Here is a 72089-nt window from a genome sequence, read left to right on the forward strand (position 1 = left end):
AGTATACAATAGTTGGGTCTTCTCAGAGAGGGTTTACAACCCTTGTTGTGGACAAGGGTTTGCGGTCTTTGTGATGTCCGGCCCATCTCTTCTCCCCATTCTATACTCTCCTGTCCCCTTTGCTTTTTTAGTTGGGCGTCAAAACCCACCTGGTCCTCACTAGCCATACACGAAATATGACAATTAATAAATTGAGGACTGGTAAAATAGAAAAAAAAGTCTCTTGCAGGTCAAAGATCCTGGTGTCCTGTACGTAGGCAATAGCCTTATAATCTACAAAAAGGTGTATTCCAACCGATATATAATACACATTTACCTGTTGCGTATAATGTTATGTTACAATATCTTGTAGAGTGCAACTGTTGCTCAGATCTGGTTCTAGATACCTTCTGATAATTGTCGACTCTCACCCCCAGCAGAGGGCTAAAATAAGGCTGTTTTTAGGGCTATCCTGAAGGCAAAATATGACCTAATCTCTCATCATATGAGGCAGGGCAATCCAGGCTTTTCCAGCTAAAGCCCCTTCCTCTGTATCGAGCCAAACCTAATTGAGGAATTCTCAAATGAGACCGGAGGAAAAGAGTTGGACGATATTCCCAGCGGCGGCTCCTCTGCTATGGCAGAGGAGCGTCACCCCCAAAAACAGCAGGAAATAAAAATAAAACAACACTCGTTTTATTACTCCTTTCCTGCCGAGTCTTGTGGACTGGGACTGGAGGTGACAGCACTGAGGGTAGTGATAGTGCACCCCCTTCACTGCGCAATGGCGATTTGGCTGGCCGTCTCAGGCCGGCCAAGCCGTCATGGGCAGTGAAGCTCTGTTCCACCCCAGCTGCATTGCTGGGGTTGGAGAGAACAGGCACAGACCTGGAGCGCTAATCGAGGGAGCTAAGGCCAATCCATGAGAGCAGCTTCAGGTTTGCCTGCAGGGCATTCTGGGAGCCTGTGCCAAAGAAGAGGAGCAGAGGAGTGCGATTCAGCCAGCTGAAGGTAAGTTTTTAAAAATGTTTATTTTTTATTTTGCCCCTCCCTTCGCAACCCCTATGCCCTCTCTCACCCCAACCCCGCCCACCCAACTGGCTGCCCCGCCACTCGTCACAAACACCGGACGCTACTGGATATTCCTGCACTCGCTTCTGGAGATAGAGCGGCTAGGCATCTGTGTTGCTTGGTGTACAAAGCATAAAACTTTTAATTGTATTCTTTTTTCTATTGGATGCCAAAGTAGCACCCTCCCTTGGGAGGAAACATGGCCTGCTTTATGTAGCAAACACATCAAGATGATTTACAAAGTGCTGAAACTTTTCAACCACTCACCCCCAGTCACAGATCTGGGTTTAATTCATCATTGTTTTGCTCATTATACCACCCCAGCTTGGACCCAACCATTAACAAATCAGTCTTGACCCTGCTCCTCATGGAAACGGTTCAGCCCGAACTGCCAGGCCAGATCCTCCTTGGACCGTAAACTAGCATTCTGGGACCGGTTTCAGGGTTTCGCCCCTCATCTACCAGGCTAGCTTGAATCCAGTGGCACAGCGAGCATGGGACCCACACGGACATAACCATGGCCACTTAGGGCGAGCATAGCAAACATAATATGATAGACGGAATGCTGAAACTTTTCAAACACTCAACCCCAGTCACAGATCTGGGTTTAATCCATCCTTCTTTTGCTCACTATGCCGCCCCAGTGTGGACCCAGCCATATGCAAATTAGTCTTGACCCTGCTCCTCATGGGAACAGTCCAGCCCGAACTGCAAGGCCAGGTCCTCCCTGGACCGGAAACAAGCATCCTGGGACTGGTTTCAGGCTATCAGCCCTCATCAACCAGGCTAGCTTGAATTCAGTGGCACAGCGAGCAAGGGACCCACACCTGGGCATACCCTTGGCCACTTAGGGCGAACATAGCAAACACCACAAGATGATGGACGGAGTGCTGAACTTTTCAACCACTCACCCCCAGTCACAGATCTGGGTTTAATCCACCCTTTTTTTGCTCACTATGCTACCCCAGTTTTGACACAGCCATATGCAAGTCAGTCTTGACCCTGCTCCTCAAGGGAAAAGTCCAGCCTGAATGCCAGGCAAGGTCCTCCCTGGACCAGAAACAAGCACCCTGGTTGGTAGTTTGGGCTGGACTGTTCCCATGGGGAGCAGGGTCAAAACTGAGGTGCATATGGCTGGGTCTAAACTGGAATGGTGTGGTTTGCAAAAAAACAATGGATTTAGTCCCAGATCCCTGTACTGGGGGTAAATGTTTGACATTGTTCAGTATTCTGTCCATCATTTGTTCTTTCTGCTTTATGTAGCCTGAAAATCATTGGCATAGCCCGGTTCTGGATGAGTTGTAGCTTCTTAACGTCAGACTCATTTATACCTATGTAGAGGGAATTAAAATAGTCCAGCCTCAGTAAAATCAGGACCGTAGTTTATTTGTTTATGAAAGGAAATGCTATCATCCAGGTGAACCATCTGATCCATGACCACTGTTTAAGGGGTCAGGGTAGTGCCAAGACCTAAGGGGCACCACGTCTGACCTAAGATCATTCTCTCTCACCTAGTTGGCTGTCTCCAGCATACGTGTTTTAAATGTTGGTGTGGTTAATTCTGATATTAGTCACTATGCACTCGAATAATCCAAGTGGGGTTCTTCTGCATAAGTCATTAAATGGGACCTGTAAGATCATATGAATTTAGCCAGAGTCTGGGGCTCATACACAAACCCTGTGGTACCCCAGATCTCACAGGAAATTCTTCAGACAGTGAAGAGACCCTTTTTAGGTCTCGCCTTGGCAGTGCATGCGCTGCGTGCCCTGTCTCAGCGAGACATAAAGTAATTTGTATGTTGGGTTAAATTTAATGTAATCTGTCTTTCCGTTTCCTATTGGCTTACTTGTGGTAGTGTTGTTGTAATCTCCCTTTTTGTTGGCTGTTGGTGATTTGCTAACTTCCGTGTAGTCCCGATACAGCGGCGCCTAACTACAGAGTTAGTTCGCTCTGCTTGCACTTCTTTTAATTGAAGTGCAGTGTGCCATCTGTTTTTTACGCTGTAGCCTGCCTTTCTAATTGGAGACTTTTGAGCATACTGTCTAGTTAGTTTCGCTTCAGTAACGAGCTAGGCAGTATTGTATTATAGAGTTTTGATTTTGTGCGTGTTCTTTTTGTTCACACCAGCCTTCTTTAGCTTTATTTTAGTAATGAGTGAGGCAGTATTGTATTTCAGAAGTTTTTCTATTTTATTGCTCCATGTCTCCCATCTGGACTGGTACAGATACGATAATAGTCCGCAGGAAATAACATCTTGTCAGATGCCCTCGGACGAAAAGAAGAACAACAGAAATCAATAGCAGGTCTTTGTGGCTGGGTCTGAAACTTAAAGATCTGGCACAGCAAACACCACTGATCACCGCTGCCAAGGTGTGAGCTGGAGGGGTTGTTGCTGCCTCTGAGGGCACAGCATGGACATGGCAATCCGAGCTGCCAGCTGCAGCCCGCCCTGGAATGTTTACGAGCACAACAAAGGCCCCTGGGTCCCACTGCCACCCCTCAGAGAGATAACCACTTTATTTATGGCTTCATGTAAGTTTGCTTCCTGCTTCTTCCCAGGCAGCCTGCATGCACAGGGTTTTACATCAGCTGGGCCCCCACGGAAGCAGGTAATCCGAGCTGTGCCTAAAACAAAGGAGAGAAATATGTTAGCTTGTAGGCACCGAATTCCTGCTGCTGATAAAAAAACCACCCGCGATTGACGGCAGAGCAAACAAACCTTTGCAGGGCTGGCTCACATGTTTAAAAACTAACAGAAGCGTGCATTTTTAATCTAGGTTTATTTATTTCTTTATTTTTGGCAACTTTATACAGCGCGGAAATGGCCCAAATGTATCAAATTGCTTTACAACATATGATGGGACAACATTTTTGCAAAACCAGGAGACCTATAATTTTGTAGCAAAATACTTAAGAGACTTCTCGTAAAATAGCAAGAGTTCATGAGTGTGTTATTGTAAGACTCTTTACGTTTTTCACAACCCCAGTTAGGTATCCATGGCGCTACATGTTTTTCTCTACCCAAGAAGTCCCTGTTAAGTGCTCCTGTGTGTTTATCCAGCTTGTACACATCTGGATTACTTCTTCAAAGATGCACAGCAGACACAGGGATAACGAACATGGCACTACCTAACTTTTGAACAGATAATTTCACACAACATGATGTAACATGACTTTTGACTTCCAAGATATAACAGGAAGTGACATCGCTCAACCTTTGACCCCTGGTGTCCATTTTTGATAACTACTTTTCGTAAATAGTTTTCAGGTTAGGCATCATGTGCTTCTCTCATAGCTTCTTAGCATGTAAATAATATTTATCAGGTAAGGAATCGTGTGCCTCTCACAGCTTCGTAGCACCTTTTGCTGTAGTAGTAGTCGTGTTCTGCTCTCTTTTTTAGGTCTGGCTAGAGACAGCCTTAGCTCTCTTGCCAGTCTAATTTTTCCAAAAATGTTAAACAAAAATACAAACATTTTACATAAAAGGACTTTGTCAGGCCTCATTATCGATGGATCTGTTGAAGTGTTGTTCCCAATTTACTTCCGTCCCCCTTGGACTACAGCAAGGTGTGCGGAGTTCCCCCAGTTAAGCCACTAGTTTTCTAGACTGTGAGTATTGGCATGTTAGTCCTCGTCAAATAAAGTCGTCCACTTCAATGCCAGGATTGGTGGGCCGATTTTAGCATTCGTTTCATGTTGTCGTAATTTATTTTTGCTACAGTTTTTTTTCTCAAGCATATGCATGCCACCTTTAGATGGCGATATTTTTTTTCTTTTTATTAGTTTTATTAGTTTTACACTTGTTTCGAAACAAGACCCAGCCAGATTGGCTTTGTTAGTGCTTGTTTCATTAACGTGTTTATTCTTTGAAAAAAACTAGGCTTAACTAGACATGATCAAGTAATATTGCTAACAGTCGTATTAATAAATTTAAAAACAAATGCATGGTGTAAATCTGAAGAATTAGGATTTAGTTAAACCCATCGAGACAATGCATGTGTGACTATAAGATCAAACAATGATTGCCTCTGAGAAATTAATTTAGCACAACTAAACAATACTTGTGCCAAAACTTAATTCACTTTTTTTTTATGACACAGCCTACTCTTCCTTTGCTTGCTTTCCCTGGATGTTGCTCGGTGTGTCACTGATTTTATTCTAAAATTCTAGAATGAATATTGAAAATAAAAGATCAGCATCCACTTATGCCAATGTGTAGCTCAAAATTCCCCATGGGACTGTTCACTTTGCAAGGTGCTCCTATAGGCCAGAATTCTTCATGGATACGCAGGGTTACAGTAATACAACAATGGTGCTGCTTAATGTTAAAGAACACTGCTCGAACATTCTTTGGTGCTGCATAATGCGTCGGGATACACACGAACAACCGATGGCTGGTATGAGTGACATGGCTTCTCAGGGTGCCGCAGGTGTTGCTCAAATATGCCACAGTACCTAAATGCACAAGGCTGCAGTTCAGTATTGCAGTGGCACTTACTAAAGTACAAATGTGATGCTAAAGGACCCGGAGTGATGTTAAAGATGCCTACTCCGAGTACTGAGTACAAATGTGATGCTAAAGTGCCCCAAGTGATTTTAAACATGCCTACTCTGCGTACTGAGTCTGCAGTGCTCCCCAGTGCGCCAGTGGCACTGCTCAGTTTTGTCACTGGTGCTACTTATTACTTTAGAGATGCTCTGGGAACCTTTGATAAGGATGCAAAATGCTATGCGTACTAAGAATGCAAGTGGTGCTGTTTGTATCTCATTTTGACAGTGGTTCCTGTTTAATGTACTAGTAGCACTGCTCATTGTGCCATAATATTCCTTAAACAGGTCAATTGTAAATTACAATGCCTTTTATTTATTTGTTTTAATAACAACACATAAATAAAAGGCATTGTCATTTACAATGCCAATAGCTCAAGCTCTCATAAATGCGAGACCTATTGCATTGCAAATGCTTGTTACTTTCTGTAGGCCCCTGCTAAGAAAAGAGGCTATCAATTGAAGAGACAAGCTCCTGGCAAAAATCTCCCTCATTCTGGTTAGGAGAATATCATGGGAGATTGTGTTGAAGGTGGCTTATAGATCTAAGATGATAAGAGCAGCGCATCTCCCCACATGTAAAGTCCACCTTAATTTATCCATTACCTTAAGCAAAACTGACTCTGTTCTGAGTCTTGCGCTGAACCCTGATTGTGTCTGGCCCAGTTCTCGCTTGAGAAGCTAGAAATTCCATAAGACTGCCAATGCCAAAATTCTCCAGCATTTTTACTGATGCCAGTAACACTGAAACAGGGTGAAAAGTAGCTAAAATTGTAGATCTGCTGCAGCATTCTTCAAAATAGGAGGAAAAAAGTTGCCAGCAGGGATGCCTTGCACAGTCTCACCAAGGCTGGTCATAATTTATCAGGAGCCCAATGTAAAAACGTGGCAGCACAGAGCTCTAAAGGGAAACCTGGCAGAAGCTCCCTTGCTTTCTCTATCAGTAGCTGTCCAAAATCAGAGAAGAGTATTGATTTTGGTGTTCTGCCAAAAACCCTTTGACTAAACTCGGTAGTAGTTAAGTCTGTCAGTACATCACCAAATTCTCCACTGATCCTACTGGTTTTACCATATAAAAAGGGCTGCACGTGTATAGGTTATTTCACGGTGGTCAATAATATCCAAATATATAAAGAACTAGGATTATCAAACGAAGGTAGTATTCCGAATATGCATTTAGGCTGGTGATCTGCATATAACATTTGATGGGAGAGAAATGCTTTCTTAGCTGATCCAATCTGTTTGTTATATTCTTTAATGGTCATTGCATGCCTCTTCGTCATGATTTGGATTGCCTTATATTATATCTAGGGATGATCTGACCCAAGATCCTCGGTGTTAATACCTTGATATGGAAAAGCGCATTCCGTCTCATCTGAGGCCTTAATAAAGGCTCCTTACAAAGCTTTATGCCAGGCCTGAGAATCGGTTCAACTCTGATGGGGACCAACTTAAATCAGGGTAGAAAAACCCATGTAAAATTCACGAAAAGATCTTCCGCCATGTAACAGGTAATACACCGACAGACTGAATCTTCTTAGGCACAGGAAATGTCCATTCCAGGGTGTGTTTCTTCTCATAGTGGCAGGTTGCACGAGCTCTCAATGAATCAATCATATATTTCACGTTTAAATCCAATCTTTAATCCAATTTTTAATCCAAATTCTTTGTTCATATTTTTCACATTTCATCCATTAGTTTCCATTTACTTTGAAGACAGCGTAATCCACATTTTTTCAAATGCCGTCTTTATGCCTATCCGGGCCTTGTCAGCAACATGTGCGGACTGAGCAATTCATGTCGAGTAGCCTCGTGTTATTTAACCCGGAAGGGAAACAGGCACAGGCCCCCTCCTCTCTCCCCTCCCCTGCTGCCTCCTCCTCTCCTCATCCGCGCGCGCTTGTTTTAAACTTTATCGAAGTGCTCTTGGGCTTTGAAGAGAGACATGCAAAGCAAGAGAAGTCGCCAATTTCCCTGTGTTAGACCTGGCACCTTGGTGTGAGTTTCCCTTCCACTTTTTGCTGATGTGCCTCATGTGTTTTGTTGGTGTTAGCTGCTCAGGGCACTGTGACACTGCTGATCAGTGCCACAGTGCAAGTGCTCCCCATGAAAAGTGTATACATTGATTGGTGTCCTTGTTTGGCTTATTTGGTTTACTATCAGCCCCTAGTAAAGTGCACCAGGACTGCCAGGGCTTGTAAATACAAATGCTGCTGGTGGGCTTGCAGCACTGGTTGTTCCACCCACAGAAGCGGCCTAGTAAAATGTGTCTAAGGTCTGCCATTGCAGAACCTGCGTGCAGTCTGGTACTGTCATGCTGATTGCGCAAGTGCACCTACTTGCCAGTCCTTAAACCTTCCCTTAACTACATATTAGTCACCCCTATGGTAGGCCCAAGGGCAGGGTGCATTGTAGGCATAAGGTAGGACATGCCCTGATGTGTGTGGCATGTCCTAATAGTGAATTATAGCCATTTTCGTTTTTCACTATTGACAGGCTACCTGCTCTCCATAGGCCAGAATGGGCTGCTGGAATTATTACACTCTATAATCCCAGCGGACTCAGAGAGCATGGTAGAAAGTCAAGTTTAGTATGCCTGAACTCAGAATAATAAAATACTTCTTTTAGTAAAGTTTATTTTAATATATTGTGTTTGTAAATACTACTTTTAGAAAGTTAGTATTTACTTGCCTAGCCATTTCAGTCCACCTCTGCTGTGTGTGTGTGTGCTGCCTAGTTTCAGTGAGGGGCAGGGCTGGGGAATTCCAGGAGACAGGCTGGCTGCCAGGTGGTGGGTAGAGAGATTACACCAGGATGGGTGGGAGGAGTACACCTTGACTCTGAATAGACCTGTGCTCTGCCACCACAATGCTGGCTCCGCCCCCTGTGGAGCGGCTGATGTCTCTGCCCTGTGCACTGAAAGGAAAGAGCAGAGTCACCACAACAAAGTGCTCCAAAACCGGACTGAGCCAGGTACAGGCCCCCTGGCCACAAAGAACAAAAGAAACTGTGTATAAAAGAAGGAGCCCTGCTCCTAAGAAATCAGATCCTGTTTACGCCAAGAAGAAACTCTGCCTGAAGAGGAGGACCTGGGAAAGCTACATGGAGGACTACTGTCTCTAAGCCTGAGAGACTGGCCTGTGGTGGGTGCCTTGCTGCAAGAAGGAGAGGAAAAGACTGAGAAGAGACTTTAAATCAACTTGTGCTTTGTGAACTATCTCCAAGGGCTTGCTTGTGAACTTGCCCCCTGAACTGCGCCCCAGGAACAGTGGGCGCTACCCCTCCCTGGACGAAAGGAAGCTGCTGCTGGTGAATTGCCCTTCTGACTCCAGAGAACCTGTGTGCCCCCATCCTGCCGAGCAACGCGACCCCTGCACGACTGTGCTGCTGTGAGCACCGTGACGGCCTGCCCCGACTGGCCTGAACAAAGTAAGCTGCTGCCCCCTCGAGCCGGAGCTCGCATCGTGAGAAAGGACTGTCTACCTCTGAGCACCGAGCCTCTGTGGCCCCCGAGCCGTAGAGACCACCGCAAGGACTGATGACACCCAGGTTCGCCGCTCTGAACGACGTCGCAGCGCCTCGCGCTGAATTCACCCCTGAGCCGCCCCTCCTTCCTCCCACCTCGAGGCGAGCCGTGAAGTCCCGAGGCGCCCCACCAAGCACCGTTGTCCTCTGCCAAGCGGGACTGCAACGCGCCGTGGGACGCCCCTCCTGTGACTGCCGAGGCCGACCCGAACTCCTCATCAAGATCCAAGGTACTGTTCGCTCCGAACACCCCGGTACGACGCGTACCAGCCACGGTACGGTCCGTACTGACCCGTACGCCATCGTCCCCGTATGCTGACACACGCGGGAAGCGTGAGTCTTCGAAGGGAGCGTCCTGAATAGCGTGCACCCCGGTACGATGCGTACCTTCACCCGTACGGACCGTACTGTCTTACACGCCGTCGTTCCCGTACGCCTGCTCACGCGGGAAGCGTGAGACGTAGGGGGGAAGCGTCCCGAGGAGCGTACCAACACCCGTACGACCCGTACGGACGGCGCTTCGACGCGCAAGGGCCCTCAGAAGGTCTATATTGCACCCAAATTGTGCATTGGAAAGAACTGTGGCACCCCAAGACCTAATTTGAACACTATAACAAGTAACTGGAACTCTATTGAAAAGTGAAGACTGTATTTAAAGCCTGCTTGAGAAGTCTATATAAAGAAGCTCTATTTTTATAAATACAGTCTGGTGTCTCTGTGTGGTGGGTTGGTGATTGTTGTGGGACATCCTTGAATGCTTAACCTAATGTACTCTAGAGTTTAGCCTGACTGCTCGCGCCACACTACCTAGAGGGTGAGCAGGGGTTATTGTCTGAGAGTAATCCTTTGCCCTGACTTAGAGGAAAGGGTCCCTGCTTGTCCCAAGTGCATACCTGCGCCAACCAGGGACCCCGGATTCTAACACCCATGCACTGCGATGTTCTTTGCTGGAGATGCAGCGTTAAGCTCTGCTTGTCTTGCTCCCTGGTTTCATGCATGAGATAGCTGGATTAGTCACCTGGTAAAGGTCTTAAGTGGTGCCTGTAAAAAAAAAATTGATATGCGCCGGCCAAGGGTCCCCGTTTGCTGTCCAATGTTAAAAATCGTTCAACATTGGTAACTTACACACTTGTAATTTGGTGTGTTGATTTTTGTTTTGTCTTGAACAAATTAGGTTATGAACTGTGCAGTGTGTAGTCATAAGTGACCATTGTCGAAAGAAATCTAGGCAAGAAGATGATGTTCATTGAAGCCGATCGAAAAAGAGTTACCCAAAAACCGGCTGTAGCTTAACTAATAGTGGGACACTTCAAGGCAGCGCATTTCCAAGGGGAGCAATAGAGACAATAAATGCATGGTGTGTGCATGGTAGGTGATGTTAGAGTGTCGGAGGTGCTCGGTTAAATGCCTGGAAGCTGGGCCACTCAGGCGGAATACTTTGAGTGGGAAGCTCGTGAGTTGAACAGGATCCTTGCTGTAACTGGGAGCAGTGACAACTGTTTATCACCATGCAGATGAATTTATGTACCCACCAGCGATAACCAAATAGTATTTGGCAATTTTCTAAAGGGACGATTGTAGGAGAGTAGGATCTGCACTTATGTTGCCCCCACTTTTTTTCTGATGTATACACTGGTTTCTGACTATAGTCTGGCTGGGTCCCTGCTAATCAGGGCCCCAGTCTCACTGATCTCTCTCAAACAACTTGGTGTGCATATTAGATGCACTAGTGATTGGATTCTGTGGTACCTTATGAGCCCCTAGTATATGGTACCTTAGGTACCTAGGGCATTGGTACTTCACAGGCCTACCAGGGGCTGCAGCATGTATTATGCCACCCCTGGGAAGCATTCACAATCTGACACCACAGGCCTGCTACTGCAGCCTGTGTGAGGTAGTGTTAGCACTCCTCACTGAGGTATAGGTTCCTATATCTCACCATACACACACATATAAACCTATCAGTCACCCCTCTTGCAGGCCCTAACAATCCTGAGGGCAGGGTGCTTGGTTTACTATGTGAGGGGGTGCTTCTGCATGAGCAGGACCCCTCTGCAGCTGGCAGAGTCTATTCTCTGCTGCTGTTTGTGGATGCGGTTAAACCATATACTCTTAAGTGCATTATAACCTCGCGGTAAATGCTAACTTTGGAATGACTGCATCAAAACATGTCGTGTTTGGTGTCAAACAACTTGGAATCATACCCCCACACCAGTAACTGGTGTGGGAGTATGATCCCACCCTTCTAGAGGGGACGACATATACCCACTGTACTAAACGGTAGAAATCTTCTAGAGCCCTGGCATCACAAAATGGATGCCACCAGCACAGACACTGGGCTGCCCTCCTGCTGCTGACCGAAACTCGCGGTGGAGGAAGCCCAACAGACAGACAGGATTTAGTGTATTGGAGCTGGGTGGGTGCACTCTTGGAGTGCTTTGAAGTCCTGCACTGGGGGAGCAGTAGGCTTCTCTGTGCATATGCCAGCTCAAACCGGTTCAGGGGCTACCTGCCCCTACTCTGGTGCGAAACTGGACAAAGGGAAGTGGGGGTAACCACCCACTACCCTGACCCTCCTAGAGGAGTGGTCATAGAGCTAGTCCCTCCCCTATCTTCACTATAAGATACCAAGCATTGCCAATGCAATTCAGATTAACCCTGGATGACGCTCTACAAAGAAGAATCCTGGCCCTTCGACGTTCCACTATCTCTGGAATACTGAAGAATCTCCCTTGGAGTCAAGGAGTGACTCCCCTGCGTGGCTGGCACCAGTAACTTTGATCAACGGTTGCAAGCTTCACTGCTCCCGCCGGAGTCCGAAGTCCCTGCATCCCCTGAAGTTGATTTCCTGACCTCTCGACAGCCATTTTGAGTCCCCAGCGAAGCTGTGGCATCTGGACCCCACGAGTGACGAGGAACAGCAATACCAGGGAACCGTGCACTGATTTCGAGTGCAAACCCTAAACAACGTTCTACGTACTTGTGCTTTGGACCATCTGTAGTCCAAGTCCCTAGCAGGTCTGGTACCGAAAATCAGTGGCCTACCCCGTCCCGAGTGACCGTGGGCTCCTGTGGAACTTTTCCTGCGAAGGCGTCTTTGCAGTTGCTTGCCCGTTGGCTAGTAACTCACCCGAAGACTTTCTCATCGACTTCAAGGGCTCTCCGAGTTGCACCTGGCCTGCCCTCACTTACCCTTGCTGGGTAAGTCCATCAGACCTTGCTGGTCTGCATCATCGTCAATCTTCATTCCACACGAGACTTGCAGTTGCCAAGGCTTGTTCGCTCCAATCCGGTTGCTGACACCGTCGTCAGCTGCAGACGTCGTGGGACCCTCCGAATCCAGCTGCTGGTCATCGTCGATCTCTCCTGGACCTCGTGAGCGAAGAGACAAATCACCATCGACGACCTGAAACGACGCAACATCAGTGGTCATCCCTCCTGCTGGCCACCGGTCACTGGCAAGTGACTTTGAACACTGTCCCCTCAATTTTCAGGTCCTCTTCAACTCCAATCCATCTTCGGATTCCAGCGGAACCTCTCCAGTCGTCACAAGCAGCAAGTCTTCAGTGATCTCCATTGAAAACAGCACCGCCACCCGACACCAAAAGACACCAATGCACCCGGCTTCCGTGGGTGCGGTAACTCGTGCACTCCAGTGCCCAAGTGTGTGTTGGCCCTCGAAATACTTACCCTGTAAGTGGCTCGCTTGTTGACTTCTTCGAAGTGCCCTAAAACTTTAAATCACAAACCGCGACTTGTGCCATTGAAACCAATAGGAAACCCGCGGCTGTGTTTAGACACTGCACGCGTCTCCCGTGGGCTGATTACTTACCTGCTAACACTGCAGAAGTGAAGCCCCAGTGATTCCCAAGGCCCTAGGCCTTTTCATTTTGCAAGTCGAGTTTGTTAAACCATTTTCTTAGTATATGGTCTGGTACGCTCCGAGGGCCCCAGCCATATTTGTGCTTAATTTATTGAGAAGTGTTGACATTTGAATGTGTATCTGGGTTCTAATCTCATAAAGAGATTAGTAGAGTGTATCTAAGAATAAATACATATATATTTGATATATATACCTGTGTGGTGTCCTTTTCATTTGGTAATTCAAGAGATTATAAGGTAAAACAAGCTGCTTTACATTCCTCAGAGACTTAGCCTGAAGGCTGCTCTCCACAGCTACCACTAGGATAGCTTTCTTTAAAAGGTTGTCTTAAACCTATCTACCATAAGAGTCGAATTGGACTGGTGCAAGGTGGCCACTATAACTAGTGACCAGCATATGACAGGCCAACTTCTCACAACGATACTCTTAACAATCTCAGTGGTACACCTTTGTTTTTGAGCTTGGAAGCCTGAATCCGCCCGTGATTTGAATGTGCGCACATTTTACTTATCTTTGAAAAGGACTGGGCGACCAGACTGGAGTACCAGCTTCGCCTCAAGATGCCATGACTCTGGGCAAATTATTTGATTTCATCGTGCCCAAAAACGTGTACGGAATCTGGTTCTAGTGTAGAGCGCACTAAAGCCATTGAGAAAAGTTTGAGCTATATAAAACTGGAAAAAAAAAACCATAATAATAATAAAAAGCAAATAAGGAAAGGCTGGGCCAATTTAGGGTGCTAATGGGAAGTACCACCCTCCTCAGTGGCACTCATTTCATCAACCGTAAATAAAGAAAGGCAGAGTTCAGTTCACGCTGCTGGATGACATTACCACCCAGCTCTGTGCTATAATTTGGAGGGAGGTTAGCCTGTAACATCCGGGTCGTCCGTAGCTCTCTTTAGTGGGAGCTCAGCACACTGAGCTTCTTACTGGCACAACTACAGCTGTTCATGAACACCCAGGCGCGGTGCGTCCATTGGGGCGTTGCTCCCCCCGCCCACAGCTCCCTCTGCGTCTCTGAACTTAGTTTACTTAAGTTCAGAGACGCCGAGGAAGAACTGACAATGCATGTCAGTCAGCATGACGTCGGACCGTGGGCGGTCCGGTGTGATGTTGACTGACATGCATTGTCAGACCAGGCAGGGACAGGCAGCACTGCAGCACAAGTGCGCATGAGTGGGGATGGTGCGCGAATTTTTCACCCGTGCCCAGTCATGCGCACTTGTGTTTTCACTGACTTGAGCATGCCCATTAGGAGCCCCTTGGTCTCCTAATGGGCAGGCGGCGGGCGAAGAGTAAGTTGTGCCCTCAGCCAATCCTGGTGCTGCAGCAGCGCCATGATTGGCTGAGGGGTTGCCACTCCAGTGCTGTTGAACTCAAGTGGCGCCATTGTCAACGCGGAGCAGAGGCGATAGGGTAAGTTTTTGTCTTAATTTTATGCTCCCTCGGCACCCCACCCCCGCGCAACCCCTCCCCCCGCGAGCCCCCCTCGCGAGATGTGCTCTGTGGTAAGTCACTGCTTGAGTCCGTTCCCCTACTTTCTTAAACATGCCTCCCCCACGGCGGAATTTGCCAAGGGGCAAGGCCGATGGTTAAGTCTCGGCGTTTGGGGACTGGCGAAACGGGCAGAGAAGGAAAAGAACTCTGTCTTTTCCTTCGTTCCCAAAGAAGACAAGGACAGTGTCCAGTTCTCCCACTGCTGGCAGCAGGCCCCCCCTCCTTTGTTCCCCCTCTTCCCTCTCTGTCTCGCTCCTCCTCATTTAGTTAAAAACTGGTCCGAGACTTCAAGAAACAGGTATTACCTTCTCTTTCCTCCTTTCGTTTATTTGCTTCGTTGTGAAATGGATCCAAAAAAGAAAAACACTTGCTGGAAACGTAGTCTTTTGCTGACATTTTTCAATTTCTAAGTGCAGCCTCTGGGTAGAGAGAAATAAAACATTCAAAATATGAAAAATAACTAACTAACTAAAGCAAGGTGGCCATATTGATTTATTCACACCTAAACACATTAGCGCCACATTAGTGTTTGTCAGTGAAGCCCTACTTTTGTTGCCTCCTCGCTCTTTGAACAACCATGTTTTCCCTGGGAGGGAAAGCACACTATTCAAGGAGGTACTGAAATATCTGCTTGTTGGGTTCGTGCATTGGAAAACAAAATGCATACTGCGGCTCTGTATTCACAAACGTGGTCTTTTGAAACCATTCTGCTTTCGTTTTGGAATGATATAAGCAATGGGCATTAGGTCAGCTCCGTTACTCTCACACGTTCCTTTCCGCACCCACGTTCCCTTATGTCACTGTTTCCTTCTTTTTCTATTCCCCGTTTAACTCACTTTTCTCTCTTGCTCTGGGGGTGAAGGCCGATGATGAGAAATATGCCCCGGACCGGACGCCGGACCTTAAAAGAGTGGCAGCGCTAAGCGCCCACCACCTGCAATCACCGGTACATATTAGGCGCTATAGTAGAGTCTAGAGATAGTTCATCCGATTCTTGTGTGAGATGTGCTCTGTCGTAACTACTTGTCATTTGCTATGACGAGGGACTGGAGGTGCGGAGACAGAGAAAGAGACGAGGGAGGAAGGGATACTGAGATGTAGGGAGGGATAGCAAGCAAGATGGATGTGACAGCAATAAGATAGGACGAGATAGCAAGATAGGGAGAGGAGAGCATGGGGGGTTGCGAGACAATGGAAGGGGCAGCAAGAGACAGTCACCGGGCAGTGTCAGCATCACCCAGCCAGTGACAGAGGAGGGGAGATGCTGAGATAGCGAAAGAGATAAGGTAGGAAGGGATACTTAGATGATGGGAAAGTGAGAGTGTCACTGGAAGAGAGTGACGCCGATAGAGCAGATCGCAGCTACTTACAGGTGAAGGTGGTGAATTCTGGGCGAGAGATAGGTAAAGAGAAAAGTGACAGTTCACAGAGGCACTTTCACAATTGCTTTATTAACCTTCCTGCTTTCTCAAATTTGCTTGAAAATGCACCATTTTTCTTCTCTTTTTTCAAAATTTTCACGGGAAGAGAATCGCAACGAGCCCCCCTTATGGTGGTTCGGGCTCGCTCTCTACGCTCGCTCGCAACGGTGCAGTATGCCAATCATTTTACGCCCCACCAGTTTCAAATGTCACCAGCCGCCCCTGTGAACACCAAAACACTGGGGGGGCACATTTACAATCCTTTGCGCTGCCGGTACCTCACCTTTTTTCCATATTAACAGTGATGCACCGGCGGCGCAATGGGCTTGTAAATAAGTCCCAGGGTCTTCAAAATTGACAAATGCCATTTTCCAAACTATCGATAAACATGCTGATGCAAACAGAGATGCATCACTTCCCTCCACTGCTTTACATTCCATACCTCAACAGAACATAAACACTAGTTTACAAGCAGCACAGGCCTCCTCCCAAATAAGCCCTGGAGGTGCGGGGCTGTGCCAACAATAACACTCGGACACTTAGAGAACCTGTGGTAAAAGAACCCAGCTCAGAGGTGCCCCGGGTCTGTGTGCGCGTCTTACACAGGTTCGATTTACAGCCAAAACAGCCTGGATTTAGGTGTGCAGTGCAGAGTCACAAACTAAAAGTGAGAACTTTGCACTTTCCAACCGCAAATTCCACTTCCAACCTTGGAAAACCAGTCAGGGGGGTGGGGGTGTGGTGGGAGGGATCATTTTTGGCTGCGGTAAGGCCAGGGGGAGCAGGGGTTCTCTCAAGGGAGGGGCTGTGGCTGGCCACAGCTCCGTGGGTGTTCCCACACGTTTGCAATGAGTTCACATGCCTCCATTGACAGTCTATGAATTTCAGGAAACATCTAGAAACGCATGTTTCGCTTCCATAGGATAACCCACCGACTTATTTCTCCTCAGTACATACTGTATGTATCCTAATGAACATCTCCAAGAAGCTTCTACCTGTTTAATGCTACAATCCAGTCCTTGTCAGTTTTGTTTATATTTGGTTGCGACTTGTAGCTTACTATTCTCTTTAAAGTAACCGCAATGCCTCACATCAAACTCTTGTCAGTGCAGATAATCTGTGTGAAATAATAAGTGAAAGGAAGTCACAATGAGACGGGAAATGAAGTGGTTCATTTAGAAAGTTTGCTTTTAAGCTTCTGAAGCTCTATCCAAACATGCAGGAAGTATTGGTAAATCTGTGACGCAAAGATTTCATCTTTTTTTTCTGAAACAGACCGTGGATACATTTTAAATAATTTTACAGCAGTCAGAGATGCCTGCATCCAAAGCATATCAAATACCCAGAAGACAAATAAAAACACAAGGGAACATAGTTGCAAGTATATCATTAAAGTGCCTGGTAGCACTTCTTCCAGATGCACTTTCATGCACGGAGCAGCAGATTAATTACCCAGTACTGCATTCTTTGACTTCAGAAACAAGCATTGGCATAGCCAATAGGTCTCGCTTTTGGGACCTTATAAGTATTTAGTTATGCAGCACAATATCCTTGGTGCAACATCATCAACCGTTGCATGGCTAAACACTTATAAGGTCCCAAAGGCGAGCCCTATTGGCTATGCCAATGCTTGTTTACTTGTTGCTATAGGAATCCTAATGTTATGCCGCATAGTTTACCACACTGATATTATTTCTTTTTGTTGTCTCTGCGCTTAATGCTCTCAGCCCCAGTCTTTTGCTCTGTCCTTCGTGACTATGACAAGGGGCCTAAAATGCTTTTTAATGCTTTTCTTTTCTTTTGTAGGTTTGGCCTTATTGCTGCAGGCACAGCTAGGTAAGAAGAACGCCTATCCCTTTAAATGAAGTTTGGGCAATCACTGGGATTTTGTCAGTGTGAGAGGTGCATGTCTGTCAGCAGCAGTGCCCTGATGCATGTCCTGAAAGGGGCTGTATCAGTACACTAATGGTCCTCTGACTTGTGTGACGTGTCATTTGTACTGCCCATGCTCAGGGATATATTGCTCTTTAGCTAGGTTTGAGCTTTACAAATACCCATATATGGATACATATTTATTTTAATCATAGATGAGTGATTTATATAGTGTGACTAGGAGATTTTCATTCTGGGTACCAGAGAACACATACCTTTGGAATTCTGGACTGGAACTTCCAAATTGTGCTGCTAATAATGTGCTGCAAAGAACAACAACAAGCATTGGCATAGCCAATAGGTCTCGCTTTTGGGACCTTATAAGTATTTAGTTATGCAGCACAATATACTTGGTGCAACAACATCAACTGTTGCATGGCTAAACACTTATAAGGTCCCAAAGGTGAGACCTATTGGCTATGTCAATGCTTGTTGTATTACATTCTCTTCCTTGTGTGCTGCTTCACACCCAAAATACCTCTCCCTCATTCCTTGAAGTTAGTATGTAAAAGCATAGAAAGTTTGATATTTTAGCTTTGGTATGGTGGAAGACCAGGCTGTTTTTTTTTTTAATTGTATCTCCTGCATACCACATACCACATATTGCATCAAAGCACAAGCTTGGGCACACAAGGCTTTTTTTGGCAATCTGCTGTGTTGATTCAGCTGGCATCTAAGGCAGAAGGCATACTTAGCATGACACTTCTGCTGAAGGTCCATACATCTCCTCCCTAAGTTACTATAGAAGAACAAATGGTTGAATCCCATGGAAAGTAAATTGGGTCTTGTGAAGCGTTTCCCTTTATGGTCTGATACTTTCTAATTATTTTTAAAGTCTGGTGAGTTCCCATAGTGAAAAGTGCTTGAATAAAAAACCCTGACATTTATAAAGATTGAAAACATTTAATTCACAGTTTTGATGTACCGTAAGAAATGTGTTCAGGACCAGCTCTAGTGCGGTGCGACCGCTGACTTCGGGTGGGGGCGTCATACTTGCAAGTATATTATGGTTTTAAAAGCACTTTCTGCCCTGTTCCTGGCCTCCAGTAATTTTGAGGCAACAATAAAAATGTTGATTACTCCAGTGATTAAGTTTTGACTCATGGTGAGGTAGCGCAGACGGTTAATGTGCCTTCTGGACAGAATATGTAACATGCAGATCACAAAGTGCATAATTTGAAAATAGGTCAGTGGGTTACTGCTTTTGTCAGAGAGACCCTTTTGTTACTTGCAGTTTCTAAGTTAAAAATCCTAACATAGAACAGTGAGCTATTAACTGAAATCAAAGAGCTGCGTGCAAACTGCAAAGTATAAATTATAGTGTTAGGATTTTCCCCCAGTCTTTGATTATTAATGTTGCAAAAAGGGTTCATTTAGAGAGAAATCAATCCTGATTATTAAAGAGAACCCCCAACCATGGTGTTACCTTTTACATTCTGAGGGGCATATTATCAACACGTAGCGATAATTATCGCTAAACGCGCTTGGCGCGTTTTTTGCTCTCGCCGGCTATCGCTGGATTGTATTGCCATGATAGGGCTGTATTAACAACGCTTTGCGCATTGGCGATTTCAAATCCATCGATAGCGGCAAATTGCTTGAATATCGCTGGAAATCCAGCAATATAAACTCCCAATGGCGAAATCCTTGTTGATACGCCCTGGTGGACTCAGCCTGACAATCCACCTTCCATTGGAAGGATGGCTAAGTCAGGTTTTCTTCAGGGGTTAAAATCCGGGGCAAAACGCGGTTACCGCGGCTTTTGTGATCGCCTGACCTGGCTCGATAATAGGGCGATGTTGTGTTTTTGACGGAATCCATGCGGATTAGGTTGGAACGCCTACTTTGCATGTCATTAGCGATGTATATCGCTGACATGCAAAGTAGGGTGGAAAAGGCACCTGACTCAAGGAAACCCGCGCTAAAGCGTGATTGCGAGTCCTTGTAAATTGTGAGTTGTAAAAATCACCGCTTTTCCGGCGCATGGCGCCGAAAAAGCGGCGATTTTGCTCTTGAAAATATGCCCCCGAATTTGTACTTCTCCAGACCAATCACTATTAAATTATATTGCCTACCAGTACGGTTGTCACATGACTCCTCCACCTTAAAGTCCTCTGTTTTATGTAACATATCCTATACAGTGATATACACACGTATGGTTTATTGTCTCTCTTTGAGGTATAGCGTTTTGACACTCTATACTGGTATGAGTGGCACCATAAAATAATTAAATACATCTGAGAGAAAGAGAGATAGTGTTTATGGAGGCTTGAGGGGCACTGTTAAAGGATGGTCATTGAGGGTGCCAACAAACCTTGTCGCACAGGGCGCTACCAGCGCTAAAGCCGGTCCTGCATGTGTTCGCATTTCTTACAGTATTTTGACATTTGTTTTCTTTTAGATTTTTTAAACAATATTTTACTGAGAAATATTGGCACAGCGAACTACTTGCCACTCACATTATAAGGACGAGACCTATTTGCTTTTTGTTATTTAATGCGGCCAACAGAGGTGGCGTGCTGTATCTCCCCCAAGAATGCCACATATCCCTCTCCAGAATTCCTGCAGATAAATGAAAGGAAGTACTGTAATCATTTACTCTCTTGCTGTTGACATTTTGATGAAACCTGTATACTATTTTCTTGTACACACGTCTAAATGAGATGTGTAAAACTTTCCTGCTGAAACGGGACCCGGTTAGAATGCATTTGTACCATGGCGTTTGGATTTCCCCCCAGCTGCAGCTGAAAACACAGCTCAAAAGCAGTGCGTGTCCAAAATGTGGACGCCTGTATTTCACGCACGTTGTATAATTTCCTTGGCAATACCTGTTGTACTTGTAATGCCAGTAAGGTACTGTATCTCGTATATCAGATGCTGCAGACTAGAACAACATTGCGAAGTGAAGCTGTCATGGGACACTGCAGCTGACTGGCTGCAGACTGGGTCTGTGCAAACAATGCGCTCCGGTGGGTTGTGACGAAACCCGAGGTAAACATTCCAGCCCGCGTGTTAATTACTGCGAGACAAGCAGCTGAGGAGCCGAACCGGTACATGCCTGGGCATGGCCAACCCACCAGAGAAGGAGAGGGTGCGCGCGGGACATGAGTGGCCTATCTGCCACCACTGTGGAGGGTGATATGCTGAGGCCTGGTGGTACAGGGGATTCGCGGTGTGGCCTGGCTCCATTGAGAGCTTGCTATCGCACTGTGGTGCCAAACAAGTTGGAGGAGGAGGGTGACATGACAAGGCTTGGCATTGTGTGCCAGGAGAACAGAGGCCCCACCTCTGTGAGGAGATCTTGTCAGCCACTGACTGCTACATTGACCAGGGCCATGGGCAACAAATGCGGCAGTCCTGACAGCCTTAGAGCAAGAGATTCGTGCTGTTTTGAGTACAAAGAGCAGTGCTTAATTTGAGCCGGTGGGGTCCACCGGCACTCATTTTTGAGGACCGGCACTTATTTTTCTGCTTCGTTTACCGAAAGCAAGAGAGGGACACCAAACAAAGCAGAAAGATGGAAACCCCGTCATAAAGGGAGAAAGCAGGAACCAGCAAGAGTGCGATAAACGTGCAGGGAGTGTTTAAAGAGGCATGAGGTAGATTTAGGACACGCAGCCTCGGTATGTGCCCGCCAACATTTAATTGCACCAGCCACAGGCTTCAGAGGCCACATTTGTGGACTGTCACTCTTTCTTTTACAAATCAAGCACTGAAAAGTGTGTGGAACCGCCCTATGCTGCCAAAAAGTGCCTTTTGACTAGGCAGCAGGGCAATGGCAGGCGCCCACAGCGTGGCATAAGAAGATCCCCAGGCCTGTAGAGAGCTCTCACTGCCGCCCTGTGCTGCGAGCAAGGTCTGTCTTTGTTCAGGTCTCTCGCACATGAGTCTCCTTTGAGTTTGTTCTGCCGCAAGCTCTTATGCTCTATTTATCCCCCTATACTGTGCACAGCGAAGTACTTTCTAGCCAACACCGAGCCTTTCAGACCACTGGCAGCTGTGTCGGCCACAGTGATCTAGCGAAGGCACACGCGTGAATCATTTCTTCCATATGTGGCCCATGCACGTCTGTGCTTAGCAGACAGCAGCTCTGCTGAACATTCTGCGTGTACTCAACAAGTCACGGGTTCGAATGCCAAGAATGGTGACAAGGCCTTTCATCGTCGACGTTGATAAAATGAGCACCTCATATCTGGAGCCAGCCACCATATCTTCGGAGGCACGCACGGCAATGAGTTATCGGGGGTCTGCCTCGTGAAGCACTGGCTTGCCAACGAAGGCGAGTCTGGGACAGCGCGCCTGCTTCTACGAAAGTGAAAGCGGGTACGACGCGAGATAACATATGACCCCTGCGCGCCTGTAGACGCTGAGGGGGGAGGGGTGGGGCGGAGTGCGGGCGAGACACACAGAGCGTTTCCCATGAGGGAGCGAGCAGGAGCACCATCCAAAGCTCGCTCCCGCAAGGAAATCGCCAGACGTGCACGCGTTGCCATTGAAAGCAATGCAACGCGTGCACATTTTTTGCCGAAAAAGCCAATCGATTACAAGAGGCTATGCAGTGCATGCGCGCTGCGTAGGCGAGACCTAAAAACAACAACTTTTGAAGATAATTTATTATTATGGCATATTTACGGGGCATATTTACGTTTGTGTTGTTTTGTACAGTTTAACATGCCCACCATTAGAAACAATTACCTTTAGAAATGATGGGGCAGTAATGAGAAACCGTTGAAAGAAACAGAGGACAAGTGCAAATACACAGAACCTAAACTATTTCATTTTATCAATGTCTCACAAACTCAAAGTTCTACTGAATATCAGCAATTGCAATGTGTTTTCTGTATCTATATAAAAGGGGTCAGCAGAATTGATATGTATCTCCCTGGACCCGCCTAGCACTGGGGCTTGTGTACAAAGACATACCAGGACGTGACAATGCAGAAAGATGCAACAACCTTTAGAATACTTCATTGTATCAGTTGAACCAATAATTCAGCAGCCATCTTGGAATAGGAGCCAAGCAATAGAAATAAGTAGAAAATGAATGGCCTCTCTTCTTATTGTCTAGCAGTCCTGGCTTCCCCTTTGTTTGGACAAACACCATGCAAGTATCTTCACAATGCAAGACTTCCAAAAAGCGTCATCCTATAGCCTTGTATGATACAGGTAGCTGTGGCAGCAGGGTAGTTGTTTTCTATGACCCATGCAGTTCAGAAGAACATCTAAGTGTCAGGTTATAACAGATTATGGTAGACCTCAGAGAATGGTTGGGCTTCTTTAATTGATCACAACATAAGTCTTACGAACCATTGGCAAAGAAAAACCAAGAACACCTCGCCAGCTGAAAATTGATTGACACTATCTCCTGACCCCTGCTACCAACCTCTGCTACAACACCACATTCCATGTAAGGTTTGCATACAGGTGCATGCACTCCCCTTAATAACACAAAGAAAGGCAAACGAGTTCTGATACGTGCATATGGAACTCTGCTCCAAATACAACCAAGACAGCCAAACAAGGCATGCAAGCCAACACTCCTGATTTAGAAGCAGAGAGTTCCTGGAATAGTAGCTTTCTCCTGCCTAAAACCAGCTCCTACCCACTACAAGACAATGGGAAATTAATTTCCCTAACTTTTTTTTCAAAATATCCTGCTTACTTGTTCCCAAATGTTGGCATGTATGATAAGATGGACATATTCACAGAGACGGAAGTAGAGAATCTATGGCTACTGTCTTCCACAGTTCATTCTCTCCTACACTACCTATCTATCTTCAGACACCTCCAAGTTCACCATCCAACTAAGTCACTACTTCATTCTGCTCCATATCACCAACCACTCTGTAAAAGCTCTTCTGGAAATGTCCTGATGTGTGTTGGTGGCAAGAGGTCCTCATTTCCAGGAGCACAAATCCTTTGTTCTTGTTGCGGTCTTGAGAAGGTGTTACCAGTAGCCACTTTATCCCGCTTCACGACTGTAGCAGCTTAAGTCACAACTCCAAGAAATGTTCGAACATCTTAAAAAACCACAGGCTTGTGAAGGGGCACTTGACGCTGTACCAAGCGCACCACAATAATCCATGAAAGGTAGAAATACAAACTCACGCCACATATGGTCCAATACAAGAAGCCAGTGGCAGCATAAGTCACCATTTTAGTTGGGCATCTTCGGGTTCTGTGCCCAGGAAGTGCACTTTGCTTTTCATATTTTACTTATACTCTGATGATTCTTGTGGAAACTGTAAAGTGACGACGAGGCACTGCAATACCTTTTAGAAAGTTCAAATGCATAATATTTTTAAAGCACCACAGGGAGAAAAGCACCTTTCAAAGGCAAATCTAACTATGGCAGGGTGAACAGAGATGTGGGTTCAACACATCTCTCAATGGAACAGTATGATTATCATAACTAGATATCTCAAGAGCAACGATGTTTTTTATGCCAAAACATGTATTCCTAGAAAAAAATATAAATCTCAGATTTGACTCTACATTGAAGTTAATTGGGAGATTGAGAGCGTGAGGCTGTGAAAGGGAGTACGACTGAGCTCTAAGCTGTTAGTCTTGAACAGTGTTTGAGACTGTGGGTAAAGGTGGGATATACCACACACTGAATAAGATGGTCAGAGGTCAAAACTCACACCCAAACAGAGAGACTTCATGCATCTCCATATCAACTCTAACTTACTGCAAGATCAGAGGGCCGGTACTCCCGCTTTACCGTGCCACCTGGTTCTAAGCTCTACTCTCTGTCTTCAATCAGGGCTTTTCCTTCAAGCTGGTCTGCTACTTCACCAACTGGTCCCAGTACAGACCAGAACCTGCAAAGTACAAGCCAAACAATGTCGACCCCCACCTCTGCACCCACGGAGTCTACGCCTTCGCCACCATGAGCGGCCATAAGATTGCCCCTTACGAGTGGAATGACAACGTCCCCTATGTCGAGTACAATAACCTGAAGAAAGTGTAAGTAACCTCCAATGTCTGGAAGACCTGTGCCATCAAGTGGTAAAGAGTATGTTGGTACTTCTCAGGGATTTAGGGTAATGAATTAAGGAGAAAGGAAATAAGCAGGTTAGGTTCAAGGCAGCAGTTTGGGGAAAACAACATGCCCAATATTGAATCTTTTAACTAATGAACATGCCAATTTATCCTATTGTAGTTGTAGTCCCTTGGAATGACAGGTATGTCCACAAACTCACTGGGCCATCTTCCCTCTTTGTTCCAAGTACCTTACACCATCTTGCCAGCTCTCTTTTAGACTGTTCAGGCACTGTGACTTGCAGAACTGTAAACAATACTCCAGAAATGGCTTCCAAACGTAGGCCTAATTCTCCCAGTATGGCGTCAGAATTTGGCCCAGTGCTACAAGTGAGAATCCAAACTTCACACGCAGTACGCTCTCACTAGCGATGCACCTCAACATTCCACTCACTCTGCACTGCTTTGAAATGTGGTGAGCAGTCAATGCAGTAAACTCCCACAGAAGGCCCTCAGGCACATGCAAGAAGCTGACCTGATGAAGGTACAATGAAGAGGGCAGGTGTGCAGTCACCATAGAGCAGATGACCACAGAGGCTAGAAAGGAATAAGTGTGGTTCTGTGGATCTGACAAAGAGCAGCAGGTAAGCTTTGTGTCCTGCCCATTCTCCAGGTTGCATGGAACAAGGCATCTCTTGGTGACTCCTACTGGCACTATAGACTATGAGAGATACTTGGCGGGCCGAACTTGCCAGGTTTGCATGACTCATATGACTGATGCTACCCTCCCTATGACGTGGGAGAGGCCTGTGTTTAACCCCTCCAGTGCCCCTTAGTGGATCCCTGCTTGGGGATCGCCACAGGTGGGCGATCCCCAAGCAGGGATCCACCCACTAGACACCAGGGAGGGGGGAGCGGCCCCTTGGGCAAGGGCCTTTGCTCCCCCCTGGTTATTTTGGCGCAATTTAGTCTTTTTGACCCCCCTGGGGGGCAGATGGGGGCATTAGCCCCCAATCTGCCCGGCTGGGGGGGGGCAAAAAGTCCACTAGACACCAGGAAATTTAAAAAAAAAAAATAGCGGTGGGGGCTGCCCAAAATGGGCAGGCCCATGCCCCCACCCCACCCCCCAATTACTACAGTCTTTCTGCCCCCCCGAGGGGCAGATGGGGCATTGGCCCCTAATCTGCCCCTTCGGGGGGGGGGGCAGAAAGCCCACTAAATACCAGGGATTAGTTTTTAGTTTTTTTTTTAGGGTGGGGGCTGCCCGAAACGGGCACGCCAATGCCCCCACCCTCCCACCACCATTACAGCCTTTCTGCCCCCCCCTTGGGGGCAGATGGGGCATCGGCCCCTAATCTGCCCCTTCGGGGGGGCGGGCGGAAAGCCCACTTGACGCCAGGGATTTTTTTCACGCAATTTTCTTTAGGGTGTGGGCTGCCTGAAACGGGCACGCCAATGCCCCCACCCTCCTCCCCCACAAAAATAACAGTCTTTCTGCCCCCAGGAGGCAGATGGGAGCTGTAGCCCCCAATCTGGCCCCCCCTGGGGGGCGCAGAAAACCCACTAGAAACCATGGATTTTTTTGTTTTATTAGTGTAGGGGTAGGGGCTCCCCAAAATGGGCATGACAATACCCCCACCCCACCCCCAGAGAAATTCCAGTCTTTCCGCCCCCCTGGGAGGGTAGTTGGCGGCAGCGGCCCCTGATCTGCCCCCTGGGGGGGGCAGAAAGCCCACTAGGCACCAGCGAGTACGCAGGCTTTTTTTATATCGGGATGAAACCCCCTTCCCCGATTTCCCCCCCCCCCCCCCAGGGCGGCAGAAAGCCCACTGGGCTCCGTATTTTTTTTTTTAGCAATGTGCATACCTGTGGATTTTGGGCCCTAGTGCAGTTGGCACGTAGGCAAATCTGTAAATTTTTTAAAACTAGACACCGAGGGGATTCCAGGATGGGGTGACTTGACTGGCTCTCACCAGGTTCTGTTACCCAGAATCCATTGCAAACCTAAAAATGTGTCCAAAATAAAAAAATTTCCTCACATTTCTGTGGTGGAAAGTTCTGGAATCTGCATGGGTCCACAAAATTCCACCCACCCCGCGTTCCTCAAAGTCTTCCGAGAAAAATGGTACCTCACTTGCGTGGGTAGGCCTAGTGCCCGCGTCAGGCAAGGGCCCAAAACCAATTGAGGAGACATCAAAATTACCTATCACAAAACAACCTGGTTTTCCAAAGGGGCTCCCATGAGTTTTTGGCCCCGGGCTTGGCGGCAATCTAGGGAAACCTACCAAACCCACACATTTCTGAAAACTAGACACCCGGGGGATTCCAGGGAGGTATGGCTTGCGTGGATTCCCCAACGTTTCCTTAGCCAGAATGCCCTACAAACCTCAAATTTAGCTGAAAAAATCACCTTTTTCACAAATTTTTGTGTGGGAAAGTTGTGGCATTACTGGGCTGACACAAATTTCCTACCACCCAGAGTTCCCCCGGGTCTCCCGATAAAAATGGTGCCTCACTCGTGTAGGAAATTTGTGTCAGCCCGGTAATGCCACAACTTTCCCACACAAAAATGTGTGAAAAAGGTGATTTTTTCAGCTAAATTTGAGGTTTGCTGGGCATTCTGGGTAAGGAAACATTGGGGGATCCACGCAAGCCATACCTCCCTGGAATCCCTAGGGTGTCTAGTTTTCAGAAATGTGTGGGTTTAGTAGGTTTCCCTAGGTGCCGGCAGAGCTAGGGTTAAAAAACTACAGCTAGGCACTTTGCCAAAAAACAGTTCATTCAAATTGAGGTGTGTCCACGATGCGTTTTGCGCCGTTACCTGTCGCGTGCACTAGGCCGACCCACACAAGTGAGGTACCATTTTTCTCAGAAGACTTTGGGGAACACGGGGTGGGTGGAAATTTGTGGATCCAAGTAGATTCCAGAACTTTCCACCACAGAAATGTGGGGAAAATGTGTATTTTTTGGCAATTTTTTAGGTTTGCAAAGGATTCTGGGTAACAGAACCTGGTGGGAGGCAGTCAAGTCACCCCATCTTAGATTCCCCTGGGTGTCTAGTTTTCAAAAATGTATAGGCTTGCTAGGTTTCCCTAGGTGCCGGCAGAGCTATGGTTCAAAAACCACAGCTAGGCACTTTGCCAAAAAAGGGTAATTTTTCGCTGTGAAATTGAGGTGTTTCCACGTTACGTTTTGCGCCGTTTCCTGTCGCGGGCACTAGGCCGACCCACACAAGCGAGGTACCATTTTTCTCGGAAGACTTTGGGGAACGCGGGGTGGGTGGAAATTTGTGGATTCATGCAGATTCCAGAACTTTCCACCAGAGAAATGTGGGGAAAATGTGTTTTTTTGGCAATTTTTTAGGTTTGCAAGGGATTCTGGGTAACAGAACCTGGTGGGAGGCAGTCAAGTCACCCCATACTGGATTCCCCTGGGTGTCTAGTTTTCAAAAATGTATAGGTTTGCTAGGTTTCTCTAGGTGCCGGCAGAGATATGGTTAAAAAACTACAGCTAGGCACTTTACCAAAAAAGGGTCATTTTTCTCTACAAAATTGAGGTGTGTCCACGTTGCGTTTTGCGCCGTTTCCTGTCGCGGGCACTAGGCCGACCCACACAAGCGAGGTACCATTTTTCTCGGAAGACTTTGGGGAACACTGGGTGGGTGGAAATTTGGGGATCCAAGTAGATTCCAGAACTTTCCACCACAGAAATATGGGGAACATTTTTTTTTTTTGGCAATTTTTGAGGTTTGCAAGGGATTCTGGGTAACAGAACCTGGTGGGAGGCAGTCAAGTCACCCCATCCTGGATTCCCCTGGGTGTCTAGTTTTCAAAAATGTATAGATTTGCTAGGTTTCCCTAGGTGCCGGCAGAGCTATGGTTCAAATACTACAGCTAGGCACTTTGCCAAAAAAGGGTCATTTTTCGCTACGAAATTGAGGTGTGTCCACGTTACGTTTTGCGCCGTTTCCTGTCGCGGGCACTAGGCTGACCCACACAAGTGAGGTACCATTTTTCACGGAAGACTTTGGGGAACGCTGGGTGGGTGGAAGTTTGTGGATCCACGCAGATTCCAGAACTTTCCACCAGATAAATGTGGGGAAAAAGTGTTTTTTTGGCAATATTTTAGGTTTGCAAGGGATTCTGGGTAACAAAACCTGGTGGGAGGCAGTCAAGTCACCCCATCCTGGATTCCCCTGGGTGTCTAGTTTTCTCAAATGTATAGGTTTGTTAGGTTTCCCTAGGTTCCGGCAGAACTAGGATTAAAAAAACGACAGCTAGGCACTTTGCTAAAAAAGGGTAATTTTGCATTGTGAAAATGTGGTGTGTTCACGTGGGGTTTTGAGCCATTTCCTGTCGTGGGCACTATGCCTACCCCTACAAGTGAGGTACCGTTTTTATCGGGAGACTTAGGGTAATTCAGGTTTGTAAAGGAACTGTTATTACCTATTGACTTTCGATGCATTTCTGCCTTCCAAATGAAAGACATTGTGTTAAAAAGAAGTCATTCTAAAAAATGACTGATAATTCTCATGCTAGTATGAGTATTCCCAATTTTGGAAATGTGCAAATATCTACTGTTTCTAAACTCTATATTTTGTTCCCATTTCAGAAATACATAGGTGTCTTTCATACCGATTTTTCCATGTACACATTTTTACAGAATAATTACTATATACCCGGTACATAATAAAAAACCATTGCAAGTTGCTGCTCAGTTTTTGGCTCTGGGTTCGTCGGGTTCTTGGTGAACCTACAAGTCCTTTATATCCCCACAACCAGTAATGTCCAGCAGATGTAACGGTATATTGCTTTCAAAGAGCTGTTATAATTAGAAGAAGTTACAGGTGAAAACGTTGACACAAAAGGCTTTTTTATTCAACAAATTTTCAATTTATCCTATATTTTTTTTTTTTTTGAAAGACCTTTATTGCAGAGTTACACTGTACACAGCTTTAGAGCCTACAACCCAACGGGCCGGCCGCGAAGGTTATACTTTTGGAGGTAATATGCTTACACAGCCTTGTGCCGTCAAATTTATCCTATATTTAACTGTTAGTTTCTATAAAAACACCTTGATGGATCTACACAAATGACCCCTAGCTGAATTCAGAATTTTGTCTACTTCTCTAAAATGTATAGCTTTCCAAGAGCCATTATTGCTTTTGTACCCATTTCTACCATTAACTGGAAGGAGGTCGAAAGCACAAAAAATAGCAAAAATAGGCTATGTCCCAGAAAAATGCCAAAACTGTGTAAAACATGTTGGGTTTCTGACAAAAGTCTGGTATCCCCTAAAAGCTGGGAAAATGGTGATTTCAGCCCCACAAACTCTTTTTTGATAACACTTGCAGGGAAAAACCCAGAAGCTTTCATTTGCAGCCAGTTTTTCCCATTTTCCCCCCAAAAATCTAAATTTTGCTGTATTTTGGCTCATTTCTGTGACCCCTCCAGGGGAATCCACAAACCCTGAGTACCATCGGAAGCCCCATGATGTTGGAAGAAAAGGACGCAAATTTGGCGTGGATACCCTATGTGGTCAAAAAGTTACAGGGGCCTCAGCGCGCACTACCCCAAATAGCCAAAAAAGGGCGTGGCACAGGAGGCAGGAGGGGTAAAGGCCTGGCAGCGAAGGGGTTAAGGTAATCTAATCAGACAGATGTCGGTCTCCCTCACCCGCTCTACAGCTAACTGTATTTGTGTTCTCTTTTTTTATCCAACCGCATAGAAACCCCCAGATGCTCACCCTGCTCGCCGTGGGAGGATGGAACTTCGGCACGCAGAAGTAAGGAGGGTTACTGGCTGGGGAATGTTGATAAAAGGGGAAAGAAGAGGACAAGGCAATAATGAAAGAGCATATCAATAAAAGTGGCGAACCTTCGGATTTAAATCGTATTGCTGAAGATATGGGTGTGAAAAAGTAAAATTGTGAAGGCGTTGTGAATGGTGAGAGTTGCACACTAATTCTAATCTACAAACGCCACAATCACCAACCTTAGTTCATCGTTGCAGGTTTAAAGAAATGGTCGCATCTGCTGGTAACCGCAAAATCTTCATCGACTCCGTGATCGAGCACCTTAGGAGGTACAACTTCGACGGAATAGGTTTGGATTTCGAGTACCCGGGGTCAAGAGGAAGCCCGCCAGAGGACAAGCGTCGATTCACTATCTTGTGTGAGGTGAGAGCGAGTGTGCACTTTTATAGATGCTTTTATGCCTTTAGTTTTGCATGGACGTTCACTTGAGAGCCTTGCATGAGGCCCATTTGGGATAAAACTGCAGACGCATTCACCAGTAAACACCGCTGCACGCAATGGCACTGGGACCCCATCATGAGGTACGGGTAGTTTTGGCTTGGACAGTGTCTGGAAACAAAAGGAGGCCTTGAACCGCTATCCCAGGTTTATCAAATTGGACATTTTGAATCCCAAACCCTTCTCTGGAATATGTATATTATATGTATAAACATGGACCCAGACCATTGCTAACATTTCATCTAGGCAAGCCCTGTACTTCACAGCAGATTTCAGATAGCTGAGGACAAAGTAAATACATTCTTCATGCAACATTTGTAAGTAAATAAGGGCAGTACGAGCCTGAGTAAAATTCCTCCTCTTTAAAATCGGGACAATAAAAGTTTTTCGTGGGACTTCATAAAATTTACAAAACAGTATAAAATTTAGCAAATCCTGTGGAGACTCCCCGTTGCAGCTACAAGGTGCTAACAACTGCCCTCTCCTACAACCCCTTGGTATAGCCAACGAAAAATAAAAGAGGTCAAGGCGAAACCTGGTTAATATGAACCGTTCATAAATGTTTAAAGACCCCAAGAGATAAGGCTCAGCTGATGGGGTCGTTTTCAGCATTAAGAATTTAAGTTTCCTCAACTCCAGCTCTTCCCTCTCAATTTTCCTTAAACTCTTAAAGGACTGCCTTATTAGTCTCACATCCTTTCTAGTTACAGACTCACGGTTGGAGTACAAGTCGGCTCTACCCAACCTTTCAAAGCTGGTCTTTATATATCTGAGCCATGGTATGTAGAGGGCATGGGCGAGAGTCATATACTCTTTTAAAATCAGTTGACTACCAGGTTTTCATCCAAAAGATTAGGGGGCGGAGGGCCAACGTATCACTTGGGTAAGGTACCCCTAGTTCTTCATGTACCACTATGTTGGACATGCCTTGAGGAACACCCAATAAGCATTTCAATAATGCGTTCTTGGCAGTTTGAAGATCTTCTGTGGTAACCTGCCCCCATAAGAAGCCGTCGCAACGCTCCTTGCCTGGTAAATCTTTAAGAGTGTCGCGATAGGTCTCTTTCCTAACTTCGAGGCAGAATAATTAAAAATAGCTGTATTTACCCGCACCAGGTCTCCCCTCTTTCTTTGTTTTAAAGTGCCCCATTTCAACTGCTCGTCCATTACGACCCCCCAAATACGAGAAGGCATCAGTGCGGGTTACTTCAGCAGAGCCTACCCTAAATTGAAAGGATTTTTTTGGGCAAATGCCCACCTGCATGACATAGGATTTGGAGTCATTATTAGAAAGATCATGGTCCGACATAAAGGCTGAGAATGCGCCAAGCAGGGTTTGTAGCCCCCTAGCGGTTCTTGAAATAAAGACTGTGTCATCTGCGTATAGAGGACTGGGAGACCACATCGGCTGACAAACGGGAAAATCTACCCCGTTCAAAATAGGGCTCTATATTAATCGTTGATATATAAATTGAACAAAAAGGGTGCTAAAATGCACCCCAGGTGCACGTCACGCTTTATGTTGAAATTACGTGAGACTCTTAGATCCTGCGAAAATCGAACATGGGCCTTCGTAGCACTGTGGAAATCTTCTAAAAAAGAAACACTATTCCTGTCTACCCCGATGTCTATTATTGTCTGCCATAACTTGGTCCTGTTCACGCGGTCGAACGCAGAAGACAGATCCATGAATGCTAGAAAGATGGTGCCAGAGCGGGCGATCGTGTATTTGTTGAGAATCATGGTTAGATTAAGGCACTAGGCCACCATAGATCGGCCTGGCCGAAACCCATACTGAACGTCCGATAATGAGGAGTGTTCTGCTGCCCAGCTATTCAACCTTTCTAGGAGCACTCGGCCCACCACCTTAACCACCAAGTCCAACAGCGAGATTGGCCTATAGCAATGTGTGCTATCACGGTCACCCTTTTTAAAAGCTGGCACTATGGTTGAGGTGGCCCAGGATGCAGGGCATCATGATCTGGCTGCAGTGTTAGCTACTGCTGCAAGGACTGGAGACCAAAAGGTTGGGTCTGATTTAAAAAGATCTGGGGGAATGCCATCAGGTCCAGGGGCTTTGTTGTTTGTCAGCCCGGCGATACCCTCCTAAAAACCAGGTCCGAAGGAGCTGCCTCCTGAGTTAACAGGACACTAAACGCAACGGGACTCTCAAACATCATTTCAAAATGGTGCACCCACTCATCCTCTGTGATATGTGTACCTATAGTGCTGCCTTCATCATGGTTTATAACGGGGCTATTAATAATGCTCCAATACCTAGAGCTATTCCTCAATGTACTGGCATCCATTAGCCTCCTCCATGCTCCTTCCTTCAGTACGGCCGTACGTTTAGCCAATGCCATTTTATAGTCTCTCCAGCCAGTCAGTCAGTCAAAGCTTTTATTTCGGTAAAATACCATAAAAAGACATAAATAGTAATATACGTTAAAACATGATTAGATAGACATTGTATAGAGTGTAATCCATTAAAACATTAAAACTATTACATAAAAGAAATTACACAATGAAGAAACAGAGTTTTTCCAAAAAAACAAAATTATTAAAAATTGTATCCGGGGCCAAAAATGTACTCGCTACACCTCGGAGTTCTGTGGTAGCAATAATGGCAATACTAAAATCAGGGGAGTTGTGTAACAGGAATCATAAATTTGGACCTTGTAAACCACATGGAGAGAAGAAATTTGGCCATTGCAAACACTATCACTGGGGTAGTATCGTATTTCAAAATTCTAAACACCTCCTTGTGGTCCCTGAGACCCCTAGACTTGCATAACTGGACGATCCACTTTTTCCTGGCTGTGATATATAAAGGGCAGAAAAGGACAACATGCAACTCTGTTTCGCAGGTGGCAGTACATAAAGGACACATGCTTACGGGATCCGAAACATTGGACCATCTATGTGTAAGATCCCTCAGCGGTAGCGAGCCGTGTCTGAGCTGTATGTAGAGTTTCTTTGCCAAAGGTGGTTGGATGACGTCCAGAAAAACTTCAAGTCTCTCCAGCATGATTTAACCAGTGTCTTGTTTCTAGGGCTGCTAATCAAGGCTTCCCTCAACCTCCTTGCTGCCAAGGAACAGGAGGAATCAAACCATCTAGGGGTCTGGGTTACTGGGCGGCGGGGCGGGATACTTAAAAGATGGCCTACTGTGCCAGAGGTAATATTGAAAGCACTAATGACCTCCCCCAGAAATGTGCTCGGTGAAGTGCACAGGGTTAACTCCCTAGCACATACGTCTTTCACAGACTTGTAGAATACGTCTGGAGAGATCTGAGCCCACTTCAGCCTTCTTCTACCATCTGTGGCTCACAGTGACCCTTTTTGGGCAACAATAGGAGACCATGAAGTTCTACACATAAAGGGTTATGGTCACTATAGGCACTTGCTTGGATGTTGAATCCCACAAATAATGCTTGTACAGATGATGAGATTAGTATAAAGTCTATAAGTGAGCCACCACCTCTCCCTTTAAATGAAGGGACAACAACCTTGCTGTGGGGATCACATAGAGACAAGAGCGACATTAAATCAAATTTGTTAAGGATATCGTTCAACAGGTCCCCCTGAGTGGAGTGTTCAAAATGAATTCCCCTCACCCTGGACCAGCCTAGATCGGCTAACGTTGCTACCCTGTGATCTCCACATGTGTGAATAATAAAATCCCCAGCAATCGTAACATCTTGTAGAGCAGCATTACGGTGTTGCCCAAGAGCCTAGCATGGTGATGTTACACCCACCCTTGGAGCATGATAGTGAATTGTAAAAGTTAACAAGACCCAGTTTATTCGACCCCTTACTAAGTACCAAAGACTGTATGCGCTAGCTCAATGTGGGCAAGACCTCTATCTTGCATTCCACAGCTAAGGAGATGTAGATTGCAAGACCACCCTTTGGTCTATCTACCAAGGAGGGGGATGCTGGAGCAAAAAAGGACTTGTATCCCTTTAAAGATGAACTACAGTCCGTCAACCATGTTTTCTGCAAACAAATTACACAGAATTGCTTGACAAATGCAACCCACAACAGATCCATTAACTTATTCGCTAAACCTGCAACGTTTCAGGATATAAAGTTGTCAACATGTTCACCCGAACACCCCTGACTTTGCCGTGGGAAAACCCGCTGAACATTAGAGTTCTCAATATCCAATGCAGAAGAGCCACCAAGTTAGTCACAAGCATCCGTTGCGGCCAAGGGGGATTTGACAATTCCAGAGGGGGTGGACCAAAATCCTGTTGTCTTGAAGGCATCTGGGCCAGGTGTACTAGGGAGGAAGGCAAATTAAAGTTAGTGTTCCAATTGGGTCGATCTGACCGCAGCAGTCTGTTAGGTGGAACCCTGTTGGAATTATTAGCGGAGATCATAAAGTTACGCCCCGTTGGCTCTGGTTTATAAAAGAAGCCAAGGGGTTAAGCCATGATGGACGATTTGTGACCAGAAGGAGAAAGATGTCGGTCTGAAAATAGGATCTTTTCCGCAATGTGGGGTCTGTTGAAGTTTATAATAACACAGTTACCAGCGCAAGATTTAAATGAGCTACCGATCCAGTTGACCCTTCGCACCATGATGATATTTTTCTCTGCCCTCGATCCAATGGTAGTGTTAGATGACAGCCAATGTAGGACTTTGTTCTTTAGTTGGAAAAAACCTTCCTTTGTTCCCAGTGGGAGAGTTGGCACGTTCCCCAATATTACAATATAGGAGTAGATTGAACAGGCAGATGAATGACCGGTAAGTACTGTACAGGGGCGTACCCTCCCCCCTGTGAGTGGCCCCCTATTTGATGGTTCTCAGTGGCTGGCTCATCCCGCATGGCCCAGCTGTCCGTCTGGCCATGGTTAACCCCTGAGCTGGATACTGAGTGGCTTTCGGATCCCTCTCCCCCTGGCAACTGTGGATGTCCCCTGGTGTGTATGGGTGGATCTATCAGGGAGGATCTCTCCAAGCTTAAAGGGGCCACTGGGGGACCTGATTCTAATATGGCAGCTACCCCTCTTGTTGATACACAGTGATTAAGATCAATTAGAACATTGGAATGTGGAGCACTCCATTGTAGACAATGGAGTGCTCCATGCTTCTACGGGCCGGTAAATGCCCGCAGAGCAACATTCCAATGTTTTACAAAAGCCTCTCGAAGTTCGAGGGGATTTAAATCCCCTCGAGCTTCGAGAAGCCTTTGTTTAATTTGTTAGAACATTCTGCCCTCTAGTGGCAGAATGTTCTAATAGCCTTATAGCCCTTCGTAGCAGGGCTATACCGCTATTAATGTCCCGCTGCTTTTGTTAAAGTCCCTTGCCTTCGGCTCGGGCCTTTAACGCTGCAGCGGGCCTTTAATACCCGATATAGCCCGCTACGGCGGGCTATAAGGCTATAGTAAACCTTTTTCAATTGAGTTCAAGCGTTGGATTAGCGGGCCCAATTTGGAACTAATATAGCCTTATAGCCCGCCTTAGCGGGCTATACCGGCTATTAAAGGCCCGCTGCAGCGTTAAAGGCCCGAGCCGAAGTCGAGGGACTTTAACAAAAGCAGCGGGACTTTAATAGCGGTATAGCCCTGCTACGAAGGGCTATAAGGCTATTAGAACATTCTGCCACTAGAGGGCAGAATGTTCTAAACAAAGACTTCTCGAAGCTCGAGGGGATTTAAATCCCCTCGAACTTCGAGAGGCTTTTGTAAAACATTGGAATGTTGCCTTTACCGGCCCGTAGAAGCATGGAGCACTCCATTGTCTACAATGGAGTGCTCCACATTCCAATGTTCTAATAAGGTCTTCATTCACTCCTGGAAAGCTTCTAGGGTGCCTGTCAAGTATGCCTTAGTCAGTGTTTGTGTGGACGTCGCCTCAGGAGGTTTCAAGTTGGGTCTTGATTTTTGGACTTTCCTGTGGGATGATTTTTTCTTTTTAAACCTGTCCCTGAGCTGCCCGGCTCAGCCGTTATTGGGCACCCTCGTGATGTTTGATCAGCCAGTTTTCAATTAGCAGGGTGTTTACTGATAGTAGCAGTCCCATGCCCTTGATCAGAGGGTACGTTATTGGCTCCCTGATTGTTAATTATATTAGCCGGGGAAAGAGGTTGCTGTTGGACAGGAGGATGGTTGTTTGTCCCAGTAAGGTCCTGCATAGACTCTTGCAGCCTAGAGTTGTTTGATAAATCCCCATCGGCTCTGAGCAGAGACTAAAGAGAGTCCTCAGGCAAGAGGGGTGAAGAGATGACGGGGGACTTAGAGAGACGGCGATTTACCAGTTCAATTTCCTTATCAAACACGGCTGTGGCTCGTTGGAGGAATAGGTCCATGGTTACCGCTGGGGCTGTGGTGCCAGCCAGAGTCCGCCAGGGGCTAGGGTCGCCTTGCGCCTCACCATATTAAGTCCAAATTTTAAAATACCTAGTCGCCGGGCTCAGAACACACCCGGAAGCAGTTTGAAACTACAGTTAGTTGACTGATTTGCCTTATGCCTATTATTAAATATCCTTATTGAATCAAAGTAAGAAGAACCCATGCTGAATCACAGTGCGTGCTTGATCCCAAAGTCTGTACAATGCAGATAAAGCAAACTTCCTTCCTACCATAGCCTTGACCTATGCAGATGTAACTGGGGATGTGGACTGTAAAGTGCTCGTGTAGCTGAATCCAGACCCTACCAGGTGCAGTGGAGGCAGAAACCAAGTGCGTTGGCGGCGTCCTTGCCGCGAAGCGGGCTGGGAATTGAAGTTTGCCTGATCCCCAGGCCCAGGCACGGCAACGGTAGTGGCGTATTTGCGGGTGCGCGGTATCGCAGCCAAAACAGGCAGCAGCAGCAATCAGGTACGGGTTCAATTGATTCATATTCATTTACTGTTCAAGCTTTCCTTCGTCTTCTTGTGGGTGCCCTGCCACTGGAGCACGGGCGCATTACTGTATACTTCCACTCGCTGCGTGTTCCTCTCTCTCATCCATATATTCTTATCCCCCATTCCCCCGCGTTGCCTTCTTGTCTATTGCTTTCACCGTGTTAGCTGCAAATTGCTCTCTTTTACCCGTTTGATCCCCCAATTCACACTCCAGTGTTGCTGCTGCCCTTCGTCCCCCGTTTTGCTTTATCCCCTAAACCCCCACATGCCCACATGTGCCCCGGAGTTGTTTCCCTCCTGGGTTGCTTCCCTCCACCACTTTAAAAAAAAAAAAAAAAAAAAAAACATTAAAAAAAGAATGCTATTGCGATTTTTATTTTTATTAATGTTTTTCAAGGTTCATACCCACCCCTTTAGTTAATATTTATCATTGTAAATATTAACGTGATAATTGTGGAAAAGGAGAAACCTTCGTAGCATCCACTTCTTCATCTCTCTTATCTAATGATTTCAAAAGTCCTGGTTCGCCCAGAACCATGGCTTTATGGACTCACCTTGTTTGAGATTACTTTGTTAGAGTGAGCACGGTTCTTGCACAAGATACAATATATAGTTTTATCTCATCCCTGCCACCTGCATTTTTATCCAATCCGATTGAGTCTCCTTGATTAGTTAATCATTCTTTACTACCCAGAATCTGTGGGAATGTCTGTGGCACGTGTGGATTCTGAATTGCTTTTAATTCTTTGGCTAAAATTCTAGCCCTTTTTACAAGTGACCATCTGGAATTACACTTGTCCTAAGAACAGTACTTTGCATGTGGGTGCCCACTCAGTGCTAGGGAGTGCTCCCACCACCTGCACCTCTCTCTGTGGGTAAAGACATACAGGGGTAGATCTACAAGTAAGTGTCGCAGCGTGGCAAAGTGCTGCATGTGAAGGGGCCGTATTTACAAGGAAATGAAAAGTCACGCATGGTGGCTTTTCCTGTCACAAAGTGACGTACTGGTGGCGCAGGGTGTTTGTAAATCTGCCTCACAGAATTTATATGCCATTTTTCAGAGAACTGCAAGTGTCATCAGTGCAAAGATCCACTTTCTGATGATATTGCTACTGTGAAAAAAATTGTGACTTAACAGACCTTGTTCATTTGTCTCTGCCGGATCACCGCAGCCGTGTCCGCAGGCAAAGGAACCATCGACGCCGGATATGAAATTGCAGAGGTTGGGAAGTAAGTACAGAGACCCGGCCCTGGAGCCCTGGAAAGTAGTGCCTTGTGAGGGGGCTTTGGTGGTGATGGGCCTCGAGGCTTTAGATCTAGCCAGGCTCAACAGTCTTTTGCCAATACCGTACACACTGGGACTGTTTCTTGGTTAAAACATCTACCCACAATCCTCACAAAAACTAACCCTAGTCTTGTGTGTGCGCAGATCACGGAGAAGCATCAGACCCAAGGCTAGTGTGCTCTGGTTGTGGGGGTGACGTACCCAGGTTGGAAGAGTTTCAGAGGCACTGCGATGGTGGGATAGTAAGATGGCTCACACCGTGCTCAGTCATTGTCTCAGGGTGAGGTACTCCCCTTTTCTGACAAAGTAGGTGCATATTAGCAATTTGGGTGACCTCGATCACAGATGTGAAACCTGTGTCCCAGTGGGGTGGCTCCAACAGCTGCAGGCTTCCCTTCCAACTCAGCCCACCCACCCCTGTCCTTCCAGAGGGCTTCAGGATCCAGCAACTGAGGATTTTTGTGGAAAGGTGAGGGGGACATAAATGCACTCAAATGTTCAATCTCCTTCTCCTTCTTTTGAAAAATCTCTGGGAAAATACCCCCATCCCAGCTCCACATGTGGTCAACCAAACGTATGACAGTAAGTAATACAACGCAGTAGGTTGAGGACCTGCAGTGCAAGGTCCGTGGTAACTTGCAGGTCATATAATTGACTCTCAGCAGGCCTGACTTAATTATTAGCTCATCGTAGGTTAATACAAAGAGTGCGCCTGAGCTAAGAAATCTTAAAACCCTTTATTTGAAGCGCAAAGTGGTGACTCCGTATGTGGCTACGTTATGTAACTGATCAGTCAAGGCCAGGGCTACTGGTTGAGTTGGTAGCCACGGAACCAGAACTGACATCATTTCTTGTACTCTAGATCAAATAATCTGAACTTAAACAAAAAACTCTCTCTCAATGTACCACAGTTTCCCAATGTGCCAAATATGGGAGTGTTTAAATACAGGACACTCCCTCTACAAGGTGCTGTACAAAGACTGGATATTGATGTGAGCAGTCGACCAGTTCACCTAGAGGTAGCTGGCATTTATTTGTCTGCACATCAGGGGGCTGGAAATGTGCCTCCTTAACACTGATACACGCAGGCAGTCACCAGTTTAGGCTGCTCAGCCCAGAGCCAGAGAACCAAAGACACAGTGTGGGATGTGAATGCTACTTCATTTGAGCCTTCCCATGCCCGTTGGGTAGAAAGCTGATGCAGAAGATTGTGTCTCCTTGTGCAGCGGTCTTTCAAGGTCTCTGACTTTGAACGACTCAGTCTCATTGTACACCGGCAACATTAAGTGTGTGGCTGTGTCAGAAAGGTACTAGGGTGCTGTACCTCAAAAGTATGAGTTGTTTTTAAATAAGCTCATTCTCTTACAGAGTCCTCGATTTCATCAGTGTGATGACCTACGACTTCCATGGAGGCTGGGACACCTTCACAGGACACAACAGCCCTCTCCATGTAGGGCCACAAGACAAATGGGACTTTGTTTACTTCAACTGCGTAAGAAAACCTCTACATGCTTCTCCTTGGCTAACATACCACCTTAAGCCTAAAAGTATTAAATGGTGAGATCTTCTCCTTTTTGCATTGGCAGGAGTTTACAATGAAATACTGGAGAGATAACGGTGTTCCCGCCGAGAAACTGATCATGGGGTTCCCAACATATGGCCGAACATTACGCCTGCTTAATCCAGATGATTGCAGAATTGGTGCCCCGGCTGGTGGGGCAGGATCTGCTGGAACCCACACACGTGAAGCTGGCTTCTGGGCATATTATGAGGTAAGTTGAGTTCAGTCTTGCCATAGTTCTCATGGTCATGCCCCGGCATATTAGTGGTACAGTTATAATGTGGAAACAATACACCATACAGGTCTCTGTGAGAATGTACTGCAAAACAAAAGTGCATTCTAGGGTGGCACGCGTATTGTAAATGTGAATACTACTGTAGCTTAATTAACAAACAACAATTAAGGCGCGCTTGCTCAAAAGAATTGGCAGTGCGCAGATGTCCCTTTGCTGTTCTATGACAGCAGATTAAGGGGCATAGTTATCATTATGTGACACAGTGTATCAAGACACCTCTCTACGCTGCGTGACAGGGAAACGGCAGGAATGCACTGTATTTAACATAATGTGACTGTTGGACTTGGCCCTTTTCGCAGGGTCATCCCTAAACTTTTTGCCTTGCTCCTGCCTTTTTTCTGACCTGTTGTTGGCTGTTTTATGACTCTGGGCACTTTACCACTGCTGTTCAGTGCTAAAGTGCATATGCTCTCCCCATTGTAAATGTATATGTTGGTTGGATTCCATGATTGGCCTATTTGGTTTACTATCAGACCCCAGTAAAGTGCACCCGGAGTGCCAGGGCGTGTAAATACAAATGCCGCTGGTGGGCTTGCAGCACTGGTTGTGCCACCCACAGAAGCGGCCTGGTAAAATGTGTCTAGGTCTGCCATTGCAGAACCTGCGTGCAGTCTGGTACTGACATGCTGACTGGCAAGTGCACCCACTTGCCAGTCCCTAAACCTTCCCTTAACTTCATGTTAGTCACCCCTATGGTAGGCCCAAGGGCAGGGTGCATTGTAGCCTAAGGTAGGACACGCCCTGATGTGTGTGGCATGTCCTAATAGTGAATTACAGCCATTTTAGTTTTTCCCTATTGTAAGGCTACCCTGTTCTCATAGGCCAGAATGGGCTGTTAAGATTGTTACATCCTATGATCCTAACAGACCCAGGAAACGTGATAGAAAATCGAGTTTAGTATGCCTGAACTCAGAATAATAAGGTACATCTTTTAGCAAGGTTTATTTTAATATTCTGCGTTTGCAAATGCCACTTTTAGAAAGTTGGCATTTGCTTGCCTAACCATTTCAGCCCGCCTCTGCGTGATGTGTATCTGCTGTCTGGCTTGTGTGAGTGACAGGGCTGGGGAAACCCAGATGGGCAGGGCTAGGTAGCCTGGTGGTGAATAGGAAGATTGTCAGGTAGATGGGTGGGAGGAGTACACCTGGACTCTGAATAAGGCTGTGCTCTGCCACCACAATGCTGGCTCCGCCCCCTGGTGGAGCGTCTGATGGCTCTGCCCTGCACCCTGAAAGAAGAAGCCTGCATTGCATCAACAAAGTGCTCCAGAACTGGACTGAACTAGGCAAGGGCCCTCCTGGCCTGAGAGAACAAAGAATTTGTGGTATAAATGTAGGAGCCCTGCTCCTAAGAAACTAGATCCTGTCCTGCCAAGAAGAAACCTCTGTCCGACCTAAAGGAACTGGAAAAGCTGCATGGAGGAGTACTGTCCCTGACCTGGGGGACTGCCCTGCAGTGGTTGCCTTGCTGCTGAAGAAGAGGAAGAAAAGACTCAAGAAACTTTTATCAGACTTGTGCTGAGAGATCTCCAAGGGCTTGTGAGTGAGCTTGCCCCCTGAACGAAGTCCCAGGACCAGTGGACTTCACCGCCGTGAGATCGCCTTGGAAAACGGACCGTTTTCCCCGCATCTTCGACTCGAACTGCTGCGCACGTCTCGCTGATCGCAGCGTACCCCCTGCAAGCTAGTATCCCGCTGTCCGGCCCAAACAAAGCGTCTAAGGCCCCTCTACGAGCCGTAGTTCGCACCGCAAAGGAAGGTATTGTGCGGCCTGAGCAACGCGACTAACAGGCCCCTAAGAGCCGTAGCTCGCACCGTAACGGAAGGACTGCGAACCGTACTTGCTTCTATCCCCTACAAACCGTACTTCCCAGCGTACGCTCCTTTCCCCTGCTTTGGAAAGGCTGCGGTACGTACAGTAGTCGCGTACGTCTCCCCTGTGCGGAGCGTACTGTTCGCTTGTATCCAGCGCTTCGAATCAAGATTGCCGATCTCATGGTACGGCGCGAACGCCGCGACGAACATTGAAAGCACCGTACCTACGCACCGTCCCCTGAAGCCCTGCACACCCAAGGTCTAACGTACCGTAGTACGCACCGCACCAGGAGGACAGCACACCGTACATCGCGCTTGATGTCAGCGCAGCATCCGTGACAAACTCACCAAAAGATAAAGGTACTGTGCCTGTTCGCACCGTAGGGTGTACGCTTCATCCCGAAGCGTCTGCAGTGCGTGTGAGACCCGTTCCTAAGCAGTTTTTACCGCGTACGAAGCGTACGGAAAGGAACGAAGCGCACAGAACTTTAAAACTACGCTAAACCCAAGAACTCTTTGTCTAATAAGTATTGTGGGCCGTTTAAACGTTATCTGGTCTTGTGCTAAGCCTAATCTATATATATATAAAGTGTTATGTTTTATATATCCCAGTGTGGAGTCCATTTGTGGGGTTGTCACTGAGTTACTGTGTGTGTGTTCACAAATGCTTAACCTAGACGCTCTGAGATAGTCCTTGTCTGCTCGCGCCAAGCTACCTAGAGGGTAAGCAGGGGTTATTGTTGGAGTGTACCCCCCTACCCTGACTGGAGGAAAGGTTCCCTGCTTGACACAAGTTCCTACCTGTGCCAACCAGAGAACCCGGATTCTAACAGTGACAGATTCCTGTCTCATCCCTGTGCTAGCGCACAATGTGTAGCCTAGCGCCAATGTAGGCACCCTTGCACCATGGTGCAAGGATGCCTGCATTTTAAACAGGAGTGGCACCTTTCTGCTCAAAAACAATCTCCTGAGGCATTTCCCTCTTTCTATGTGTGCTGCATGCAGCACACATAGAAAGAGGAAAAAACACAAGGAGAAATAAACATATTTCTTCTCACTACGCCTAACCTGGGAGGCGTAGTAGTTTTGGCGCATTCCCAGGTCTATCACTTATGGTAAATCTTGGAATGTATCAAAATACATAGTGGTGTGTGGGAACACCCACAAACCACCCATGGAATACCTTCCTGGGGTAGAGTAACGCAATGCAGCGGTTTGCGCTGTGTTGGTTTACTCTGCATTTATCAAGTCACTCAGGGCCACACAAGGTGGCCTTGCGTGGCTTTGTAAATCACACTTGAACGTTGTGCCAGGTTTGCACTCCATTGCGTGGTGCAAAAGCGGTGTAAAAGTGATGCAAACCTTTGATAAATATGGCCCTTAACCCCTTCGGTGCTCATGACGGAACGGTTCCGTCATGAGCCACGGTTGAGCTGTGCTCATGACGGAACCGTTCCGTCATGACCACGCCCGCGCAAGATTCCGTCAGCACAGCGGCGGAATTTGCGCAGCATGGAAGGGGTTAAGGATTCACCAAAGGGCAGCTGTGCCGTAGGTGGCATAAGTTACTGGATAGAACCAACTGAACAACAACTAACAACAACTAGCATGCACACTAGTGAACATCAACTACAGAAATATCAGGCTACAAGAATATTGAAGGAAAAATATTGATACCAAATATCACAGGGGTAAGCTCAAGGTTAACAGGGGTAAGCATATATTGGTAAGAATAGATTTACTATTATCAACTCCACATCTCAGTTTCCTGAAGAATTTGAATTTAAAAACATTTATTGAGCGCACTTATACCATGCGGTTTCATGGCGCTTTAAGTGATGCAGTAGCAGTCGGCAGTAGAAGGCTAGACAATGTAGGCTTGCTCAAATAACAGGGTTTTGAGATCTTTCCGAAATTGTATGTATGAAGGAGAAATACGGAGAGCGGCAGGAAGAGAGTTCCAGAAGAGCGGGGCGAGAACAGCGAATTTCGCTCCGCCAGATTTCTGTTTCTTGAAGCGAGGAGTGGTCAGAAATATATATATTATCAAGGTACATAGATTAAATATAGTGAGCCTGTATTTATTTATACATACTTTCCTTGTTAATATTTTGATATGCAATATTTTTGCTATATTATTCCAGCAACATGATATTAAAAACTCAATATTCCTGTACCAGACACCTTTGAGTACTGATCCAAGATAAAAGAGTGAAGTTACTGACTCCTCCCTTGTGCTCTTCATGCAACTGAAAAAGATGTTGCTTGGAGCGCTGATTGTCTATGGACTGAATAATATATGAGATTTAGTACCCCAAATACTGTGTTATTTCAATGTTCCCAGTCACAGCAACGGTCTGTGAGCAGTTTAAGGGCCTGCTTTAGAGTTTGGAGTACAGATTGTACTCCATCAGGGAGATGCATTAAAATACTCCGTCTCCCTGATGAAGTACGGGTACTCTGAATTTGGAGATGTCCGCCAGCTGGGCAAACATCTTCAGTAATTGTCAGGAACCGGTTTCTGCCAATGGAGTTAAAAGTTTGGCGGAGGGCTCAGTCAAACATGATGTGTGCCTGTCAAACTTTTATCTTATTTCTTCAAAAACAAAAGCCCAACGTGAGATATTGTTTTTGAAAAAACATAAACCCCCCACACCATGGGAGTTTTTTTTTCTCATAGTGTGAGGGTCACTCAAACATTTTTACTCTCCCTTACCACCTGTTTTTTCACAATGGTGGCCAAATAGCCAGTTTGTACTATTTCTTACATAGTTAAAACTGGCAATTCGACCAACCCCTTTAAGTTGGATGGAAAATCGATATTCCAAACCTTCGACAGTACTTACTCCATTGGGCTGTTAGTGAAGCATGGTAGCGATGGAGTTGGAGTACGCTCCATCACTGACAAACTTAAGGTCTGCCTAGCTACAAATCAGGCAGGCAGCCCTACGGTTTGTCAGATAGGGTACTCTATCACCGTTGTGTCGGAGAAACCCTTCATGCCAAACTGTAAGTTAGCCTCTCACTGTTTTAATGGGGATATGGTTCTATCTAAATTTAGAGGTGTGTTACTACTCTTGTACCTATTTATGCAAAAAAGTAATTTTGTGTTAAATTTTACACAACATGAATGTCAAAGTTACAGTAAGGCTAAGTTAATGTCTATTGCTTCCAATCTGCAGATCAAGCAGATTTGATACATTTGGTTTTCTTGACCCGTGTATGAGAAAGTGCCTTTTTGGCATGGTTAGCCTCACGTTTTGCCTGGAAAATGGTGTGATTTCGACTGAAAGTGTGCATGGTCCCTGCCAACCAGGTCCCCTGTTCCAGAGTTCCTTCCCTAAAACCGTACCACGTTGGCAACTTGAGACCCCTGTAAGTCCCAAGTAAATGGTACCCTGGTACTTAGGGCACTCAGACTGAAGAGGGTCCCCTCACCAAGGCCATGCAAACTGCCACTGCAGCCTGCATGCCTTGGTGCAGAGAAAAATGACAAGCAGCAGCGCCTAAGGTATAGGTAAGTCACCCCTTTAGCAGGTCTTACAAGTCCTAAGGCAGGGTGCACTATATCTCAGGTGTGGGCATATCTGAATGAGCAGATATGCCCCCACATATTTAAGTCTATTCTTAATATTGTAAGTGCTAGTGAAGCCATAGAGAGTACATGGTTTTGAAACTTCGACAACTCAAGTTTCCCAGCACCATGATGTCTTCACTAAACCCAGGAGTGTTTGATACCAAACTACTCCTCTCAATAAACCCACACCGATGCCAGTGTTGGATGTATTGAACCATGTACTCAGGGGGCACCCCAGAGGTGTTCCCTGAAAACCTACAAACTGTGGTGTGGTTTCTGACTTGCTTTAGGCAGCCTGCATCTACCAGACATGTTTCTGGACCCCTGGGTCGAAAGCCCTTGCTCTCTGAGGCCAGAAACAAAGTCCTCCCTGGGCGGAGGTGTCACACCTCCACCCCCAGGATGAGCACGGGGCTCAAGAGGGAAGCTTCAAAGGCCTTGCCGCCTTTGTAATGAGACTCCAGCCTCTGCTGCTAGCAGGAGATGGTAGCCCCCAATTCAAACACCCACTTTTGGCAGGAGAGCCAACAGAAAAATCTAAGTGAGAACAGGAGGTGCCTCCCCCTTAACTTCATCCCGGATGTGCTGGGGGCGAAGTGAAGCACATTTTTCAGTACCCACCATCTTGAACATGGTGGGACCTATCCAATCAAGGCTAGGACTATGCCCCCCAGAAACAGGCGGGTGGCATAATAATCGGTGTAGACACCCTAGGTGAGAGACACATTGGTCCCTACCTGTCACACCCCTGTAATGCTCCTAAGTCTACTATTTAAGTGACACCCCCAGACCCTGCAATCAGATTACTGATGACCTAAAAGAGCCAGACACTACAGTGTCACACCAGCAGAGAAGACTGCAGACACTAAATGACTAGCGCCCAGCCCTACTGGCCTGTCTGCAGCCCTCCATGATCCTGCGCCAAAAAGACGATCTATCCTGCAGCGCAGCAACCACCAAAGCCTTGGGTGGTCTGCCTGCCTTTGACAAAGACCAAGATCTCCTGTGGACAGTGGACTTGTCCAGAAGAAACCAACTTCAAAGAAAAAAGACCTCTGCCCTGAGGAATCGCAAAACCACTGCCAGTCCCACCTCTGCACTGGACGCCTATGGTCAGAGTCCAAGTGTCCAACTGGTCCTGTAAAGGTTCCCCAGCGCATCTGAGCAAGTGTCCACCATGGGTTGACACCCGCCAGACTCCACCTCAATGCCTGCAGCCTCAACTCGAAGACACCCCCTGACCGCGACCTACCCGGGAAAAACTTTTCAGACGCCTTATGACACCCCTGCACCCAAAGCCCCTGGAGAGTGCAACCAACAGCATCCCTACGTCTCCTAGCATCTCTACTTACCTGGGCAGTTGTGGGTTTTCTTCATCCAGCCCCTGGCCTGAGCCTGCAGCCCACCTTCAAAACAGATCTCCCCCATGGGTTTGCATTGGGTGCCCGACACTGTGTTGGCACTCTACATTCGGCCGCCCCTGTTCCGCTGAGGGTGAACGTTTGGTGCTACATGGTGGCCTCCCTGTGTTTACCTTAACCTCCCTGACTGAGATACCAAACCCTGTTACTCACCTGTGAGCAGCATCTCTTCGATTAACATCTTTCTCCATTGAACAATATTGGCACCAGATTCTGTATTTGATCACTGCACCCAGTCTCCCCTGTTCCGCTGGAGGTGAAGATTTGCTACTTACCTGTACCTTGCCTGGTGCTGATTCTTCATCCTGAAAACAAAGACTGTAAGTTGTATACTTACCTGCCAAACCGCATTCTTGTTTTCCTCCCATAGATTAACAACGCTGAACTGAAAATTGCAATGTGTCCACTTTTTGAAAAACGTACTTACCTTTTTACGTATTTCTTGTCCTTAAAATAAATCCTGAAAGAAGTAAATTTTTCTAAAATTGGTGTGAATCTCCTTTTTGATTTTTATGTCATTTATTAATCACTGTGTGCATAACAAATATCTTACATTCCTCTGTGTTAGGCCTATGGCTGCTCAGCCACACTACCACAAATAGAGCACTTCGGGTTTACATTGAGCCATGTACACTTCTGGGGTAATCTCTGGACTCTTCACATGATATAACCACTTAGTGGTCTATCACATAAAGTGCTAGCTTCCTACCCCCTGGCACTAAAGCCTCAGTCAATGTGCCAAACCGAGACAGAAAACCAGATGGACTGCAACCACCTGACAACTCACTGAGCAATATTTCAGTGTGATGTGTTTCATTCAGGTACCAATCAATCCCATGAGAAATTACATAGAATGCTAGTGGTACCCCTAAAGCTCTTTAATTAATATATGATTCACTCAAGAACACTAGAGAATAAGGAAAACATTTTAAAGATTTATTTTAAAATCAAAACCTCATTCTAGTGCACACAATATGAATTGTTGCTGCTAGAGAAGACAAAAATTGGCTGTAGCAATGTTTACCAAAAGCATGAATAAAAGGCAAAACTCCAACATAATTGCTTTCTACATTCATAGTAATTCTAACCCCATTCTGCTACTTCTAAGCACTAAGCGAATTTCAGGACAGCAGAAAATAAAAACCTATTTCGAGTTCCAGAAATGGTTCACACCCGCATACCTTTTGAACAATGAGGTTTGTGTTTAATTTAATGGCACAGCCTGCTATTCTTGTTGTACAAGGCTAGCTTCACTGATGACTTTAGAAAACGAAGGCTAAATTCTCTCTTGCGGGTAGCTTTCAGTTGGAATCAGTGATAGTATTCTACTCTATCTGTCCAGTTATCACCTGGCGTGAAGGTTTCTTTCCAGCCCCTCATTCTTTTTGCTCCAGTTTTCATAACATTACATCACATTTGGTGAAAACATACAGAATAAACAATTATTATAAAGCGGCCTGGTGCAATTTTTCTTATTTTCATTCTGCTAGACTGTGTTCTTTTAAATGACAACAATAAATGAGACATCAACCTTCTAGCAACTCTTCAGAAATCAATGATAAATAATGTAAAAAAGAACAGTCGGCGTTTAGATTAAATACTGCTACTATATTCAAGCAAACTTGATTATCATATTTCAGAAGATAATAAACATGCGTTCTAATAACCACACATACTAATTTTTGATCGAGTGATTAGCATGTGTAACTCAAAGGGAATATTGAGAGGTAAAAAACAGATTATTCATGACAGATTGATGGATAGGTAATATAAGTAAATATAATTTATATGTTTTAGCATCTGTTCAGAAATGAGTCAAATAAATATGAAAATGTACAATTTACAGACTTATGTCTATGGTTTGTGTAGAATTGCATTTTTTCGGTGTTGTTTAAAATGTAGTAGGAGGCCTCAAGGATATCACTGAAAATGTCAAGGCATACACCCTGCCTACCATGCTTGCTTCAGTGGCTTCTTCACAGGCATTCCACAGAACTCCCTTTGGGAATGTGAAACAACACTATCCCTGAGAAGAATCCTCCTCTGTAACACCTATGAAAAATGTGAATGTACCATTTCTTTTCAAGCCCTGAATAGGTATTTACATTTACACATTTACCTAGGTTTACAGGGTAGGAAATGATTTTCAAAAATGCTTGGGTAAAATTTACAAATTTGTGATTGTTCATCACAATCTGCATGGCCATTCCTCTCCCTTGAATGCCCACTGTCCTTCCCCTTCACATTCAATTACAGCTCTGAGTAATATACCATACTAACAGATTGTCCACATTCGAAGTTTGATCAGTGAGTGGAGGTTTTCACGGGTCTTTAGCCTCCAAATCAAGAACAGGGGATTTCAGCCCCAGGTGAGGTTTCTTTATGCCTGTAAGTTCCAATTATGTGCATCAAAAACGTCATATCCCAAGAGATTTTAAAAGTATATTGAACAGTGGCAACCTGTAACCTTTACTTTAACTGCTGTTTTTCGGAATACACAATGTAAGGGCACTGGGCTGATATTACCAGTATCAATACTTTATCTGCAGATTTGCACATTCCTACCCTCTGCTACAAATCGATGCAGTGAAGAGCAGAAGATCTCGTATGCGTGCAAAGGGAATGAATGGGTCGAATATGAGGATGAGCGTAGCTACAAGTGCAAAGTGAGTGTTTCCCTGTATATCTTTGATTGGTAACTTTCCATTCAAAACATTATTTTAAAAAAACTTGTCATCCAAGGCAAGATCTCTTACAATCCATTCAGACGACTCTAACTGTGATCTTTGACAACATATATTGAATTATATCTTCCCAGCCAAAGAGTGCAACATTAAACCTTGGAAGATACCAAAAGACAATACCAGGATCCATGGACACACACCGAGCAGTTCATTAATTCCAGATTTGTGTTCTAAAGGGAGTTGTCTTTAGATCTGGGCTTGAACAAATTTGATCTCCTAGAAATTTGATGCAAGTGGCTTTTCTCTGAGTGTCAGTGCCCCAAAGACTACTCTGTCTATAATTTATAGTACAAAGATATTTCTCCAAGTACCACAGATCAAGGTCATACAATGCCCCTTTCACCTTTATTATTTTATAACATGATTCTGCAGATTCACTTTTTACCTTTCACAAGCTCCCTCGTTCGAAATGAAGAAGGCTGAATTTGAGGAAACAAATCCCCTAATTTCCTTCACAGGTGCCCCTGCAAAGTTAAACTGTGTTTGACCAGCATGTCCTTTGGGGGTCACCACAGCAGAGACTGGGAGAACACATTGTTGATGATCTTTCACTGAGAAGATTTACTCTGAATAGTAACAATCGGTGCATTGGTTTAGTATTAACATTAACATGGATACTTAAACATATTTCTCTGGTGGTTGCCACATTATAAATCTTTGAACTAATGATTTTTTCATCAGGAATGTTTCTGGCTGTATTTTGTTTTCCTTAGGTGAAGTTCTTGAAGGAGAATAACTTTGGAGGTCCCATGGTTTGGGCTATTGACCTGGATGATTTTGGTGGATCTTTCTGTGGTCAAGGGAAGTACCCTTTCATCACCATGCTAAAGAATCTCCTGGCAGGTAGCTATGCTTTAAGTCTTGCTCGTATTTATCCACATTGGAGTCCAAGCCCATAAGAACCTATTATAACTGTTGCCAGGGACGTTTTTTCCATGAGGACTCTCGGGCTGCGCCCCACTGAAATTCCTACACAGTCCTGCACACATTTTAAATAGATCGATTTGTTTAGAGATACAATCATATCTCTAAACAAATTGATGTATTTAATTCTGGCCTGTCTGTCCCAGGCTGCCTGTCCCACCACGTTCTGAAGCAGGGGACCAAAGTAAGTCATTAAATCAAATTTCTGAACTGTGCCAGGTGTTTATAAGGGTCTTTGACTGAGAGCTCGAAGGTGAAAGCCAAAGCAAAGTGTCGGCAATGGGTTGGCCTGTCTGCAAGCACATGGAACAATGGTCATATATTCCAGTTGCAATTGAAATTCTGTGGAAATGTGTGTGAAGGGGTTACACAGTTGTCAAAATGTTTACAAGGCAAAAGGAAATGCATTGCTTAATTGTGAGTGAGTACAGTTTATGTTTGGAAGTGGTGAAGTGAAGGCGATGCGAAGAAGGGCATTCGGGGAGAAGTGAAAAGACGGTGCAAAAGAGGAAAGAAAGGGGGTTGAAGATGTGCAGATGGATGAGATGTGCAGAGAAAAAGGCATACATCTCTAACATAAAGTGCACATAACTGAAGGCCAAAACTCCTTCCAAAAGCCTCAATACTGTTTAATTCGCAGACTCACAATTTCAGAATTGAAACATTTCCAATGTTAATTATTTATAACAAATCATTGTTGTTACTCAGCTAACAACCATTGGCAAAGCCAATCGTACTGACAAGTTTTAGTTGTATGTCAGTTAATGTGTTATAGCTCTGGATGCATTACATCTCAGAGAGGAACCAACATACCAGTTGGGTGGCACATTTTGGTAATCATGGAAATGTAATTTACATGTTCCCTTTTAGAGAGCCCCTACTTTTTACATCCCACTTAATGACCTGTCTGCACATCTTTCTATATGTTTGATTGCAGCTAGCAGCTGTGGGTGCTTCTCGAAGCTTTGTTAGAGCTTTTTCTTCCAAAGTTGATGCCTCATGCAGTGCAAGACAGTAGGCAAGCACACACTTTAAAGGGCTGAAGTTGTTGTGCTGTACAATTCACAGATTACAGTAACTGTTGAACTTAATAATGCAGTAGGATAAGGGGCAGTTTTTAATGTGTTTAATATTTTAAGACTATATGTTTCCACTGCTTTTTAAGCCGTGCTTTATCACTAAATTAGTTTGCTTTAAAATGCACCATTACCACGCTGGACCAAAATGTTTTTCTGTTAAGCTTGCTCACGTCGGCCACTACATAAAAGTCATACCCAACTTTCACACCCCACCACTTTGAAATGTCACCATTCGCCCTCTCATGAATCCCTCCAAGTTTTCCTATTTTTTAATGGACTTTGACAGTAAGAAATAATAATGAAGTCACATAGACTTCTTGTTCAATTGATTGGTTCACAGATAGAAAATGGAGTTTGAATTGCTGCCTTGAACGCCTAATTTGATAAGTAATAGTGCTTATGAGCAAAATCATGGAGTTTAACAAAATTAAATGAAAAATAATTTAATCTACGACAAAACATTCAGACAAGGGGGCACACCATGTTTTATGACAAAGTTCTTTGCAATGTGCCATTCCATAGGGTTTGGAAAACCAGGACTTAAAAAAAAAAAAAATTGATATAGTTAATTTTCTTTAAAATAGCACACACTTTTTTTCATCAGTTTTGTTTGGAGACAGTTGTGATAGACTTTGAAAGCCTTGGTGAGAGGTGCAAGGGGTATAATCTAAGGATGAGTTAGAGTGAGCTGTAATAGACCTTAGCACAAGCCAATATTGGAAGCAGTATTTTGTCAGACAAGATCAACTACAGAAATATTGTGCTTCAAAAAATTTTAAACTAAAATATAGGCAACCAACATATTGTGTACTTCAGTATATATAGATGAGTTTAAATCGAAGATTCTTAATTCCACATCTATGTATTGTCAAGGTACATACATGGGGAGAGAAGTCTAATATATCTGTACTTACCACTACATACTTACCTTGTTGATATTTTGATTGTCAATATATTTGCTATGATAGCATGGTATTTAAAACTCAATATTCCTGTACTGTATCCCTCGAACTGCATGGATATTACAATCTATTCTGCAGTATTTTATGCTTTGGACATTGTGTACATGACCAGCAAGCAACAATCTCATATATAAAGGTGGCCTAAAGATACTGTCAATTGCAATAATTCATATTTCATGATCATGTGACTTCCTTAGATAAGACTTGTCTTATTCTTCAGTGGTCTCATTTTTAGCAGTTATCAGACAACTGTTTGTGGTACACAACATTTTTTAAATTGAATATCAATGGCTATTTCTTTTTAGGTTCTGACAGCAGCTGCCCAACATGTGGTCCGACACCACCACCACCACCACCACCGATAACCCCATCTTCACCAATCACAACCACAATCAGAGCGCAGATGTTGAGATGAATTTCTGTGCTGGCAAGGCCAACGGTTTCTATGTCAACCCAACCAATGCCAATAAGTTTTACCAGTGTGCTAATAACATAACACATCCCATGTCATGTGCTGCAGGATTAGTGTTTAAGACGAGCTGCAATTGATATGACTATCCATGAAATAACCAACTGAGAAGCGCTTTTGGAGCTTTGTTAAATAAAGAATGGCTTGATTCACAACTGTACGAATAAATCAATGTCCAGCCAAACTGTTTGCTTTAGTATTTTTTGTTTGGTTTCTCTTGGGGACATGGGATATTTGGATTATTTTCTATTAAAGACTTTCTCTCCCCGCAACAATAGAAAATGGGTGTCATCTGTCTCCTGCCCTTCTCTTGGCTTTGAAAGATCTGTGCAGAAGGGAACAGAGATTCGTAGGGTCCTTCCAGCGTTCACACTGCCTTTGCTTCTGGGTTTGGAGCTATATCCTTGGACCTCAACCATTCTTCTGAAAATTAATATCTTTCAGGACTTACACTTAGCAATACAAGATTAAAAAACTATCAGCAACGTTTCAAACGCTATGTTTGTAGGTGAAATTATAAACTGGGGAATTGAAATATAAACACCACCACCACCTATCTAGTGCTTGAAGCATTTCAAGATTTCCACATTATAACGTGAAAGAGCATGAATATTGCTGCTCACTCTTCAGTACTAGAATATTAACACTTGCACAATATCCGTGGTGATTGTTATATCCTGCTAATGCTAATCCAATGCTATTCTACCACAAGTGGAATGTTAATGTGATGATGCTGTCAGAATGTTGGGGTTCTGTCAGAGAAGGGACAGTTGACTGGGCTGAGCTGCCTGCTGGGTGCTCCTGGTGGGGTCTCCCTCTGGACCTGAACTGATCCTGATCTGGTCCTGTTCCTATCTTCCTGTGATCTTGTACCATCTTCTAATAAACCTCTTAAACCATCTCAACTGAGTGGACTTGATCACTACAGAATTTTGGCGACGAGGATGGGATACGAACCCACGCGTGCACAGCACAATGGATTAGCAATGGATTGGTACTGTTCTTACCATATGGGTTCCTACCCATATTTGTTACTGTTCTTACCTTATGGGTTCCTACCCATATTTTTTTTTTGACATCTTGTCAACTTTACAAGGACTGTGTTCATAGGGGTCTTAGCCCTATCTGTTACTGTTGTTTTGCCTTATATTTCTAGGGCGTGTTTTCGGGTTATAGTCCTCCCAAACCTCACATTTAGTTAAGAATATTATTATGCACTGTTGTCTTTACATTATATTGCAAATTTTGTATTGATGATGGTGTTTCTGAAGGGTGAGGTTTAGCCTTATACTTTTCCTCATCTCCCTTGTTCCTTTCTCCTTTACTGTTTTCATTCTGTTGTCTTCTTCTTCTCGTGTCTCTTGCGGATTCTGGACTTTCCTTTGTTTTTCTGTAGTCTTTCCTTCCTCTGTGTTTGTCGCTGCCTGTAACCCTGTGTTCTGTTTGTTTTCCATTTTCAGCCTCCATTTCATTCCTGTTCTGTTTTTTGTGCTTTATTTTTATCCTTTTCTCTTACGTTGTTTTTTTTTATTCGCTGTTGTGTAAGAAGGGAGGATGGTTCCTATGTTTGATTTCCCTTCTTCTCTGTTCCTTGATTTCCCTCTTGATTGCTCTGCTTTCTATGGTTGTTCTCACACTGCTTTTCTTTTGATGGATGTTCTTTTATTGTTGTTCTTTTTGCTTTTGTATAATCATTTTGCTTTCACTTTCTCAGGTTCTTCTTTTCTGTTACTAGCTTTTTGTTTCCCCGTATAAGAAAGGGGGATATGTTATATCCTGCTAATGCTAATCCAATGCTATTCTACCACAAGTGGAATTGTCGTACTTTAAAATTTGGGACCGCGTAGGAGGCAGGGACCTACCCCTGTCTATCCCGGTATTAGCGAACCGCGAATGGTCAATGCGGTATGTACAAGTGCTTTGTGTAACGTTTTAGCTATGAATGCACTATGTATACGTTATTATACTTGACTCCATGGGTTCCATCTTAGAGCGGTGGCCATCTTATGGTTGCCCTCACATAGGCTACATATCATGAAGCAAATACGGGCCTTTAGAGCACATGTGCCTTCCTTTGACTTCTCTGTGACCTGGGCAGCTTGGCTCCGCTGCCCCAGGTCAGTCCGGTCTCACGAGCTCCCCGTCCTTCGCTCCACCTGTGATTAGCATCAGGGTTTGACACACCATAAAGCCTTTTCATCCCACACGAGCCTCCAGCTAATCTCTTTCACACCAGACTGTTCCTGCTTTATGGCTTGTTTTCTAAACAGGAGATGCTCGTGTTTATTGGGGCCTGTTGACATCTGATGTGGGATCTGAGCCTTGCTGGGTAAATAATTGTGGGCTGGCTTAACTGGAATGTGGGATGGTCATCATGACTCTGCCTTTTCGTTTGAAATGTATACATGTATATGGCCATATCGTAAACCAAGGAATGTGTGCCTGAAGCATGATATTTTGTATTTAAGGAGAAGCCCGTTTCTGTGATTTTTAGCAGCCTCCTGAGAACATACACGCTGTTGTACTTCTAGGATACCTGTAATTGGTCTGCAGCCAATAAACTGATCTTTGACTTCACCCAGAAGACTCTGTGTTTCTGTAGGTCTGAAACAGGAAGAACCCGAAGTCATAGGGTGTGTTCCCCTGCACCGCTGGGCTTAAAATTCCCAGTACTTCAGTTGGCGCCCAACTCGGGGCGATTTCAGCGGTACCGGTCCAAGCCAGAGGTTCGTGAGGAGCTTCGTGTGGAAATTCTGGAGGAAGGCCGCCACTTCATCGACCCCTGCATGTCGACGTGGTCCGAAAGTCTTTTCTGCGAGGTTCTCCGCGTCCCGGCGGCTACGAAGGACAGCTGCCCTGATTAATCGCCCTGTTTTGGACCCTTGACGGTTTTGGTAGAGCGAAACAATCGAGAGAGTCTTCTGGTGACGGCATTGATCATCGATATTCAGTTAAGTATAAGTGGAGCGTCTCCCAGTTTGAATTTGGTATCCTTCGGGATTATTTTGATTTGGAGTTTGCAAATGCCAAAGCCAGAGGACTCGTGTATTCACGAGACTATCGTAATCGATAATCCTTTGAAGTTTGGAACTAGACTAGTGAGCGAAGATGCCTGGTGCTAGTGTATTTGGAAGATTATTTTGTTTGGGTTGTGGAAGGGATTTCCAGTTAGAGGATTCATGTCCGGTTCCTCCAATTGGAACTCCAACTTATGAGCTTTATGTAAAACATGGCGTGGGCCCCATTGCATATAATGAAGTATGGATCCGATACACCAGAAAGGACGGTGTTTTAAAATGGCCCCAAAATGGTAGTTTCGATACAGATATCTTAGATAATTTGGAAGTTAAATTGTTTAAAAAGAAAGCCCGGCCGGCGATGTTTGATTCTTTCCGCCTATGGCGAAAGGAAGCCAAACAGAAGGAAATTAAGCTAGCGAAAAGGAATAAGAGAGAAAGAGGTATGTCAGTTATGCAAGCAGCTGTGCAATTTAAAGATAATGAGGAGGAACAAATGAATGAGCAATTACATAGACAGCGCAAACAAGGGATCGATAAATGTTACCCTGTTTTGTCACCCCTTGTGCAAGATGAGACAAAAGAGAATGAGAAAGATTCCCTAATGTCCCATTTGCTAAGTTCGCCACCCCCATATGCGCAAAATGCCACCGCACCTCCACAGCTTGTAAATGTGCAGCCGCCAGTAAATGTGCCGCAAGCCTTCCCGCAACCGCCAGCTCATCCACAGCTGGCTCCTATCCCTGCAGTGCAGCCCTCTCAAGGGCCGCCAGTTGTGTTACCTGTTGCCCCCGCGCTTCCTGCGACTTTGCCTAGCACATCAGCGGCTTCCCCTGGCGCTCCTTCTTACACTACCCAGGTACCTGTATCTGAATCCGTTTTTCTTCCCTCTGTCTATCCCCCTGTTTTCGCCTCAACTTCTCCTTCAGCACGACAACGACTAGCTAATGTAGTTACTAGTTTAATGTCGCCTCTCTTTGGATCATCTAGTGCGACTCCTGGCTTACAGCGTAAGCAATTGCGCAGTCAGCTGCCTGATCCTGACGAGAAAAAGACATTAGATCATATGGCGCGTAGGTGGATTACTTTTTCTTCACTCTATGATGTGGAGTCAGTTGTTGACGTTTTTCACCAATGGGATGCCCCGAAACAGAGGTATGTGTTCGAGAAAATGTGTGAAATCCTCTGTGAGGAATTGGATGATCATGGTAGAGATCCAAACCCGCAGGAGTTGTCGAGTGAGATTCGATTTTGGAAAAGGTACGATTGTGGGCCCCGATGTAAATAGAGCAGTTGCGATCTTATTATCCTTGAGGAATGATGATTGTCAACAGTCGTTGTTTGAACAAGATTTCCCTGTGGGGAGAAAGGTAAAAGCGCGACAATACCCTATGAGAGAAGTCCCTCCGGTATGGAAGGAAGCTGTTGCGGCTGATGCCGCTAATGGTATTGCTGCTATGCCAGCTCATTTTCAGCGTGTTTGGGTGCATGTCCCATGGAAGCGATCTGAGGTGTTAGCGCTCAAGCAGACATTGCCTGACCCCCGTAAAAACCCTGCAGGATATTATAAGGAGTTATCACAAACTGCAGGATCATGTATCATGAATCTAGCTGACATTGATATGTTGTTTGGAAATGTTGTTCCACAGCCTTTGTGGGGGTCAATTCGTAATGTAGATCACGATGCAGAACTAGGTGCTACATGGGCTAATATTATTGCCGCAGACACTAGACAAGTTGGTGGTGCAAAACCTGAGCCTCTGGTAGCAGAACTCCCTGGCAGAATTATTACATATATGAAAACTTTAATGCTCGCGATGCGCGTAAATTGGGATAAACTATCCGCATGCAAGCAGAAGAAAGATGAGACAGTGTCCGATTTCTTTACAAGGTTTGAAGAAACGTTTATCGACCACAGTGGTCAAGACATGAGCACTGAAGGTGGCCAACGGTTATTTGTTGATAAATTTGTACAGAATCTACTTCCCGAGTTGTGTAAAAAATTAAAAGACTCAGAAAGTTCTTGGGCTGTTTCCTCTTCAGCGCAAATACTGGCTACTGCACAGTATTATGAAAATAGAGACAAAGATGAGAAGGATAGAACAGATAAGAAAACGAAAGAACTGAAAACAAAGGTCCTCTTGCAGCAGGCTTATCCACCACGTGGAGGACAGAATAATTATAGGCAAACCCAAGGTATCTATCAGCAACCCCAACAATTTCAGAATAGTCAGCAAATGAATGGGTATTATCAACCACGAATCCCTGTAGGTCCCAACCAATGTTCATATTGCAAAGAGGAAGGTCATTTTAAATATAGTTGCCCTAAATTAATGCAGCGTAACAGTAATGCGTATGGCGCAAGAGGTAGAGGTGGTCAGCAAGCTCCTAGAGGCAGAGGGCGTGGAAATGCTCCCCAGAACGCGCGTCCTCTTCCGCCTCAAAATACCATAAATAGCTTTGATCAGCAAGCCAACGCGACTGGTAATACAGCTCAGTATTACAATAATGATTATTATGCAGAAGATGACAATGTAGAAGATAATGATTACTAGGACAGCCGTAGACAGAGAGAGGGAGTTGTTTCAGTGCCAGTGGATCAGAGCGGACCTTATGTTAAAGTAACCACAGCAAATGTAACAGAGCCCTTTCTGCTGGATACTGGTGCTGCAAAGAGTTCAATCATGCATTCAAAACTCCCTGGCGCGCCTTTGTCTGGCGAAATGAATGTTTCAGTAGGTTTTTCTGGCGCCCCAGTTAGGAACCCGATTTCTAGTCCTATGTCACTTTCTGTTGGACCTTGTGAGCTAAAAGCACCCCTCATCCTAACGACAGGTTGTGGTGAAAATCTGCTAGGATTAGATTTGCTAAAAAGATTGCATGCAACGCTATATTGTTCTCCCTCAGGAGTACAACTTACATTAGGCAAGAAAGTGATTTCCCCGATGTATTTGTCTAAAAATGCAATGCCACCTGAATTGTCATCCCTTACGGATGTCCTTTGGGCTACTGGTCCCAATGATGTGGGTCTTTTGGAAATACCGCCATATGTGGTCACTTTAAAAGCCAATGTCAGATTGCCACGTATTCCCCAGTACAAGATCTCCAATGAAGGTCAGAAAGCGTTGTTAGCAATTGTCAGTGATTTGATTAAAAAGGATGTAATTGAAGAGACAAGAGGCAACGTTTGCAATAGTCCTGTTTTACCTGTCTTAAAACGAACGGACCCTTCGCAGCCACCTGTTTACAGATTTGTGATTGATCTTAGAGAGGTTAATAAGATTGTTGTGCCACAGTTTCCAGTTGTCCCTGATATAACTGCCTTGTTAACCATGATTCCAGCCTCCGCTGCATGGTTCTCAGTGATCGATTTAAAGAATGCTTTCGTTAGCATCCCAATTGCAGAGGAGAGCAGAGACATTTTTGGCTTTAGTTTAGGAGGCCGAAGCTTCCGCTTTAAACGCGCTCCCCAGGGCTACTGTGAGAGTCCATCAATATACAGTCAGGCTTTAAAAGCGCAGCTTGATGCACTGGTTTTACCCAGTGGCGTGATCCTTATTCAGTACGTTGGCGATTTACTAATCGCCGCGGATACTGAAAAGATTTGCAAAAACGCTACCTTGTCATTGTTGCGTCATTTGTCTGCCTTTCATCACAAAGTGTCTCTCTCAAAGCTGCAATATTGTCGACAAGAAGTGACCTACTTAGGTCATCTCTTATCGAAGGAGGGAAGGAAACTGACCCCAGAAAGAATTCAAGTCATTGCACAGTTGAGTGTGCCAAGAACACAGAGAGAAGTGCGTGCTTTCTTGGGCATTACTTCATACTGTAGGCATTGGATTCCTAATTTTTCCTTGTTGGCAAAACCTTTGTTAGCATTAACATGTAAAGACACACCGAATCCTATTCCATGGTCTGAAGAGTGTCAGAAAAGTTTTTGGGAATTGCGTAATGCATTATGCTCAGCTCCTGTGTTGGGTACCCCTGACTACAGCAAGCCTTTTACATTGTATGTTCATGAGAAAGATGGTTGCGCATTTTCAGTGTTAACACAGCCTTTTGGCGACAGACCGCGTCCATGCGCGTATTTTTCGTCAACCTTGGACCCGGTAGCGAGGGCATTGCCAAGTTGTCTGAGAGCTACAGCCGCCGCAGCTATGTCTATTCGACAGTCTGCTGGCCTAGTAATGGATAATACATTGATTGTTATGGTTCCACATGCTGTGGACACATTGTTAAACAGGACCAAGACACAACACTTAACTAGTGCGCGATTATCCGGATATGAGCTGACACTGTTAGCAAATCATATACACATGAAGAGATGCAACACGTTGAATCCAGCTACATTATTACCAGTTCAAGCAGAACTAGATGAGATTGAGCAACATGATTGTCTGTTCAGAACAGAAGAAGAGACGAAAGGGAGAGTAGATCTTAAAGATACTCCCCTGACTGAGTGTGATGGTACTTTATGGGTGGATGGTTCGTGTTTCAAGCTTCCGAATGGTGATACGACTGCTGCATATGCTATCACGACTTTGCACACGATTGTGGAAACTGTACGTGTGCCACAAAATTCGGCTCAAGCAGCAGAATTGATTGCCCTTACAAGAGCATGCGTGTTGTCTGAAGGAATGAAAGTGAACATATATACGGATAGCCAGTACGCCTTTGGCGTGGCTCATAGTTTTGGGCGATTGTGGAAAGAACGTGGGTTCCTGACTTCACATAGAGCTAAGATTCAGAATGGCAAGTTGGTGAATGATCTCCTTGAGTCGCTGACCCTACCGTCACAAGTTGCGATTATGAAATGCAGTGCGCACAAGAAAATCACTGATGATGTTGGTCGTGGTAATGCGTTTGCTGATGAAGTCGCGAAAGAAACAGCAAAAGATGTGAAGACTCGAATGTATGTTGCAGGCCCTGCAAGATGGATTGGTGATGTTGGAATGTGTGAAAACACGATAGAGTGTGTAAAGTCCCTTCAAGCTGAAGCCACAGAGAAAGAGTTGAGCAAGTGGAGAGAAAGTATGGGTAAGTTGGATGAGAATGGTTGTTGGATTGATCTGTCAGAACATAGGCGATGGTTGTTACCTGATGCATATGTGCTTTCAGTGGTTACTATGGCACATGGAATGGCACATATCAGTATGAAAGGAATCTGTAAGTTGTTGGCTCCAGTGTGGCAGAATGCTGGAATTCCCAAGTGTGCAGAGAATGTGGTCAAGAATTGTATGGTATGCTTGAAATACAACCCTGGTAGGGGAACCCCAACTCCAGCTGGTCATTTTGCGCCTCCATCATATCCATTTGAAGTTTTGCAGCTAGATTTTATCCACATGGAAAGGTGCAACAACCTGAAATATGTATTGGTGGTTGTCTGCGCTTTTTCAAAATGGATAGAGGCCTATCCCCTAAAAGACAACACTGCTCTATCCACAGCCAAAGCCCTTGTGAAGGAATTTTTCCCTAGGTTTGGAATGCCAAGAATGGTGTGGAGTGATAATGGGAGTGAATTTGTGGGCCAAGTGATGAAGAATGTGTGTGAGGGATTAGGGATCAAGCAGAAGTTCCACGCTGCAAATCACCCCCAATCAGCTGGATTAGTAGAGCGCTACAATGGCGCTCTAAACTCAAGCTGGCCAAAATCCAGGTGAGCTCCGGTCTTAAATGGCCTGACGCTCTGCCTCTAGCACTCCTGTCCACCAGAATGACCGTACACTCACGAGTGGGACTTAGCCCATACGAGGTTATTTTTGGCCGCCCGGCCAATGTATGGGGTGTGCCAAGACCGACGAAATTCAGTGAAATCGAACATCCAGTACTGCTTGATTACTTGTACGAATTGACGGCTAAATTGCGTGTTTTACACCAACAGGTGCATGATACTCTCCCCCAGGCCTCTGAAGCTCCAGGACACCCTATCAACCCTGGCACGTGGGTTCTAGTGAAGAATTTCCAGCGCAGAAACAACGATGAGCCCCGTTGGATTGGCCCTCATCTCGTACTTCTGTCTACAAGATCAGCTGTTCGAGTAAAGGGGAAGAAGAACTGGATCCACGGCGCCCACGTCAAAAGGATACCTTTGCCTCTGCCGTATGACCAGTGGGTCCAGGAGGGTATCGCTGACTCTGAAACAGACACTGTACCTCGTTTTGTGCCGTTCAGTGATGCACGCATAAAAGGCACAACTTCAGCACAACAGAGTGACGATATTTTGCAAGAAGCTGTGCCACCGTCAATTCGATTGGACACTACAGAGCCTGAACTCTTGTTTCAAGATCAGACAGTACCTGGCCGTCTCCACTATAACTTAAGACCAAGGCCTATGGACAAATAAATATTCTTTTCCTTACCTTTTTGTTTTTTGATATCATAGCTCTCCCATCTGAAGGACTTTCTTGATTTTTTGTTTTTCGAACCAACATCCAGGTTCAGCCGCAGGGTCGCGGTGCCAAGACTTTGGGGTACAGGCCGAAGACGTTAGGTCAACGGTTCTGGTTGGTCTAGGGCGTTCCCTGGACTGACAGGCGTACCCCTTAGCAGAAGAAACTCACCCGCCGCGAGCGGCACGGTTAGAGGATGGAGTTTTTCAAGATGGCGAGACCCGCTGAGAAAATGAACTTTAAAGCAAGAATGTGTAAAATAATGAAGAGCAAACGTTTTGTATTTTTATGTCTGTATTATGTAGTATGGTAGTGTTTACTGTAGGATTTGTATTCTTCTCCTCTCAAGAGCCCATTGCACCCACTGAACAGCCTATACCTCCTCCTATTGTCTCCTCACACTCTTATCACCCTCTGCCTGAACATGAACAAGCTAGACGGTCTGAGTTTGTAAACAACTCGTTTATTCAGCTCCTGCACCAGCACCAACTAGTCATGAATACAACCCAATTGCTGGGTGTGTGGTTTAATGCCACATACCATTAATAAGGGTATTCCTTATCTAGTGCTGCCGTTTAGTTACAATGGATCGTCATGGGCATTCCAGACCATGTTTCTCTTTGCTCTAGATGCGTACTCCCCGCGACAACCGCGTTCCATCAGACCTAGCACAAATAATAAAGCTTTAATGAAAGGAGTTGCCGATATGAGCAGAGATAGACGCATACTCATCTATACCCAAGGAGGAATTGAGAGCTTATGTAGGGTGGAACGCGACGGGGTATAGTATTAGTCTGGGTGAAAGACAGCGAAAAATGTCATCCCCAATCTGGGTTGTACCCCACATAGGTCGGTTCTGTTTGCAAGGTAATGGTCAGAATCCAAGAGCTCAACTGGGAAGAAGTGACTGTACTGAAACGTACACTTTTCCGTCACAGTTTTCCCCTGCGTTTTTGGCTGCCAAGGGTACATATTTTGTCTGCAATGACCGAGCATATACATGGTTGCCCCCTGATTTCTCGGGCACATGTTATATTGCAAACCTGCTACCGCCAACATTCACTGCTGCCTCCGACTATCACAAGACCAGAGTTGTGAGAGGCGTGATTAGTAAGGAGGATACTGCCGGTCAGGAAGCGGGAGACTTCTTTTTGGGTTTCCTGCCGTTTTGGGGACCTATGGTCAATAGTAGGAACCTGAGACAACTGACTCGTGTGGTTGAATCCACTGTTAATGTTACTGCTGGTGCCCTTGGTAATTTGACAGCTGAGCTCCAAGCGGATCGCCTCATGACTTTGTAGAACCGCATGGTTCTAGACGTTATACTTGCAGACCGCGGTGGGGTATGTAAGGTTATCCAATCTAGTTGTTGCATTTTCATACCAGACAACGCTCCAACAGTTTATCAAGCCATCTCCAAACTGCATAGAATATCTGAGTCCATACACGTGGATAAAGGAGATTGGTCACTGGTGGGGTGGTTCTGGGAACTGATATCTACCTGTGGTTGGAAAGTTCTGATGGTCATTGGAATGATCTTAGCCATCCTTTTCCTGTTCTGTCTGTGCATACAGTGTGCTCCTGCGATATGTGGCCTCTGTGCTACATTATGTGTAAGGAAACCTGTATCGAGGGACGATCTAAGTAATAGGATGATGCTACAGCAACATCTCCATGACTTCGTGAATATTGACCTAGACTCGGATTGAAATAAGTGTAGTTATTGCCTATGTAAGGGCAAAAGGATTTATATTTCTAGGGCGTGTTTTCGGGTTATAGTCCTCCCGAACCTCACATTTAGTTAAGAATATTATTATGCACTGTTGTCTTTACATTATATTGCAAATTTTGTATTGATGATGGTGTTTCTGAAGGGTGAGGTTTAGCCTTATACTTTTCCACATCTCCCTTGTTCCTTTCTCCTTTACTGTTTTCATTCTGTTGTCTTCTTCTTCTCGTGTCTCTTGCGGATTCTGGACTTTCCTTTGTTTTTCTGTAGTCTTTCCTTCCTCTGTGTTTGTCGCTGCCTGTAACCCTGTGTTCTGTTTGTTTTCCATTTTCAGCCTCCATTTCATTCCTGTTCTGTTTTTTGTGCTTTATTTTTATCCTTTTCTCTTACGTTGTTTTTTTTTATTCGCTGTTGTGTAAGAAGGGAGGATGGTTTCTATGTTTGATTTCCCTTCTTCTCTGTTCCTTGATTTCCCTCTTGATTGCTCTGCTTTCTATGGTTGTTCTCACACTGCTTTTCTTTTGATGGATGTTCTTTTATTGTTGTTCTTTTTGCTTTTGTGTAATCATTTTGCTTTCACTTTCTCAGGTTCTTCTTTTCTGTTACTAGCTTTTTGTTTCCCCGTATAAGAAAGGGGGATATGTTATATCCTGCTAATGCTAATCCAATGCTATTCTACCACAAGTGGAATTGTCGTACTTTAAAATTTGGGACCGCGTAGGAGGCAGGGCCCTACCCCTGTCTATCCCGGTATTAGCGAACCGCGAATGGTCAATGCGTTATGTACAAGTGCTTTGTGTAACGTTTTAGCTATGAATGCACTATGTATACGTTATTATACTTGACTCCGTGGGTTCCATCTTAGAGCAGTGGCCATCTTATGGTTGCCCTCACATAGGCTACATATCATGAAGCAAATACGGGCCTTTAGAGCCTTCCTTTGACTTCTCTGTGACCTGGGCAGCTTGGCTCCGCTGCCCCAGGTCAGTCCGGTCTCACGAGCTCCCCGTCCTTCGCTCCACCTGTGATTAGCATCAGGGTTTGACACACCATAAAGCCTTTTCATCCCACACGAGCCTCCAGCTAATCTCTTTCACACCAGACTGTTCCTGCTTTATGGCTTGTTTTCTAAACAGGAGATGCTCGTGTTTATTGGGGCCTGTTGATATCTGATGTGGGATCTGAGCCTTGCTGGGTAAATAATTGTGGGCTGGCTTAACTGGAATGTGGGATGGTCATCATGACTCTGCCTTTTCGTTTGAAATGTATACATGTATATGGCCATATCGTAAACCAAGGAATGTGTGCCTGAAGCATGATATTTTGTATTTAAGGAGAAGCCCGTTTCTGTGATTTTTAGCAGCCTCCTGAGAACATACACGCTGTTGTACTTCTAGGATACCTGTAATTGGTCTGCAGCCAATAAACTGATCTTTGACTTCACCCAGAAGACTCTGTGTTTCTGTAGGTCTGAAACAGGAAGAACCCGAAGTCATAGGGTGTGTTCCCCTGCACCGCTGGGCTTAAAATTCCCAGTACTTCAGTATGTTAATGTGATGATGCTGTCAGAATGTTGGGGATCTGTCAGAGAAGGCACAGTTGACTGGGCTGAGCTGCCTGCTGGCTGCTCCTGGTGGGGTCTCCCTCTGGACCTGAACTGATCCTAATCTGGTCCTGTTCCTATCTTCCTGTGATCTTGTACCATCTTCTAATAAACCTCTTAAACCATCTCAACTGAGTGAACTTGATCACTACAGAATTTTGGCGACGATTTGAATCTAAAGAACCTGCTACTTCCACCTCATCAGTCTTCAATCAACTCAAGCTGGCACTGCTCTCAACTCACACTCTTGACCCCACCAGTGACCTCCCATCGGTCGCCCTCAACGCTAAGTGCCAGTTCAAGTCTATAAGCAGCTCCTGCCTCTGCCTGCTGTTTGCACTGCATCTGAAAAGCTCTGTTTCTTCTATGCCTACGGCGTCTGTTCAAACCACAACTCAAGGCTGTTCAAGGTTTTTTTAGCTGTGTCTACTCTAACTGGATTTCAAATGCAGCTCAAAGAATTACTTGTTGTTCCCACAGCGACTACTCTACAACCATGGTATGTGGACTGCCTTGTATTTCTTGTGCAGAGTGAGTTGCAACCCAACAAAGCTTGGAAGTGTATAAACAACTGAACACAAAGCTAGCGGTAGCCCTCTAGAGCAGCACCGGATTTAAAGTTACTCAATATGAATGTTGGTGATGTAATCAATTCACCCCAAGTGTGCAAATTTGGTAGACACCCGCCAGCACAATGTCGTTCCAATGACTGGAAAATACATGTACAAAAACAAAACCAAATGCACCACTTAAACAATGTAAATTAAATCAAGTCCGAGTTCTTGTGTTGTTTTTCGTTTTCTCAAAGGATTCTTCTTTATTTTACAGAAAGTTTTACAATTTAAAAAACAACATTCAAAACAGCCAGAACAGCCGACGCGTTTCGTCCACCAATGGACTTCTTCAGGGCAAAAAAATCAAATGTAGAGTAAGTGATGTCTTCACGTCCTATTTATCATATTTCGGTTCCCTCACAATTTCAGGTATCCAGAGTATCGTAGTTAGTAGTAGATGTTTTTCATGTCTAGTAGACAGCTAAAAAATCAGAAAGGCCAAGTAATAAATTGAAGAACCCACATCAGGTTAAGGCGAGAATAAAGATGATCTGTGTCAAAAATTCATTCAGAATATGGGGCAGCGGAATATAGTAAAGATACCCGAGTCCGTATCTCCGCGAAAGGGTCAGAAATCCACCCGTCCTATCAGGCAGCCGCAGGACCTCCAAAAACATTTTTTTGGAGGTCCTGCGGCTGATTTAAACTTAATGTAAATTAAAACTTGATTTAATTTACATTGTTTAAGTGGTGCATTTGGTTTTGTTTTTGTACAAAGCTTGGAAGTGTATTTAAATATCTATCCATAACTTCTTTTGCAATTTTCTGAGACAGTTATGGTACTAATATATCAGTCATCTGCACAGATCAATGTAACAAAGGCATGTTCTCCACGGAGGGTGTTCTTGTGTGTAGCGTTTACTTGCACATCTCGTTTTATATTCAAATGAGTAAAGATACCTTCAATAGACAGTAAACATTATTGAGACCTCGGCGAGTATTGCATAAATGGCATGTTTAATTGTGCATCTTGATATACGGCAGCAAAACTGTTCTTCCAGGCAGCAAATTACGGTATTTTGGTGTGTCATTATCTAATATTTTAAAACTTGCCGTTACACTCAGCGAGATTTGAATATGTGCCACGAGCCGCAACATTTGAATGCTTGCCGCGAGACCATTGCAAGCACCACCTTACCTGCGTCAGTGTCATGGATCCTGCTGGCCAGGATGGATCCCAAGCCTTTTGTGACGCTTCTCTTCGAAGTCTGCATGGGCAGCGCTAGTCATGCATGTACCTGCCGAGAGCCACCCGGTACTCCGTGACCCTGCGTGCCGCCATCTTAGGTTCACTACGTTTCAAGCTGCAGACTACGAGGTATTCTCCGATTCTTTGCTTTGACACCCATATTCCTCTATGAGCGATAATATTATTTCGCCTTCAACATGTAGCAGCGGGAATTTCGAGTATAAAGATTTATTTGCCTCCAGCATGTCACCGGTTTATTTACAGATACTGCCAGGGGGTGAATCGACTACGAGGTATTTCCACCTTTGTTTCTTCAGGGTCGCATGGAATTCACACGCTTTGCCTAATAATTATTTTTAGTGTCTTTGAGGTGAACATTCTTGAAACGTACTGCACACCATTGTGAGGATTTTCGGATCGACGATGTGTTAACAACAATTCAGTGTTTTATTTTTCTTCCTGGTGACTCAAAACATCTTTGTTGCTTTGTTGCTTCATCGAGTGCAGTTTAGGAATGTACAATACTGTCTGTTAATATCTTGTGTTCACGCAGATTTAATTTTTTTAACTCCCCTCTTTGACCTATGCTGCCATCTAGTGGCTATGTCTCACCTTACCGGTTTAAGTGACTATTACTCACATCACAAACTCAAAGCTCCATGGCAAATGTATCAAGGTGTTATTTTCTTTTACAGTTCACAAGGTATTCCATTTCTAGTGCATGGCATGTCATTGCTCAGTGACGTATTAATAGTGTGACAAGTCGTGTTTTTGATTTTGATCTTTTGGGTTGTTTTTAAAAAATATATATATATTTCAGGTGAGCTATGTTTAACAAGTGTTTTAATACGCCTGTCCTCATTATTGCGGTGACAGGCACACCATTGACGTTTTCGTAATACAAGTTTATGGTGCATTTTCATGAGATTTAAATGCTAAGATGTTTTCATTCACAGTAAAATTATGTTTATAGTGTTTTGCTGTTGCTGCATGCCATCTTTGTTAATTTGCTTTTCACACGTACATGTTTTGTTGGCATGGGAGTGGGTACTAGTCCCATGTCTCTTATTTATGCATTTTCTCGTTTCAGATATTGTTTACCGGTCTTGGGATGGGAGTGGGTTTTCAGTCCTAAGTCCCCATGTTTAAAATGTTGTATCCCTGCCTAAGGGATGGGAGTGGGCTTTCAGTCCCATGACCCCTATTTCACATATGTTATCCCTTCCTAAGGGATAGGAGTGGGTTTTAGTCCCATTTCCTTTAATGGTATTTTTATCCCTGCTTAGGGATGGGAGTGGGTTTTTAGTCCCATCACCCCATGTTCACAGTAATTTTTTTTTTGTTTAAAGGTGGTGTGAGTCCCACCTTTGTTACGTTTGTGTTGGGTATTAGTCCCTTCATTTATATATTCGCTGTCGTGTGTGTGGGTAGCCATCTTTTGATGCCACACTGTGCTGCTTTTCTGTTTTACCTGCTGCACAAGTCTGGGGGATTTAGTCCCATGTGACGTATTCTGTACATTTGGGTGTCAGTCCCAAACAATGTTTATTTCACTTGGGTTTAAGTCCCATAGTGTCCCTCACATGAGGGGTGATGTATTGGGTTTTCGCCACAGTCTTCTCACGTGAGAAGTACTTCCTTGGGTGTCGTTCTACCCATAGTATTCTAGTCTGGGTATCATATTCACTTGTTTTATGTGAGCTCTTATTTCACTTCTTACATTTTTCTTTGTTCAGTATTAAAGGAGGAGGATGGTGTTAGTGTGTTGATCTATGCTTTCATCTTTCCTTCCTCCTTAGTGTGTCTGTTTCCCCAAATGTCTGCAGTAACACAAAAACGTCTACTGTACCACAACCAATGTATTTTGTGCAACTAGAAACTAGGTAATCTGTGGCTGTTAGTGTTTTTGTCTCCAGTGCGTAGTGTGCTGCATCTGTTTTATATGAGGCATTCTTCTTCAAGTTCATCATCCATCACTTTATTCAGCTCAAGCTTTCCCTTTCTGTGGGTCTGGATGTGTGATTTTTTTCTTTTTCTTTTTCATTAGCGCTCCTCTGTATTAGAGCTGCGTCCACTGGTTTGTAGTTACTCTTGGTCAGTTTACTGCCATGAGGTAGATCTATTTGACCTCTGCGTTGTGAAGTAAATCACCTTTGACTCAGCAGATCTGTGCTACCGTTTTGGAGGAAGTTTGTCAGTGTGACACTAAAATCATCAGAGGTGCGACTTTGATACTGTGACATGTTAAGGTATGTTTTTTTTGTACACTTATCTGGGTGTTGGTCCAAGCTTCACAGCGACTGCCTTTTCATTCTTGGTTCTTTTGTTACGCTCAGGGCAATTATGCAACGGTTTTAGTCCGTTTGGATCTTTTGTGCTTCTCTGTCCTAAGAGATTAGCCATGGGTTCTCACCCATACATTTACAGTCTTCTTTACCCTACACAGGGTGTATGTTATGGTCCTTAGTCTCATCTGTTTTTTTAGTACGATTATACAATTTTCATATGTGCACTATTCGGTTCCCTTTCACAGAGGTTACAGTCCTTTTGCATTAGCACGGGTTCTTACCCCAATTTACAAGTTTTATTTTTAGTTTTGGAATATGTCATGAGTACCTACTCATATGTGCTGTTTAACACAGTTACATTTGTACAGTGCACTGTGTGGTTCTTACACAAAAAGATTGTCCTTACACTTAGAATGTGTATGGGGAGTGTTCCCAGTATTGTGCACAACGTATCTCTTTCCTAAGAGATTAGTCATGGGTTCTCACCCATGCATTCTAGTAGTTCACATATTTAGCTTACGTTTTTACCCTATTTGAGTGCATTTCATGCTTTCACTGCTAAGTATGTTCCGTTTACATTGTATTTTCCATCGAGGTCAGAGATTTCCATCAAGGTTGAAGTTCACTTTTTAGTTGTCTTTCTACTAGGAGTTCTTTTCTGTTCCTCAGTGAAAGGCTAATATCTTACGATGGAAAAGCTTCAAATTGCTCTACTGCAGCATGATAAAGTTTATAACTGCGAGATTGCCCAGAACTACACTGCTATCTACTGCCAAGTTGAAATAAGACTAGTTTCTGTTTTCCATGGAGTCATTCTCACAGTTTTCCACACCCCGTATATTACTGCTTCTGTATATGAGGTGTCTATTTTCGTTTCTTGGCTTGTTTTCATTTTGTTCCTTTAGGCAAGGGCATTTGTTTGCTTGGGATGCTCGGGTGAGTAGTCGCTCACCGGTGTGTGACATAGGTTTATGTCATTACATTTCTGCGTCTGTTACAAATGTTTTATCATTTGTCTACTGTTTTTTTTTTTGTTTGCTTCGTATTCACCTACACTGGGATCGCAATGAGTCAGTAGTCCTTTTTGCCAGCAGTGGGTTTAAGTCCCATCTGCGCGTTGTTCACTTGTACACATTTCACATATGCACTATTCTTTTTCCCTCTCTTGGAGGATCCATG

At 45.0% G+C, this 72089-nt stretch overlaps 1 pseudogene across 1 annotated transcript; it reads left to right on the top strand.

Annotated features, from left to right (window-relative positions):
- Positions 1 to 14505: 14505 nt before the first annotated feature.
- Positions 14506 to 54265, top strand: LOC146870905 (acidic mammalian chitinase-like; annotated as a pseudogene). Its single transcript, XR_014978913.1, has 11 exons — positions 14506 to 14517; positions 24626 to 24828; positions 30571 to 30627; positions 30855 to 31020; positions 37765 to 37924; positions 39123 to 39180; positions 40604 to 40727; positions 40822 to 41007; positions 50453 to 50569; positions 51361 to 51490; positions 53918 to 54265. The product of XR_014978913.1 is annotated as an acidic mammalian chitinase-like (transcript).
- Positions 54266 to 72089: the final 17824 nt, after the last annotated feature.

The sequence above is a fragment of the Triturus cristatus genome, chromosome 1_1, assembly GCF_964204655.1.
Source record: "Triturus cristatus chromosome 1_1, aTriCri1.1, whole genome shotgun sequence".
Classification (NCBI taxonomy): Eukaryota; Metazoa; Chordata; class Amphibia; order Caudata; family Salamandridae; genus Triturus; species Triturus cristatus.